Genomic DNA, 72,089 nt, shown 5'->3' on the forward strand with positions numbered 1-72,089 from the left:
CGGTTGTACAAATTCTATCACCTAAGCTACGTTTGTATTATTCATCAGTGACCACCATGATAAGATATTTAAAATGATCCATTCAGCTGCTGCTGCTGCTGCTGCCTCCAGCGTGTGTACTCTGCGTCAGGTGTCTCCGTAGTATTCGCAGTAGATCTGATTACTTTGATATCGATTTTTTTCTGCTCTCGTATTGGCACTCTGAATGACATCTTGGAACTCTTGGATGTTCTATGACCTATATAGTGCTATACAGCTGTCAGGAATAGTCCCCCAGCAACATTTATTGAAAGGAGGAGAGGGAACAATTTCATTCATGTCCTGCCATGCCGGCAGTGCCTGCCTTTGTGCGGTCCACGTGGTCTTCACGCAAGACAAAGGCAAACATTGTAAAGGATGAGATGTCTAGCGCGTATGGATACAGGAGGCCAGAAATTCCCTCTTCCTTTTAATTTTTAATAAAGCATGTCTGGCAGAGTGCTCCTTCCGACCGGGAAGCGGCCACCTTTCTTTGCGGGGAATCACCAATCTGGGCCCCTCAATCACCTATCATGGGTCCGGGGCCTGCCACCACGCGGGAGATTCAATGCGAGCACTGGGGAAGCCTCCAGGTGTCAGGAGGGTAGTCAGCCAAGGCAGCATGAGAAGCAGCCTGGCTAGACAAATCATTCTACCCTTCGACTCCAGCGCGTGCGGCTGCCCCCGTGCACCTCTAAGGCCAAGAGTGTTCCAGGGAACGCCACTTGCCAACTTTCCAGTTGCCAAGTGGCGTTCCCTGGAACACACTGGAAGTTGTATACGAAAAGATGACAAATCACCTGTACAATCATGGATCATTAACTCTTTAAGACGACGATCAGCTCGAGACTCGGGGAACATAACACCAGCACAATCTCTCAGGAAATTCCTTCAAATAGTTCCATATCCTACACTGAAGCTTTCAGCTCGAGAATTCAGTGTGTGTGTGTGTGTGGGGGGGGGGAGGGGGGGGGGGGGGGCTGTCAGCTGCTCCAGTAACTGGATCAGCAAACGCCAGTGCGTCACTCACTAGTATATTCATCTTCTAAACTCACCGTGTGGAGTACATGTTCGCCAGTCATGTGAACTGTATTATAAATCATTAACTTAGTAAATTATTAACGTATGTGTGTGTATTATTTTTTTTAAGTAGTTGGGTACAAGACCAGACACCCTGTGGCTGCTAACAGGCTTAGAGGTCTCCTATTCCACTCCTCTGCTTGAAGGGGTCCTGGGAGTTCTTCTACTCCCCAAGCCCGGCCTGCGGCCAGACTCGACTAGTAAGAGTTCGGTCCACCAGGCTGCTGCTTGGAGCGGCCCGCAGGTCCAGATACCCACAACAGCCCGGTTGGCCCGGCACTTTTTTTTTTTTTTAGAAAACAGTCTAGTTTTCTCTTGAAGATGTCCACGGTTGCTCCGGCAATATTTCTTATGCTTTCTGGGAGGACGTTGAACAACCGCGGACCTCTGATGTTTATACAGTGTTCTCTGATTGTGCCTATGGCACCCCTGCTCTTCACTGGTTCTATTCTGCATTTTCTTCCATATCGTTCACTCCAGTATGTTGTTATTTTACTGTGTAGATTTGGGACTTGGCCCTCCAGTATTGTCCATGTGTATATTATTTGATATCCCTCTCGTCTTCTTTCTAGTGAGAACATTTGGAGTGCTTTGAGACGATCCCAATAATTTAGGTGCTTTATCTCGTCTATGCGTGCCGTATATGTTCTCTGTATTCTCTCTATTTCAGCAATCTCTCCTGATCTGAAGGGGGAAGTGAGTACCGAGCAGTACTCGAGACGGGACAACACAAGTGACTTGAAGAGTACAACCATTGTGATGGGATCCCTGCATTTGAAAGTTCTCGTAATCCATCCGATCATTGTTCTGGCTGACGCAATATTTGCTTGGTTATGCTCCCTAAACGTTAGGTCGTCGGACATCATTATTCCCAAATCCTTGACATGTTGTTTTCCTACTATGGGCAGATTCGATTGTGTTTTGTACCCAGAAGGCTGTCGACTTCTGAAACAAAGTGTCGCAGCTAAAGTTAAGGAGTCAGCAGCCTTCAGGTACCTTCAAGACATCTCCCTTAAGCTGTCTTAAGCAAAGACCAAAGAAAAGTTTAAGGGGAATAACAGCGCTCACAACCCAGGAAAAACTGTTAAACTGTGTATTTTAAGACAAGAACGAAAAGTGACTTTAGTTGAATGACTAAGAAAAGCCAACACTTTTAGAGCACTCTTGGCAGTCGCCGAGATCAGCCCCCGAGTATTACCTTACTGCAATTGGCAATAACTCTGTTTTATTACCAGTATATTCGTCTAAATTGCGAGTGTCAGAACGCGAGAGTTACTCTCGTTCGAGAGAGTCGACTCTCCACCTGGGCCACGGAGGGTCGACTCTCCACCTGGGCCACGGAGGGGTCGACTCTCCACCTGGGCCACGGAGGGTCGACTCTCCACCTGGGCCACGGAGGGTCGACTCTCCACCTGGGCCACGGAGGGGTCGACTCTCCACCTGGGCCACGGAGGGTCGACTCTCCACCTGGGCCACGGAGGGTCGATTCTCCACCTGGGCCACGGAGGGTCGACTCTCCACCTGGGCCACGGAGGGTCGACTCTCCACCTGAGCCACGGAGGGTCGACTCTCCACCTGGGCCACGGAGGGTCGACTCTCCACCTGGGCCACGGAGGGTCGACTCTCCACCTGGGCCACGGAGGGTCGACTCTCCACCTGGGCCACGGAGGGTCGACTCTCCACCTGGGTGACACTAAACTATGACTCACATTGAACTACTTCTTGACACAAGGTGGAAGATGGTGACGGGGGTCACACACACACACACACAGTGTGTGTGTGGTCGACCGTTGGATGTGTGTGTGTGTGGGGTCGACCGTTGGATGTGTGTGTGTGTGGGGTCGACCGTTGGATGTGTGTGTGTGTGTGTGGGGTCGACCGTTGGATGTGTGTGTGTGTGTGGGGTCGACCGTTGGATGTGTGTGTGTGTGTGGGGTCGACCGTTGGATGTGTGTGTGTGGGGTCGACCGTTGGATGTGTGTGTGTGTGGGGTCGACCGTTGGATGTGTGTGTGTGTGTGGGGTCGACCGTTGGATGTGTGTGTGTGTGTGGGGTCGACCGTTGGATGTGTGTGTGTGGGGTCGACCGTTGGATGTGTGTGTGTGGGGTCGACCGTTGGATGTGTGTGTGTGGGGTCGACCGTTGGATGTGTGTGTGTGTGGGGTCGACCGTTGGATGTGTGTGTGTGTGGTCGACCGTTGGATGTGTGTGTGTGTGGGGTCGACCGTTGGATGTGTGTGTGTGGGGTCGACCGTTGGATGTGTGTGTGTGGGGTCGACCGTTGGATGTGTGTGTGTGGGGTCGACCGATGGATGTGTGTGTGTGGGGTCGACCGTTGGATGTGTGTGTGTGGGGTCGACCGTTGGATGTGTGTGTGTGTGGGGTTGACCGTTGGATGTGTGTGTGTGGGGTCGACCGTTGGATGTGTGTGTGTGGGGTCGACCGTTGGATGTAATTTACTCGAGTTGAGGACGGGTTGTGTAAACCGTTTTTTATTAATAAACAGGGCTTTGTCGGATGCATGGAATCACTTTTGGGTTTTTGTTTGGAGGACGGGCTGCAGACCAAGTCCATTCCATCCAGCGGTTGACCTCAAAGACTCATTCATAGATTTTATCATGCTGTTCATTCTAAAAGTAATTTACAGCAAGTATAAATTATCATTATTTTATTATTATTATTATATATTAGCATACTGTGCATATTTAGGCACTGGGTAGGATAGGTGTTTAGGTTCTGTTGGCGATTATTTGTATTTATAGTACGTGGGTGAAGCATTTACAGCGTTGTGGTTCGAATAAAAGTCGTCAGCGAAGCACTTGTTCCGGAAGTGTTCGGACGTCATCAGTTGTGAGTCGTGTATAAACAGTTTTTCATTCATAAACAGCGGGGTTTGGCGGGTGGATGGAAAGGACACCTCGGCCTTTGTTTATGAGGACGGGCTGATAATAGACAATACGCTCAGCCAGTTACCGTAAATCTAATCCAACACACGAATGCAACAATGAAACCCGAACACTAGAGTAAACAACATTGTAATAACGATGACATTATGCAAAACGGACACTGACATTAACTGATCAATGCACATGGAAAATGTGTATTGGAAAATGGTACCAATACCTTCAATGTATTGGTAGCAATGGTTCCTTGCTGTGTTCAATGGTGTGGTGGCAATGGTTCCTTCCTGTGTTCATTTTAGTGGTGGAAATGGCTTCTAGCTTCTTGCTTCTAAAGTTAAGACCAGCAATCAACAACCAGTTAACACATGATTATACTCTACCCACTTCAAGACCCCGAACCAACACAGAGACAGAAGCAGCAAGAACATAAGCTGCTATGTTCATGCATGTAACAGCCTATTAACATCCATTCATCCACGTGTTCATCTCAATAACGTCCTGTACCACCTCACCCCAAGTAAATGTAAGCTCTTGTTATAGCACTGTAAATTTGTCTTTGAAAATGTAAAGAGTGCCTTGCGAAATCCATCCCTAGGCGTCAGACCCTATTAATTGTGAAAATGAACTTTGGAGCGTTAATTTTTCAACTTCCCTCGACAATGAAGAAAAAAACGTAAGAAATATTGAGAAGACTTGTTAGAATAATTAATCTTACCTTTTCGAACTCATGTCGTCCAGGAGGGGTGATCCTGGACGGCATGGGTTCGAATCCTGGCATGGTCAAATAGAGTTGTTAGTGAGATTATAATTATATATATATATATATATATATATATATATATATATATATATATATATATATATATATATATTATATATATATATTATATATTATATTATATATTATATTATATATTATATATATATTATATATATATATATATATATATATATATATATATATATATATATATATATATATAATTTTATAGGGAGGGAGTACCACCTCTAACTGGAAGAAGGGGACCCTTAGCCTCGGAGGAAATCACACATTACTCATTATAAGGAATGTTAAGGTCCCCCCTCCAATACAGTTTGTGTGCTTTTCTCCTACCACCCCCTTCCTGAATAATGAAAATGCGAGGGGGTAAACGGCGGGAGTAACTTCGAAATTCTACAGAAAACGTATTCCCGATTTAATTTCAGGCCTCGTGAAAATCGCACCGTGGAGAAGGGGGAAGAGGGGTTAGAGGCGGATGTTTTTAAAGTGTGGCACTGGATCCGACTCCAGCTGGACTATGTCCAACCTATACCCAACACTATTAACCTAGCAAAGTTGGGTGTGACTAGCTCCTAACGTCTGGCCTCCAACCTTGGACAAACACTCACAGATATAGATAACAAAGCATATATGCACCATGAGGAACGTCAGAGCAGTGGGCGTATATGCACCTGGTGTAGGAAAAATGAACCATTACAAGTGTATTAAACTGGGCAATCTTGAAGGGGGCAGTGAAGCGTTCTAGAAGGGTCCATTACGGGGAGAATGGACTGTGATTGCTTGTGTCCAGCCAAGTGCACCACCTCCACATTTTGGTTTGATTATTTAGCCGTCCGTCTGGTTATAAAACTTCCCATTTAAGGGGATATCGCAGAGTTGGATGACGCACTGGGCTCCTACTCCCCGTACCTCAGCCAGCTGCCTGCCTGCCTGCCTGCACGTACGTACCCTACCTGTCCGCCTGCCTCGCGGCACGTATACCTGCCTGCCTGCCTGCCTGGTTACATGTCCAACTAGCTGCCCGATTGCAAATTTACCTGTCTGCCTGCCTGCCTATCTATATTTTTGCAGGCTAACCCACCTTGAAACAGGCCCACCTACCTTGTCGAAGGTTCAACTACCTTGTTGCAGGCCCACGTACCTTGTTGCAGGTTTACCTACCTTCTTACAATCATCACCAGTTGATTGACAGTTGAGAGGCGGGACCAAAGAGCTAGAACTCATCCCCCGCAAACAACTAGGTGAATACAACTAGGTGAGTACACGTCAACCAAACGGTGTTCACCCATCTCGCTGTAAGAGAGGACTCATGAGCGCTGATACAGGTAACTGCTCACTATACCTGGAGGGTCAGGCAGAACTACACACTACTAACACCAGCAAGTATTTCCTGGCGAGAGATGGACAGCCCTTCCTTTTTTTATATTGTTTTATTTGCCATTTTTAAAGGTATAAGTTACAATAAGCCCAACCACTTGGGTTGGACAGTAGAGCGACGGTCTCGCTTCATGTAGGTCGGCGTTAAATCCCCGACAGTCCAAGCAGTTGGGCACCATTCCTTTCCCCCGTCCCATCCCAAATCCTTATTCCTTCCCAGTACTATATAGTCGTAAAGGCTTGGTGCTTTCCCCTAATAGTTATCTTCTCTCCAGTTACAAGTTTAATACAATGAAAATATCATATATACCTCTAGATCTATAAAAACCAACATGGTATCAGCGGAATGAAACACATCTAGTAACCTAATTGAGTTCAGTAACAAATGAGAGTGGAATAACTGAAGTAACAAGGTGAGGGAGTACGTTTCGCACAGGAAACAGTAAGTCATGGTGAAAGGTAACTCAAGAAAGACGTCCTGTCACAAGAAGGATGATGCAAGCATCGGTACTAATTATGTTGCCAATAATTTGAACCTTGAAAGATGGAAAGACAGAACGGGAGTTAACCCAGCAGACCAAGACACTAAGGACCATTTGAGAAGAGGGAACAGTAGAGCTAGGTGTCACGGGTGTAATCATGAGGCACAAATAAGACGGGGAGACGTGAGACAACTATCGCAAGAACTCCCAAGAAATATAATAAGTTACTGAAGCAAACATAAACTGATAAAATTAAAATAAATTCTGGCAAGACTCATGAAGGAAGAGCATCAATGCATTAATAGTATATTAATTTTAGACGGGCGGAGATTAGACGCTACAACTCGACACTGGCAACGGGACCAGTTGATGAACAGTAAAACAACTAATACTTACCCCGGTGAAATTAACGTTGGTCACACACCCGCTGTTACTTACCTAAAAGGAAAGAAAAAGAAGATTAGCACCGATAGTTACAGTAAGTCCGGCGAGGCCCACACCAGTCCCACACACACACAACTGCACTCCCTCAATATGCCTCAGTAAGAGCTAGACGCGCCACCATGAACCAAAGTACCTCCTCCCTTACGCACACAACCACACCACTATGACATGTTCCTGGATGCCAATGGAAGACACTCAAAGCGCTGATATTATACACAGATTTTCGGAAATATTTCGACAAGGTGACCAATTACTGTATAAAAAAAAATGCGTACAAAAGTTATTACTAGGAAGTAGAAAGGTAGATTTTGTTCAAATAAACAGAACTTGGAACAATATTCAAAAAGGCAAAATCGGGATCATCCACCTAGAAAAGCCCAGTCCCTCAGGGTACGGTGTTTGCTCCAGCTCTTTGACTCATCCACATATCGGACATAGAGAAGTACACAATTTAGAATACCGAATCATCCTCTGTAGATGACATTACGATCTTTACAAGAGTGAACAATATTGAGGACACATCAAATCTCCAAACTTATGAGGCACAGAAAACATGGGCAAAAGAAAACAAATGATTTCATTCAGCTGAGCACTGGGAGAGACTAACCACCGACTCCACGAGTGGGAGACAGAAGCTCTAGCCACCTTGCTATGAGCAGTCTTAATAAGAACAGTTTTCAGAAGCAACTAACTGCTGCCCAGCTGAAATTTTCGACTTTCCCTGAGTGCTACTAAAGCTCAGAGGAATTAGTGAGGGAGCAGTAAAAAGCCACCTTCCTTCCACAACTTTAAGGCCAGAGGCGACAAAGAACTTGAACGTAACATTAGTTATGTTGTAATGCAACAGGTGGAAGGTAAGTAGGCGGAGCAGAGAGAGAAAGATGTCACTCCCAAGTAGACACCGTTAGGTAAGCACCACCACCCCACGCACACACCACAGCCACACCACCACACCACCACACCACCCGACCACAAGCGCCACTCTACGAGTTCATCTCCCTTAACAAATACCACAATCTAGGCACATGTTCCATACAAAAACGTCACAAACACACATCCCCGCACACAGTTCCCCCCACCTCACAGGCACACAACCCCCCCCCCCACATTCAGACACACAATGTACACAGTCCCCCTCCCCACAGGAACCCCCTCCCACTCAAAGGCACACAATTTTCCCTCACAAGCACACAATCACCTCCTCATACGCACACAATCCCCCCTCAAAGACACACGAGCTCCTCTCACAAACCCATAAAAATCCCCCCCCCCCCCACAGACAAACACTCCCCCTTCAGAGGCACGCAACCCACACTCACAGGTACAAGACCCATTTACAAGCATTACCTCACTTACACAGCCCACCCCACAAACACAACCACTGCAGGAAACATTTCCTGGTGTTTACCTGTGGCCGGTATGGAGAGTACTAATACAACTGTAGCCCGAACCGGGACCAGGCAACCCACGAAATGACCAGCAAGGCTGTTGTTGATAGCACCCCACAGCCCCACAGAGCCTTCACAAAGCGGTTGATTAGACAATTCCTGCAGAAACGTGTCTAGTTCCCCCTCTAAAAATTGAACCTTTGTCTCAGTAATAAAATTCTACCGTAATTTGATGGTAGAATGTTCAATAATCATGGACGTTTGATGTTCATACAGTGTTCAAGGTTCCTTTACTCTTCACTGGGTTCATTCAGTCTTTCCTACAATATATGTCCCCTCGACTAATGTGTTAATTAATGGTACAGGGTGAGGAACTGACATTCGAGTATATCCCATGTATACTGAAGCTCACGTACGCAATAACTCGCATGTATATTGAAGCTCACGTACGCAATAACTCGCATGTATACTGAAGCTCACGTACGCAATAACTCGCATGTATACTGAAGCTCACGTACACGATACTTCGCATGTATACCAAAGTGCACGTACGCAATACAATTGCCACCATTTTGTATCTTGGAGCAGTCGCTAAAGGCAAAGGACTCAACATAACCCTAAACTGGATACCATCCCATGTTGGAATCCCCTTTAAATGAGAAAGCCGATGAAATTGCTAAATTGGCAACTCGTCATCCAGTGATACATAAAACAATTCAACCCAGCCTAGAGAACATAAAAAACATTATCACCAAAAAAACTCTCACATCTCAACAAAGCCGACCTGCACCAGAGAATAGCTGAAGGTTCGCCCTCTGCAACATGGTATCTTCAGGCAACCAAATTAGAAAGGTTAAATATCCCAAAAGGAATCCACAGGGAAATAGCAGTTAGGTTATATAGACTACGTCTAGGTTACAGATGCAACTGGGAGATTGGTGAACCCCGACAGAGAGAGTGCATCTTCTGCCAAACTGTCACAGAAAAGCCATTACTTCACTATCTCCTGGAATGTGAAGCAACCAATGACCTTAGAAGAGCTTTAAGAGTTCCTGATTCTTGCAGTGGCCACCCTGAAGCCATCAACACAGCCACTCTTCTGGTCAACAAAGGTGTCCAGCAGCTGGACATCCCCATAAAGACTGTCGAACAGTATCCTCCCCCCGCGATAGCAGCTAGACGATTAAATGCGACCTCAGAACACTGAAAAGAATTACTGAACAAAACATTGTACCACTTACGGGCTATTCATTTCCGTGCCACCTCTTGGGTGGCTTAATCTTTATCAATCAATCATTCCCTCATCACAATCGACTTGAGAATGGTCCAGGACGGACCGAAACGTCGTCGTCCCTTCACCTTCTAGTGTGTGGTCTGGTCAACATACTTCAGCCACGTTAATGTGACTCATCGCCTGCAAGGGACTGAAGATTTGAAGGCCAACCCCAACCAAATATAATCTGCTGAGTATAAATACAATTGTAATTTTCTTCCAAATAATCTTGCAAATTTATGAGCAATCATTAAAGCGCTGCAATTACAATGTTGCATATTTAGAGGTCTATTAATATTCACGAGGTGTTCATGGCGGACTACGCCAAGTATTAAAAGATTAGCATTCAACACGAGCGACACACGCCAGGTCTGAGGACCAATCATACGCCCACTTCTCCACACAGATAATCACATGTTAAAATAAACAAGTGAGACACTAAATGGAGCTAATGTCACGAGAGCTACGTGTAGAGCGTCACCAGCCGCCATGGTCGACGCATCTCACCAACTGATGATGATATGTTAGATTCAGCTACTCGGAATACAAAGTTCCAAGAAGCAGGGGCTATAGTGAGCCCGTAGTGGACTTATCTGGCACACAAGCTGTAACTTGATGTGCCAGATATAAACACAAATTCTGATCTTAACAACTGAGTATATATAAGCACTCAGGAGAGTGCAAAAGACTTGGTGTAAATTCCTTTCATAAATTTCACACACACACAAGTGTGGGATTTTATCCTATGTTTTTATGTCTGTGAAAAGACATTACCATTACTAATGAGTGTATTTGTAGAAATATCACGTAAGGACGACAGGGCTGCAAACGTAGAAAATGTGGTATTGATAATAAAAGTTCGAGTTACACAGGTGTGTGTGTGGGTGTGTGTGTGTGTGGGAGGGGGGGGGTGTACTCACCTATTTGTGCTTGCGGGGGTTGAGCTTTCTCTTTGGTCCCACCTCTCAACTGTCAATCAACTGGTGTACAGATTCCTGAGCCTACTGGGCTCTTATCATATCTACATTTGAAACTGTGTATGGAGTCAGCCTCCACCACATCGCTGCCTAGTGCATTCCATTTATTAACTACTCTGACACTGAAAAAAGTCTTTCTAATGTCTCTGTGGCTCATCTGGGTACTAAGTTTCCACCTGTGTCCCCATGTTCGTGTCCCTCCCGTGCTGAAGAGTTTGTCTTTGTCCACCCTGTCAATTCCCCTGAGGATTTTGTAGGTAGTGATCATGTCTCCCCTCATTCTTCTGTCTTCCAGTGTGGTAAGGTGCATTTCCAGCAGCCTTTCCTTGTAACTCATGCCTCTTAGTTCTGGGACTAGTCATGTGGCATACCTCTGAACTTTTTACAGCTTCGTCTTGTGGTTGACATGGTACGGGCTCCATGCTGGGACCGCATACTCCAGGATTGGTCTTACATAGGTGGTATACAAGATTCTGAATGATTCCTTACACAGGTTCCTGAAGGCTGTTCTGATGTTAGCCAGCCTCGCATATGCCGCAAACGTTATTCTATTCATGTGGGCTTCAGGAGACAGGTTTGGTGTGATATCAACTCCTAGATCTTTCTCTCTGTCCGTTTCATTAAGTACTTCATCTCCTATTCTGTATCCTGTGTCTGGCCTCCTGTTTCCACTGCCTAGTTTCATTACTTTGCATTTACTCGGGTTGAGTACTTACTTCAGCAGCCATTTGTTGGACCATTCATTCAGTCTGTCTAACTCATCTTGTAGCCTCCTACTATCATCCTCTGTTTCAATCCTCCTCATAATTTTTGCATCATCAGCAAACATTGAGAGAAACGAGTCTATACCCTCTGGGAGATCATTTACATATATCAGAAACAGTATAGGTCCAAGGACTGACCCCTGCGGTACTCCACTCGTAACGTCTCGCCAATCTGAGACCTCACCCCTCACACTGACTCGTTGTCTCCTGTTGCTAAGGTACTCCTTTATCCAATGGAGTGTATGTATGAGTGTGAGAGTATGCGCGCGCTCGCAAATTATCTTTTGGAGAGTTCATTCTCCACAACCTGAATGATGAGGTCGTCACCCACCAGCCCGTTCTCCTAAGGTCTCCTAACGCCAAGAAACTGTCGTACTAAAGTGCTCTTATCCTAACTTACAAGAGGATCCAAAACAGAAAACGGGACACTATGTCAATTTCGCGAGCCGCTACATCATCTAGAACGATAAGTTTTGGCCTCGGGTAAAGTATACATTAAAATGCGACGCTTTATTAGGAAGACGGGTTTGCCTCACAGCCTGGCGAGACGAGAGGGTGAAGGGACTGACCCCCGAGACACTCAACAGTCACCTCACACACACACAAACATTACCACAAGAAAAACAACAATTACAACATACCCACCAACAATACGCTCTGGGAGCCAGGCGAGGGCAACCACCATGACGTATCCGTGCACCAAAAATCCTGTCCTGCTCTTAAAACTTTTTAGTTTATTTCTATTATTTAACGTTACCTTAAAACCCCTCGACAATTTCCCAGATTAACAAAATAAAACAAGTCGACAAAATTAATATGCATGAGTATTTTTTCCTCTCGCTAACAACTGCAGAAATGTTTGCCAACTGCAGGCAAGATACACAGCGCCAGCTGACAGGTGATTAAGTTACTGGGCTGTGTGTGGGAGCCGAGTATATGGGTGTAGGGGGGGTGTATATGGGTGTAGGGGAGTGTATATGGGTGTAGAGGGGTGTATATGGGTGTAGAGGGGTGTATATGGGTGTAAGGGGGTGTATATGGGTATAGGGGGGGGGGGTGTATATGGGTGTAGGGGGATGTATATAAGTGTAGGGGGGTGTATATGGGTGTGGGGGGAGTGTATATGGGTGTGGGGGAAGACAAGAGCGGTACCACTAATATGGATGCTACTGGTAAGCCAGAAAGGTCGCAAAAGTGCACAGCAGTAATATAACAGCACACTGAAGCACACGTGTGGAGGAGGAACAAGCACAACAGCCAGTGAAAGAGAGAGGTGCCATAAGGGGACACTATGAAAATCAGCGCTCCACGGCTCTTCAATATTCTCCCGGCAAGCATAAGAAAAAATGGCCGGAACAAAGGTGGACTTATTCAAGAAATAATTAGATACGTTTCTACAAGACGTTGTGGGGAATATGTGGGCCTATGGGCAGGTTCAAGCAACAGCCTGTTGGATAAAGTTATTACAGGTCAAGCGTGGCCCCACACCATATATGCAGTAACACCTCACATGGAAGTCTCGACGTGAACTATACCAATATTTACGTGAACACTTATTGAAAAACTGATCACACAAAATTTGTACTGCCAATATCAAACGATGATAAATGAGCGGATAGACGAGGAACAGGCAGGCAGGCAGGCAGGCAGGCAGGCAGGCAGGCAGGCAGGCAGGCAGGCAGGCAGGCAGGCAGGCAGGCAGGCAGGCAGGCAGGCAGGCAGGCAGGCAGGCACACACAACTCCCCCTCCCCCCACACACAACTCAGCCGCGAGGCTGAGTTGGGGGGGGGGGGTTGTACTTAGTGGTGCTTGCGGGGAGTTGAGCTCTGGCTCTTTGGTCCCACCTCTCAACTGTCAATCAACTGGTGTACAGATTCCTGAGCCTATTGGACTCTATCATATCTACATTTGAAACTGTGTATGGAGTCAGCCTCCACCACATCACTGCCTAATGCATTCCACCTGTTAACGACTGACACTGAAAAAGTTCTTTCTAACGTCCCTGAGGCTCATTTGGGTACCTAAATTATTGGGATCGTCTCAAACTCTCCAAATGTACTCACTAGAAAGGAGATGAGAGAGATATAAAATAATATACACATGGAAAATACTGGAGGGCCAGGTCCCTAATCTACACAGTAAAATAACAACGTACTGGAGTGAACGATATGGAAGAAAATGCAGAATAGAACCAGTGAAGAGCAGAGGTGCCATAGACACAATCAGAGAACACTGTATAAACATCAGAGGTCCGCGGTTGTCCAACGTCCTCTCAGTGAGCATAAGTAATATTGCCGGAACAACCGTGGACATCTTCAAGGGGAAACTAGATAGTTTCCTCCAAGGAGTGCCGGACCAACCGGGCTGTGGTGGGTATGTGGGCCTGCGGGCCGCTCCAAGCAACAGCCTGGTGGACCAAACTCTCACAAGTCAAGTCTGGCCTCGGGCCGGGCTTGGGGAGTAGAACTCCCAGAACCCCATCAAGCAGGTATCAACCAGCCAGGTGTACCCAGCCAGGTGTACCCAGGCAGGTGTACCCAGGCAGGCAGGCTTGGCCAGTGACTGATCTTTGACCTATTGCCGGGGTGGAATGATTAAAGTAGCAGAACTCACTGGTAGCGGCCACCTACCCCTCCCCCCCCTTCCTCATTTCCCTCGGAATCAGCTACCATTAACCAGTGTGTGTGTGGGGGTCACCCAGTGTGTGTGTGTGGGGGGGGGTCACCCAGTGTGTGTGTGGGGGGGGGTCACCCAGTGCGTGTGGGGGGGGGTCACCCAGTGTGTGTGTGTGGGGGGGGGTCACCCAGTGCGTGTGGGGGGGGGGGGGGTCACCCAGTGTGTGTGGGGGGGGGTCACACAGTGTGTGTGTGGGGGGGTCACGCAGTGTGTGTGGGGGGTCACACAGTGTGTGTGTGTGTGTGTGTGTGGGGGGGTCACCCAGTGTGTGTGGGGGGGTCACCCAGTGTGTGTGGGGGGGTCACCCAGTGTGTGTGGGGGGGTCACCCAGTGTGTGTGGGGGGTCACCCAGTGTGTGTGTGGGGGGGGAGGATCACCCAGTGTGTGTGGGGGGGGTCACCCAGTGTGTGTGGGGGGGGTCACCCAGTGTGTGTGTGGGGAGGGGTCACCCAGTGTGTGTGTGTGGGGGGGGGTCACCCAGTGTGTGTGGGGGGGGGTCACCCAGTGTGAGTGGGGGGGGGGTCACCCAGTGTGTGGGCTCAGGGAGTATTATTAACATCTTTATTGACAAAATTAATTACAATTTTGCCTAATCTGAGGATTTCGATTAAGTCTTATTAAAGTGAGGATAATGCTGGTATTCACTGTCACGCAGGACAGAGGGTCATACACAAGACAATAGGTCTAAACTGTAGGCGGAAGTACATATATATCATGGTTACAATCAATGTTTGAATGTATGGATATGTGAAAACAACTTTCTATTGTGCACTGCCACACAAGGGCAGGGACGGGTTCATAAGTGATGCAGCTTAGAAGTAATATAAATAAAAATTGTTCTTCATTCTTTACAATGGACAAGCAAATTTTGGATAAATTGTTAGGATGTCGTCCAGAACACCTGAGTCGATAAAATAGTTACACAGTTGGTGATACAAGAGGCCAGGAGGTCTAAAGTCCTTTACCGTTTCACATTCAACAATATAGTGTTCTAGTGAATGCATTAAAGATTTATCACAGAGTTTACAATCTGAATATTCTGGTAGTGGCTCAGCCTCACTAACCTGCCAGATGTGTCTATAGCCAAGGCCAATTCGCGCAATGACTACATCACATTGCCTGGTCCGGTTACTGTGCTGACCATACAAATACCTATTATTACAAAACTTGTCATAACTTTTAATACTGCAGCTTTCAGGTCTCTGGGCATTTCTTAGTTCTTCTAAATCTGAATTAATCTCTTTAATTTGTATGTTTCTAATAATTGCATTAGATATTTCAAAGTCATAATCAATGTTTTCTTTCCTGCAAGTCTAATTGGCCACTCGATCTACAAAGTCATGTTTTCCAACTCCAACATGGGATGGGATCCACACAAATTTTATACAAGAGTTATTATCATTGGCAAAAATTACATTCCATTTAATATTACAAGCTACTTCAGACATACATTGTGATGGGTTATTTAAGGACTGTAGAGCACTTTTAGAGTCACAGAAAATAACTCCACCACCATTGAGCTTAAGGTATTCAGTGGCTAGATAAATACCCAGTAGCTCGGTCTGTGTCGTACTTGCCCAGTTGTTCAATCTCTGTGTACTAGTCATGATCATTTCATTCCCTTTATATACTGCACATGCACAACCTGTTCTACCAGTGCCTAACTGTACAGAGCCATCAGTAAAGGCATAAGATTCAGTCGGTTTGAGAATTTGAAGATGACTGTCAATAGCTTCTAATGTTATACATCTCAAAATTTCAGTGTTATACATTTGTTTTACACTGATGGGGGTATAATGCAGAGAGACCTGCACATCTTTCCAAGGGGGAATATAGTGAACAGTTTTATCAGGGTTAAGAGACACATTCAGTTTCAGAAGATTATAGGCACAACAACTGAGCCACAGACTGTAAGGAGCATTTTGCGGCGGATTGAGGGAACAGTCAGAATTGTTTAGAATGGATCTCAATTGAATTTGAATAGAGCTGGAGGGACCATCATTTTTCAAAGTTTTGGCGCAAAACATAGTACTAAGTAGAACTATTCTTTCGTAAATTGAAGGTAATTTTAGTTCCTTTCTCATGTTAACAATTCTGACAGTTCTAGGACAACCCAGGATGATGCGCATGGCATCATTCTGTACTACATCTAGGCCTTGTAATTGTTTAGGAGAAAAATTAAGAAGATGCAAGGCATAATAATCAACAACAGATCGTATAAATGCAATATAAAAACTACGAGCATATTTTATGTTAATGCAGGGAAGGCAAGTTTTATTGGGTAGCACTTAGTTGCCTTGGGATCCTTCTCTTTTAAAGCTAGCCCAGTAGCACAGTTGATAGAGCGACTGTCTCTCATGCCAGAGGTCGGATGATCGACTCTCCTAGTGCTCAAGATGAATGGATTGTGCATGTATGTATATTTCATGTCGAAGAAAAGAATGAGTAAAGAGACATTACCATTATGGGCGAAACAATCAAGAAGAGCATTGGCATATTATAGAAATCTAAAGCTCTAGATATAAATGAAATTCAATCCAAAATCGTGAAGAAACAAGTCGATAAACTGTGTCTTCTACAGACACTGTCTCTAAACCAAGGCTTGAGGTTGAAGAATATACATGTATGAAGAACTGCGTCGACCTGCGGCTCCAAGCGCCGCCACCACGTGTCAGCCTCGACGAGGCAGTTCAGGTTCCAATTTGTTTTTATAGTCTCCGGATTATAAAAATGACCCCTTCAGTTTGGGCCTACATAAACCCAACTGGTCCACAAATATCCAGCCAAAGGTGAATACATTTTCCGGTCTGCGATAGTGAATGGAAACCCATGAACGGGTCGACCCGTGCACACAGAAGGGTCCTAGACTCCGTCGACCCGTGCACACAGAAGGGTACATAGACTCCGTCGACCCGTGCACACAGAAGGGTACATAGACTCCGTCGACCCGTGCACACAGAAGGGTACATAGACTCCGTCGACCCGTGCACACAGAAGGGTCCCCCAGACCCGTCGACCCGTGCACACAGAAGGGTACATAGACTCCGTCGACCCGTGCACACAGAAGGGTACATAGACTCCGTCGACCCGTGCACACAGAAGGGTACATAGACTCCGTCGACCCGTGCACACAGAAGGGTACATAGACTCCGTCGACCCGTGCACACAGAAGGGTCCCCCAGACCCGTCGACCCGTGCACACAGAAGGGTCCCCCAAACCCGTCGACCCGTGCACACAGAAGGGTCCACAGACTCCGTCGACCCGTGCACACAGAAGGGTCCCACAGACCCGTCGACCCGTGCACACAGAAGGGTCCCCCAGACCCGTCGACCCGTGCACACAGAAGGGTCCCACAGACCCGTCGACCCGTGCACACAGAAGGGTCCCCCAGACCCGTCGACCCGTGCACACAGAAGGGTCCCCCAGACCCGTCGACCCGTGCACACAGAAGGGTCCCACAGACCCGTCGACCCGTGCACACAGAAGGGTCCCACAGACCCGTCGACCCGTGCACACAGAAGGGTCCCCAGACCCGTCGACCCGTGCACACAGAAGGGTCCACAGACTCCGTCGACCCGTGCACACAGAAGGGTCCACAGACCCGTCGACCCGTGCACACAGAAGGGTCCACAGACTCCGTCGACCCGTGCACACAGAAGGGTCCCACAGACCCGTCGACCCGTGCACACAGAAGGGTCCACAGACCCGTCGACCCGTGCACACAGAAGGGTCCACAGACTCCGTCGACCCGTGCACACAGAAGGGTCCCACAGACCCGTCGACCCGTGCACACAGAAGGGTCCACAGACTCCGTCGACCCGTGCACACAGAAGGGTCCCACAGACCCGTCGACCCGTCCACACAGAAGGGTCCCCAGACCCGTCGACCCGTGCACACAGAAGGGTCCACAGACTCCGTCGACCCGTGCACACAGAAGGGTCCACAGACTCCGTCGACCCGTGCACACAGAAGGGTCCACAGACTCCGTCGACCCGTGCACACAGAAGGGTCCCACAGACCCGTCGACCCGTGCACACAGAAGGGTCCACAGACTCCGTCGACCCGTGCACACAGAAGGGTCCCACAGACCCGTCGACCCGTCCACACAGAAGGGTCCCCAGACCCGTCGACCCGTGCACACAGAAGGGTCCCCCAGACCCGTCGACCCGTGCACACAGAAGGGTCCCCAGACCCGTCGACCCGTGCACACAGAAGGGTCCATAGACCCGTCGACTCGTGCACACAGAAGGGTCCACAGACTCCGTCGACCCGTGCACACAGAAGGGTCCCCCAGACCCGTCGACCCGTGCACACAGAAGGGTCCATAGACTATTAAGTAGTCAACTTTTCTTTGCAGCTTCCCACAAGCAGAACAAGGGAAACAAACAAGCTCTCCACCCCCAAACATTGCGCCACAACATCCACATCAATTGCCAGCACCAACTACACGTTTAATGACCACAATGGAGAACAGTTTCACGTTAATTAGTAAACTGTGTCAGTAACAGGGCAAACCCGTTTCATTCCTGGTCAACCACGTCACGACCTGATGAGGGTTAATGTGACTCGTTCCCCGTCAAGCGCCCATAACTCACCACCATCCAGTCTACCACAACTTGTAAACCAGTCTAGTGGTTTATTGACTTTCCTCAGTCGGCTTTTTTTTCGATTTTCTCTCAGTCGATTGGTTTGTGAGCACGCCAGATGATCAGTGAGTCAGCATGCTGGACAACAGGTCAGTGAGTCAACACAACATTGGTCAGTGAGTCAGCAAGCAAGCAACCTGGTCAGTGAGTCAGCAAGCAGAACAACTGGTTAGTTACCTGGGCAGAGTCAGCAAGCAGAACTGGTCAGCGAGTTAGCTGGGCAGAGTTAGCAAGACTCTGGTCAGTGAGTCGACAAGCTGGACAACGGGTCAGCGAGTAAGTCAACTCACAAACCCCCCAATGATTGATGTCCACGTGGTAATTTGGTGACTACTGCAGTTCAAAATATAAATTGTATTTTGCACAATTTTCCCGGACAAACTGGTTTAGGAGAGAACGATGACTAGGTATATCAAGAACAAGATATATTCACAGACAGTAAACAACGCAGAGGAAAATGCAACATTTTTTGATTATCACGTGACGACTTGATAAGCGTCAAGGACACACTGAACGTCGACACATTAGACTCCAGGACACAGCCATACATTGTCACCATGTATTCACCTAGTTGTACTTGCGAGGGTTGAGCTCTGCTCTTTCGGCCCGCCTCTAACCTGTCCATCAATCAACTGTTACTATTTTTTCCACACACACACACACACACACACACACACACACACACACACACACACACACACACACACACACACACACACACACAGTTGAGAGGCGGGACCAAAGAGCCAAAGCTCAACCCCTGCAAGCACAATTAGGCTAGTACAATTAGGTGAGTACAGCTAGTTAGCAAAGCAGCCAACAACGAACTAGCCATCAAGCCAAACAGTAGCCAGGCAACTAATAAACCAATTACCCCCCCCCTCCCCAGCTAACTATTCTGCCAATAAGCAAGGCAATTAACAGCTAGCCAAGTGACAAGCAGCTAGCCAGTCAATAAACCAATTAACCAGCCGGCATGCAGCGGATAACCCAGTCACTTCACTATTGAGCCAAGACGCAAGACAACTGAGAGCCAGCATTAGACAGCCAGCGCCTACAAGTAGTGTGTGTAGCAGGTAAGACATAACTGAACCCCTCGCAGCTTCCCTGCCAGGTCAATAGGGCAAGAACCCGTAAATGATTCACATCAATGGAACTCCCAGAACCTTATGGGTCGAATATTTAAGATCATACCTTAACTATTCTGCTCATCTAGACCGGCTCGCATACCTCTCTTCTAACACCTGATTCACAACTGGTTTACCTGGTGTAGAGGGAGGTAGGGGAAGACCTGGTGTAGAGGGAGGTAGGGGTGGCCCTGGTGTAGAGGGAGGTAGGGAGATGGACCAGGTGTTGAGGGAGGTAGGGGTGGACCTGGTGTAGAGGGAGGTAGGGGTGGACCTGGTGTAGAGGGAGGTAGGGGTGGACCTGATGTAGAGGCAAGAATCTGAACCTATGTTGTCCAGGTTCATGAAGAATTTGTGATTCTAAATATATCTGGAACACATCTGGAAATGGTTCCAGGTATTCTTCTTCCCGAGGGAAAGCAAACTGGATTTGTTATAACTCGGTCCAACACACTCTTGCTAGGAGCGGCCCGCATATCCACTACAACCCAGCATGTGTTTTGTGATCTGACTTCATTGCACTCTTTCAAAGATGTGTGATACTAGTATTGTCGGTCTGTATTTGCGTCTGCTTTACTGCCTCCTTAGTGGAGTGGGTGCGATATCTGCTGTTTCATGTTGGGGGGTAATACCTATATCTAGGCTCCGTCTCCGAATGATGCTAAGGCATTTCATACTTTAACAAAATTTTGGTGAATATATAATTCCAGAAATGTGGACTTATTGCGGATTGTATGGGCATGCTGCAAGGTCCAGTCGGGGGGTTAGGGTGACATCTGATGTATTATTCCATGCTGGTATCACATTTATGAATAATTCGCTTGGATTACAGATTTTCAGTGTGTTCAGAGGTTCACTGAAAACAGCCGTACTGCTCCCTCAGTATTTCACTCATTTCTTTCTTGTCGTCTGGAAATGCCGTCACCCTCGCGCAAGAGTCCAACTCTGGATGTTGTTTTTGTTTTAGATTATAGATAGGAAGAAACTATTTTGGATTCCTCTTTATTTCACTAATGGCCTTCTGCTCCCTTTGCCTCTCGCGAATTTGATACGATTTTTGTAGATTTTGTAAATGATTCTTGTTCGATCGTTTCTATTTCCCTAAATAGCCTTCCTTGTTCCTTTCGGGTAAGCCAAAGAGAGAGACTCTGCAACCCGTCCTCAGAGCAAGCTTCCTTCCAAAGGTCGACCCCAAAGACGCATTCATCAATTTTAACATTCTATTCACTCAAAACAGAGCTTTTCTCAAATATTAATTAATATTGTTATATATTAGCATATTGTATGTATTTACTGTTGCCGATTATTTGTATTTGTAGTACGTGGGTGAAGCACTAACAGCGTTGTGGTTCGAACAAAATTAGTCAGTGAAGCACTTGTTCCGGAAGTGTTCGAACGTCATCAATTGAGAGTCGTCAGCCCGTCCTCCAAACAAAGACCCAAAAGTGATTCCATGCACCGGCCAAACCCCCTGTTTATGAATGAAAAACTGTTTACACACGACTCAACTCTTGACGTTCGAACACTTCCGGAACAAATGCTTCACTAACAAATTTTGTTCGAACCACAACGCTGTTAGTGCTTCACCCACGTGCTACGAAATACAAATAATCGCCAACAAACCTAAACACCTAACCTAACCCTATATATGCACAATATGTTGTTATAAAATTAATTTATACTTGAGAAAATTTCCGTTTTGAATGATCAGCATGTAAAAATTTATGAATGCGTCTGTGGGGTCGACCTCTGGATGTAATGGACTTAAGTCGAAGACGGGTACGTGAGTCGTGAGTAAACTGGTTTTCATTCATAAACAGGGGGTTTGGAAGGTGCATGGAATGGACTTTGGGTCTTTGGAGGACGGGCTGCATTCTCTAGTGTAGTTCAAGTGTATCTCAAATTTTGTTTAGGTGGAGACCAAAGAGAGCGGGTGTGAAGTTTGGTTGAGAAGGTGTGAGGGCTGGGGTGTCCCTGGCGCAGAGCGGGGCGCAGCAGTTGAGGTATGCCAGTGGCTGAAGTTACGCGGGTGGACGTCCGTGTGATGGTAGGTGGGAGCCAGTAGGAGGCGGCAGGCAAGGCCATATTCCTGGTGGACGTGGGAACGGTGTGCCAGCAAGGTTCGGACGTGCGACGACTGGTTAGTTCCTTGTGAATAAAACACACAAGTACGGCAGGTGAAGCTTGCTGATGTATATTAGACGAGCAGGGTAAAGGCGTGCTGCTCCTGGTGCACGTGACTGGTGAGGCAGCTGGCACTGCTCTTCCTCACGCTGCAGTGCCACGCAACGTCCGGCTGCTCCGGCCCTCCTCTACACTCCATTACTCAACACACCTCTGCGTTGGGGCTCCGTTACACTCTACAGCTCTTATAAAACACCTAGTTTTTAAATGTCGTTGTCGCTAAGACAATGCCAGTGGCATGACGTTACTGGCATACTGTCCCAGTAACACAATGTGGCATGACGTTACTGGCATACTGTCCCAGTAACACAATGTGGCATGACGTTACTGGCATACTGTCCCAGTAACACAATGTAGCATGACGTTACTGGCATACTGTCCCAGTAACACAATGTGGCATGACGTTACTGGCATACTGTCCCAGTAACACAATGTAGCATGACGTTACTGGCATACTGTCCCAGTAACACAATGTGGCATGACGTTACTGGCATACTGTCCCAGTAACACAATGTGGCATGACGTTACTGGCATACTGTCCCAGTAACACAATGTGGCATGACGTTACTGGCATACTGTTCCAGTAACACAATGTGGCATGACGTTACTGGCATACTGTCCCAGTAACAGTGTAGCATGACGTTACTGGCATACTGTCCCAGTAACACAGTGTAGCATGACGTTACTGGCATACTGTCCCAGTAACACAGTGTAGCATGACGTTACTGGCATACTGTCCCAGTAACACAGTGTAGCATGACGTTACTGGCATACTGTCCCAGTAACACAGTGTAGCATGACGTTACTGGCATACTGTCCCAGTAACACAGTGTAGCACGACGTTACTGGCATACTGTCCCAGTAACACAATGTACAAGGAGTGGGCTCAGGCAGAGTATTATTAGTGTAATGCTAGAGGTTTCCTAGAAAACCACAGAGCCAGTGTAATGCTTTCAAACGTCTTATGTGAGCGGTGTAGACAAAGGCATAGTGGCAGAGCGATGGCGCCAGTAGGAGACTGTGAGAAGTACAGTCATGGCACAGTGTGTTAAAGAAGAGAGCTGTGAAAACACTTCAATAATGAAGAGCGGTCAACTTGCTGTATATCCCGAGTGATGTTGGAGTGTGCGGGAGAGGGGCGGCCGTGTTGGTTACTGCGGGTGAAGAAGCTCACCATAAGGTCACAACTCACCCCCTCAACCCTACAACACAACCACAGGTATCACAACACTGCTGGGGTAAGGTAGGTGAGGACAAAATAACCCAGGAAAAGACAGTGAGGTTAATACAGCTGCAGCCGACAATCTCGACAAGTTACAGCCCCGCTCCTGCGCCAGGAAAGTCCACTACGGGCTCACCATAGCCCATGATACTTGCAACTTTTTGTTCCCAGTAGTTGAATCTAAAAAACAGCAACAGACAACGTCAACCATCACTGGCTAAGGTGGTCAAAGGAGAGGACTCGTATGAGTAAGGTATCGTCTTGGACCAGTTGGGACGGAAGCCACACCTCAGTAAAGAGGGTGGAGAAGGGCATCGCCCGCAACACTACGAAGCCCACCTCGCCAACATCAGTTAAGAGCACCGTATTAAACAATTCCACACAATGACCATACCTTTTGAATGCCATATATACTATCCATAATACCATAACCATAACGCCAAGATAACTTAAGATTGAAAGTTTGTCATGTTAATAATTTTGTGTTGCAATGTGTTAAGGTGATATAATGGGCAACCCCGGTGCGTGTGAGCGGGTTGTCTTGGTATAGGGCGGGTTGTACATGCTGCTATGGCGGGGTGTCTACGCTCACGGTAAGTGACCCTCCACCAATAATCTCACCCTTCCAAACCCCCCCCCCCCCTGCACACACACACACACACACACACACACACACACACACACACACACACACACACACACACAAATTAAAAGTGCCATTTAAATGTAGTGTATATTAAAGGGTAAAGCAGCAGTGTACACCACTAGTACAAAATCACTCCCACTATACTAGCGGTATAGCGGTAGTGATGGTGCACTTACCTACTGACTTAATAAAGAAGGCCGTCTTGTCCGCCTTTGTCTACTTCTCTCAATATGGTATATGTTGTGGTCATATCTCCTCTTGTTTCTTCTCTGCTCCAGGGATGTGGCACGGTGGCAGGGAGAGGATGAACAGCTCGGCGTGTTCCTCCCTTCCTAGAGCGGAGTGTTGCCCCTCGGGCTGCTGCTCACTCACACCACCAGTCACGCTCCCCAATAAACTCCACCCTCGGGCCAATATATATAAGCCCATATAATCCCGTCACAGTGCCAGTAGTATTGCCCGCTGCGTCCATACACACACACACACACACTGAAGCCCGCACGCACGAAAGCACGTACGCACACACATGGGGGCCTGACGACTGAGTGGATAGCGCTCGGGATTCCTGCTTGATGGGGTACTGGCAGTTCTTCTACTCCCCAAGCCCGGCCCGAGGCCAGGCTTGACTTGTGAGAGTTTGGTCCACCAGGCTGTTGCTTGGAGCGGCCCGCAGGCCCACATACCCACCACAGCCCGGTTGCTCCGGCAATATTTCTTATGCTTGCTGGGAGGGTGTTGAACAACCGCGGACCTCTGATGTTTATACAGTGTTCTCTGATTGTACCTATGGCACCCCTGCTCTTCACTGGTTCTATTCTGCATTTTCTTCCATATCGTTCACTCCAGTACGTTGTTATTTTACTGTGTAGATTTGGGACCTGGCCCTCCAGTATTTTCCACGTGTATATTATTTGGCATCTCTCTCGTCTCCTTTCTAGTGAGAGCATTTGGAGAGCTTTGAGACTAATCCCAATAATTTAGGTGCTTTATCGCGTCTATGCATGCCATATATGTTCTCTGTATTCACACTATTTCAGCAATCTCTTCTGCTCTGAAGGGGGAAGTGAGTACTGAGCAGTACTCAAGATGGGACAATACAAGTGACTTGAAGAGTACAACCATTGTGATGGGATCCCTGGATTTGAAAGTTCTCGTAATCCATCCTACCATTTTCCTGGCTGACGCAATATTTGCTTGGTTATGCTCCCTAAACGTTAGGTCGTCCGACATCATTATATCCAAATCCTTGACATGCTGTTTTCCTACTATGAGCAGATTCGATTGTGTTTTGTACTCTGTATTATGTTTCAGATCCTCATTTTTGCCGTACCTGAGTACCTGGAATTTATCACTGTTAAAAATGTTATTTTCTGCTGCCCAATCGAAAACTTTTTTGATATCTGCTTGCAGTTTTTCAATGTCTTCCGCAGAGGTAATTTTCATGCGGATTTTTGTGTCATCTGACACAAAGCTGTGACTTGTATTTTTGTCTATATCTGATATGAGAATAAGGAAAAGCTGTGGTACAAGGGCTGTACCTTGGAGTACAGAGCTTTTAACTACGCTTGGATTCGATTTTATTTGATTGACTGTTACCCTTTGTGCTCTGTTCGACAGGAAATGGAGTATCCAGCGTCCCATTTTATCAGTTATTCCCAGTGACCTCATTTTGTGTGCTATCACTCCTTGGTCACATTTGTCGAATGCCTTTGCAAAGTCTGTGTATACAACATCTGCATTTTGCTTTTCTTCTAGAGCTTCTGTGATTTTGTCATAGTGGTTGAGTAACTGTGACAGACAGGATCTGCCCGCTCTAAATGCATATTGTCCTGGGTTGTGTAGCTCATTATTTTCCATAAAACTAGAAATTTGATTCCTAATCACTCTATCAAAAACTTTTACTATGTGTGATGTTAGTGCAACTGGTCTATAATTTTTTGCTAACAACCTCCCCTTGTGCAGAGGAGCTATATCTGATGATTTAAGTGCAGCTGGAATCTCCCTTGTATCCAGGCTTTTTCTTCATATCATGCTGAGCGCTCGCGCTACTGGTGCTTTACATTTCTTTATGAATATTGAATTCCACGAGTCCGGCCCAGGAGCTGAGTGCATGGGCATATTGTCAATTTCTCTTTCAAAGTCTTCCGAGTTCGTGTTAATATCCGTTATATTATCTGCAGCTTGAATGTCAAAGACGCTGTCTGGGTCATCAACTTTCATGTTGTTTATTGGTGTGCTAAACATAGCCTCATACTGGCTTCTTAGAATGTCACTAATTTCTTTGTTGTCCTCTGTGTACGTACCTTCACTTGTAATTAAAAGGTCCAATACTGGTCGAGGGTTTTTATTTTGATTTTGCGTATGTGAAAAAATATTTTGGATTTTTCTTTATCTCTTGTATAGCTTTCTGTTCCAATTCCATTTTCTCAGACTCGTATGATCGCTTCAACGTTTGTTCTATTTCTTCGATCTCCCTGTTTAGGTTTATTTTCCTTTCTTGTGATAGTCGTGTGTGCCAAAGCATTTCCGTTATTTTTTTCCTTCTCCTGTACAGTTGTCTGCGTTCTCTTTCTAGAGTGGTCCTCTTTCTGCCCCTCCTCACAGGCACGTGCTTCAAGCAGACCTTGTGAGCTTCAGCTGTCAGTTGAGCTATTCCCTGTGTGAGAGTTCAACCCGTTCTCGCACTTGCTTATAGTCAATATTGGCTTATTTAATAAGTGCATATGTGACATACTAATTGTGAATATTTTAGTTTACCTGAAAAGCTTTATAGAACACACAGACCTCACCTGACCTTCTTAGTATGTTAAGATAAGCTTCTTATTGCTTCTTACTTACAATTATTACTTAACCAATCAACGGTATAGGTTAAGTAATAATTGTAATTAAGAAGCAATAAGAAGCTTATCTTAACATACTAAGAAGGTCAGGTGAGGTCGGTGTTTTCTATGAAGCTTTTCAGGTAAACTAAAATATTCAATCAATTAGTATGTCACATATGCACTTATTAAATAAGCCAATATTGACTATAAGCAAGTGCGAGAACGGGTTGGGGAGTTTTGTAGCTTAAAACCGGTTTCCCATTGAATGGTTGCAAGGTCTACATATACTTTCTCCCAGTCGATCCTCTTGTTGTTGAAACTGAAATGAATGAATACCCCTTCTCGCTTGTTGGGTCTCTTAGACCTACTACCGTTATTTATGCTAGTTCGCACTTCAATGAGCTTATGGTCTGAGTATGTAGTATCTGATAGATTGTAATGTCTCTGATTAGTTCATCATTGTGAATAACAAGTCTAGTGTGTTTTCGTTCCTAGTTGGTTCTGTAATCTGTTGATTGAGTGAGAATTTGTCACAGCATCTCAAAAGTTCTCTGACCTGTGGTTGGTTATTTCCCGGGTCATTCCCTGCTATGATATTTGTGTTTGCCATTCTCCATCTTAGACTTGGTAAATTGAAATCTCCAAGGAAGACAATATCTGGAGCTGGGTTCGCTAGATTATCCAGGATATTATCTATTTTGTGCATCTGCTCCGTGAATTCCTCAGCCGTTGTATCTGGCGGTTTATATATTAGAATAATAATTAGGTTTATTTTTTCTACCATAATTCCAAGTACCTCTACCACCTCATTAGTTGAGTTTAGTAGTTCTGTGCATACCAGGTCCTCCTTAATATACAGACCTACTCCTCCATTTGACTTAGTTTCTCTGTCACATCTATATAAATTATAATTTGGAATCCAGATTTCACCATCCATGTAATCTTTTGTATGAGTCTCCGTGAATGCCCCAAATACTGAGTTTGACTCTAATAGGCCATTTATGAACTTAACTTTATTTCTTGACTTTGGCTTTAAACCTTGAATGTTTGCAAATATGAATGATTGTCCATATTGTGTGTCACTTCTGGAAGGTTTTGGTAGTTCTCCCTCCTCTCTACCCTGACCCAGGGTGTGTTGTTGTGGCAATGGTTTGTCCAGTTTTGGAAGTGATACTGGGGAGTGTGGTGGTCTCTGTGTAGTTGGGGGTGTAATATGTGTGGGCTTGATGACGAACTGTAGTCCAGTCTTGGGCATTTCCCTCCTCCATCCGTACTCCTGCCACGTTTCTGCCTGTCTGTTTCTCCCTCTGTTTCTGCCTGCCTCTAAGAAATTTCCTGGGGTATTGGACTTCCTCTCTTCGTAGTCCTAAGTCCTAATTCGTAGTCCTAAGGGTCCGAGTTCGATCCCCGGCGAAGGCGGAAACAAATGGGCTGAGTTTCTTTCACTCTGATGCATTTGTTCACCTAGCAGTAGAAATATACCTGGGTTAGATAGCTGCTACAGACAGGTTCCTGGGGATCTGCACGAGCGTATGTGTTAAAAAAATATATGTAGTAGACATAGAGGAAAAATAGATTGGTTAAAAGGGGGGGTCCAAGAGCTAATAGCTTGATTCTGCAGGCACAAATAGTAAACACACACACACACACACACACACACACACACACACACACACACAAAGTGTATGTAAGACCTCCTTTTTATGTGTAACAAATGTAACAAAAAGGAGGCCTGGTTGTGGCCGCGGGGACGCTAATCCCCGAAATCATCTCAAGATATCAAGATAATCCTGATGCCCTGTTCACTTAGTAGTAAATAGGTAACTGGGAGTTAGACAGCTGTTACGAAGCTGCTTCCTCTGTGTGAGTGTGTGTGTGTGTGTGTGTGTGTGTGTGTGTGTGTGTGTGTGTGTGTGTGTGTGTGTGTGTGTGTGTGTGTGTGTGTGGAAAAAATAGTTACAGTTGATTGATTGAGAGTTGAGAGGCGGGCCGAAAGAGCAGAGCTCAACCCCGAAAGCACAACTAGGTGAGTACACACAGATTCCGTCCCTTTCCAGGCACTTCCAGCCCACACATTTGTTAAATTAATATATTTTCAGTATATATATAAAATATATAAATCAAGTTATAGAGGGAAATTACCAGAGCTGTGGCATGGAGCGCTCCAGCTAAGCCTGGCCATATGACCGGCGTTAACTCGTTACGTTAATCTGTATCATGATCTAATTGCCTACCGGACCTATATTTCCAACTGCAGCAACAACACACACACACATAATAAACACGTGCAGGCCTCGACCAAAATACTATTTAGCGCTAACTTCCTCAACATTCCCGACACGGTGACGGAGAAGACCTTCAGGAAGAGGCAAGTGGAACATCTGGATAGAAGAGACTTAATACTGCATCAAAAGCAAGGGTTCACGGAGGGCCAATCATCCTTCACAACCTCGTACAATTTATAACCAAGCTACAAAAATGAAGCAAGACACAGAAGAGTGGACAGTTGCATATTCTTGAATTACAATAAAGCTATCGACACCGTACCCCACACTGGACCCGCGCACAACAGGCAGGAGTGATAGAGAACACTTTCCAGTGGATAAGAGAAGACCTAAACAAAAAGAGTGTCACAATGAAGGTAGAGACTTGCGTGTGGCGAGACGTTTCCAGTGGTCTCAGAGGGTCGGTACTAAAGTTATGATCTCAGGTATGGTACTTGGTCTACATCGTGGTACGAGTAAATGATCTTCCGTAATGGATGGACTTCTTACATTCAATGGCAGTTGACTAAGCAAACATTGTAAGGATTAAAACGATCCAAGACGAAGAGACAACAGGATGACCAGGACAACATGACAATAAGGCTCAACACGTGGCTACTAGAGTTAACCTTCAGTGCAGAAACTGAAGGTGCATGCTGGGAACTGGAGGCCGGCTACAAGTGAGAGAGGAAACCTCCTCCTAACATCATGCAGATAACCAGGACGTTAATATAGCACCGAACCTGTCACCTCAATTCCACGCCCACCCGGTAACGAAAGCTGCCAAAGCTATTTTGGTCAACAATATATCTGCATTTAAGAACTTGTATACCACATTGTTCAGGTCAATTCTGAAACAGACGTGTCAGCGAGGAGTCGTCGTTGTCTTGTGAAGCAAGGATGAAGCTGGAGAAGGTCCAGAGGCATGCAAACAGAATACTGCCTGAGGAACGAGGAGGAAGAAATGAAAGAGGGGGCAGGGATACCTGGAAGGTTAATAAATAAGAACGTGGAGAAGAATGAGGAGGCGGGAGGAAATGTGGAGTAAAGAAAAAGAAAAAGAAGAGAGAGAGAAGAGGGAGAGAGTAGAGAGAGAGTTGAGAGAGAGTTGAGAGAGAGTAGAGAGAGAGTAGAGAGAGAGTAGAGAGAGAGTAGAGAGAGAGTAGAGAGAGAGTAGAGAGAGAGTAGAGAGAGAGTAGAGAGAGAGTAGAGAGAGAGTTGAGAGAGAGAGAGAGAGAGTTGAGAGAGAGTTGAGAGAGAGTTGAGAGAGAGTTGAGAGAGAGTTGAGAGAGAGAGAGAGAGAGAGAGAGAGAGAGAGAGAGAGAGAGAGAGAGAGAGAGAGGGAGAGAGAGAGGGAGAGAGAGAGGGAGAGAGAGAGGGAGAGAGAGTAGAGAGAGAGAGAAGGTGGGAAGGAGGGTAAGGCCGGAGGATCACTCACCCTGGTATAAAACATGGGGGTAACTGCACTTCACACTAACTACATGGGTTACAACCTAAGGCAGTGAGGCCAGCTTGCCTGCACCAGCACTCGCCTTTACACCTTATGCTCGCTTAAGTTCCCTCACACTTGTGTGACCCCCCCCCCCCCGAACTATGGCACCAAACCCGTGCCATCCTCGGGAATCTGTACATAAGTTGACTGACAGTTGAGAGGTGGGACCAAAGAGCTGAAGCTCAACCTCCGCCAGCACACCTAGGTGAGAGTAGCCAGGGTATAGGGGTGTAGGGGAGCACCAAGCCCAGTAAGATGGTACAAAAAGCCGTGTGTGGCAGAGCTAGGGACTACAGTCACAGGATTAACTTTTCAAAGATGGTACTAGTGTAGTCGCCCGTCGCTGTAATCTCGTAACTAGATCAAGAGTGTAGACGCACTGCAGCTGAGGTCCCACCACATCACATATGTAGGGTTTTATCATCATATAAACTGGATAAGTTTAGATTCAGGAAGACCTGGGTAAATACTGGTTCGGAAACAGGGTGTTGATTAATGGAACTACTTACCAGTAACAATCGACATGGGATCGATGGAGTGTTTCAAGCGTAGGTTAGACACACACATGAATGAGTTTGGGTGAATAGAAATAGGAGGTGCCTTGTATGTGCCACCAGGACTTCTACCATTGTTTATACTCTGAAGTTCTTATTCCTAGTTATGAAAACCAACATTCTGTTAGTGTTGTTCTTCGCATCTAGACATTGCTGTCTGTATTTTGGGTCCTAACTTGTACACATTCCATTTTCTCCTCTTCGCAAGTGCTGGTTTTCCAGGCAATTATTTTCAGGATTATTATTATATATACATTCGGAAATATTATTATTATATATACATTCGGAAATATTATTATTATATATACATTCGGAAATATTATTATTATATATACATTCGGAAATATGTAAAATCTCCCATGATTAAGAGACATCTTCCATGTCTCTTAACCACTGAAGAAGCCTGTCTAGCTCCCTCTGGACACTTGCCCTTCTGCCTCGGATACAACACTTTTCCCAAGTGTTGCTTTAGCAGCGAAGATTGCTAGTTTGTAAGTTAATCCTGTTTCCGGGTCATTTATATCGACTATGAAGAGGATGGGGTCTAGTACCTCTCCCTGTGAGGCGCCCCCACTCGTTACCATCATCTAGTCGGATGACTCTCTCCGTTCAGTGCCACTCCTTGTTTCCTTGCAGTGAGCCAGCCTTCGATCCTGGCTTGTAATATGTCTCCATTGTCATGGGCCTCTCTCGCCTTACTTAACAATCTTGTGTGTGAAACTTTGTCAAAGGCTGTCTGCCAATCTAGATATATTACATTGGTGGAAATTTTGGAAACCCGGTTTGTACGTAACTGAAGGGGAAAGAAATGGACAGGAAGGGTGGGAAAGGGGAGGAAAAGAATGGTGGGAGAGGGGGGGAACGGTGGGAGAGGGGGCAAAGGAAGGGTGGAGAGGAGTAAAGAGGAAAATGGGGAAAGAGGTATGGGTGAAAGAGGGAAGAGCGAGAGGAGACTGTGTGCGTGTGCGTGTGCGTGTGTGTGTGTGTTTACTAGTTGTGTTTACTAGTTGTGTTTTTGCGGGGGTTGAGCTTTGCTCTTTCGGCCCGCCTCTCAACTGTCAATCAACTGTTTACTAACTACTTTTTTTTTCCACACCACACACACACACACACCCCAGGAAGCAGCCCGTGACAGCTGACTAACTCCCAGGTACCTATTTACTGCTTGGTAACAGGGGCACTTAGGGTGAAAGAAACTTTGCCCATTTGTTTCTGCCTCGTGCGGGAATCGAACCCGCGCCACAGAATTACGAGTCCTGCGCGCTATCCACCAGGCCACGAGGCCCCCGTGTGTGTGTGTGTGTGTGTGTGTGTGTGTGTGTGTGTGTGTGTGTGTGTGTGTGTGTGTGTGTGTGTACTCACCTAGTTGTACTCACCTAGTTGTGTTTGCGGGGGTTGAGCTCTGGCTCTTTGGTCCCGCCTCTCAACCGTCAATCAACAGGTGTACAGATTCCTGAGCCTATCGGGCTCTGTCATATCTACACTTGAAACTGTGTATGGAGTGAGCCTCCACCACATCACCCCCTAATGCATTCCATTTGTCAACCACTCTGACACTAAAAAAGTTCTTTCTAATATCTCTGTGGCTCATTTGGGCACTCAGTTTCCACCTGTGTCCCCTTGTGCGTGTTCCCCTTGTGTTAAATAGACTGTCTTTGTCTACCCTATCAATCCCCTTCAGAATCTTGAATGTGGTGATCATGTCCCCCCTAACACTTCTGTCTTCCAGCGAAGTGAGGTTTAATTCCCGTAGTCTCTCCTCGTAGCTCATACCTCTCAGCTCGGGTACTAGTCTGGTGGCAAACCTTTGAACCTTTTCCAGTTTAGTCTTATCCTTGACTAGATATGGACTCCATGCTGGGGCTGCATACTCCAGGATTGGCCTGACATATGTGGTATACAAAGTTCTGAATGATTCTTTACACAAGTTTCTGAATGCCGTTCGTATGTTGGCCAGCCTGGCATATGCCGCTGATGTTATCCGCTTGATATGTGCTGCAGGAGACAGGTCTGGCGTGATATCAACCCCCAAGTCTTTTTCCTTCTCTGACTCCTGAAGAATTTCCTCTCCCAGATGATACCTTGTATCTGGCCTCCTGCTCCCTACACCTATCTTCATTACATTACATTTGGTTGGGTTAAACTCTAACAACCATTTGTTCGACCATTCCTTCAGCTTGTCTAGGTCTTCTTGAAGCCTCAAACAGTCCTCTTCTGTTTTAATCCTTTAATGTGTGTGTGTGTGTGTGTGTGTGTGTGTGTGTGTGTGTGTGTGTGTGTGTGTGTGTACTCACCTAGTTGTGCTTGTGGGGGTTGAGCTCTGGCTCTTTGGTCCCGCATCTCAACTGTCAATCAACTGGTGTACTCCCAGTACACCAGTTAGTGTACATCCACCTCATTCCCTGGATGATCCCAGTAGGCTCACCCAGTAGAGCCTACTCGGCTCTAATCATATCTACATTTGAAACTGTGTATGGAGTCAGCCTCCACCACATCACTGCCTAATCATTCACCAAATAATTCCACCTGTTAACTACTCTGACACTGAAAAAGTTTTTCCTAACGTCCCTGTGGCTCATTAGGGTACTCAATGCCCACCTGTGTCCCCTTGTGCGAGTACCCCCCGTGTTTAACAGTTTATCTACCCTATAAATTAAAGAGAGAGAGAGAGAGAGAGAGAGAGAGAGAGAGAGAGAGAGAGAGAGAGAGAGAGAGAGAGAGAGAGAGAGAGAGACAGAGAGAGGCGGGGAACTATCAGGGAAAAGCAGCGCCAATCTATTACGAATATATAGCACTGGGAAGAGGTCAGGATAATGATCTGGGATGGGACGGGGTAAAGGAATGGTTCCCAATCACTTGGACGGTCGGGGACTGTACGTCGACCTGCAGGAAGCGAGACCGTCGCTCTACCACCCAGCCAAAATAGTTGGGTGGGGGGGGGGGGGGCAGACAACGCAGAGAGAGAGAGAGGAGCGCGTTATATGAAGCAACTTTGGTGTTCAAGTATTGACAAACTAAAACAAACCGATACGCGTCCGCGCATCCTGACTGACACGCACGGGCGCCTATCGGGCGCGCACTTTCACCAGCGCGTATCGGGGGGCCCACACGCGCGCGTGCGTACACACACACACATACACACACACACACACACACACACACACACACACACACACACACACACACACACACACATACACACACACACACACACATAGGGGGCCTCGTAGCCTGGTGGATAGCGCGCAGGACTCGTAATTCTGTGGCGCGGGTTCGATTCCCGCACGAGGCAGAAACAAATGGGCAAAGTTTCTTTCACCCTAAGTGCCCCTGTTACCTAGCAATAAATAGGTACCTGGGAGTTAGTCAGCTGTCACGGGCTGCTTCCTGGGGTGTGTGTGTGTGGTGTGGAAAAAAAAAAAAAAAAAAAGTAGTAGTTAGTGAACAGTTGATTGACAGTTGAGAGGCGGGCCGAAAGAGCAAAGCTCAAGCCCCGTAAAAACACAACTAGTAAACACACACACACACACACACACACGCCTACCTGTAACGACGCGTGAAAGAGACCTGGGGGTGGACGTAACACCTAATCTATCTCCTGAGGCACATATTAATAGGATAACGACAGCAGCGTACTCTACACTGGCAAAAGTTAGAACATCATTCAGAAACCTAAGTAAGGAGGCATTTAGGGCGCTTTACACTGCCTACGTAAGGCCAGTCTTAGAGTATGCCGCCTCATCATGGAGTCCCCATCTGAAGAAGCATATAATGAAACTGGAAAAGGTTCAGAGGTTTGCAACGAGACTCGTCCCAGAGCTACGAGGGATGGGGTATGAAGAGCGCCTGAGGGAACTGTGCCTTACGACACTAGAAAGAAGAAGGGAGAGGGGGGACATGATAGGAACGTATAAGATACTCAGAGGAATTGACAGAGTGGACATAGACGAAATGTTCACACGGAATAGTAACAGAACGAGAGGACATGGATGGAAGCTTGAAACTCAGATGAGTCACAGAGATGTTAGGAAGTTTTCTTTTAGCGTGAGAGTAGTGGGGAAATGGAATGCACTTCAGGAACAGGTTGTGGAAGCAAATACTATTCATAATTTTAAAACCAGGTATGATAGGGAAATGGGACAGGAGTCATTGCTGTAAACAACCGATGCTCGAAAGGCGGGATCCAAGAGTCAATGCTCGATCCTGCAAGCACATATAGGTGAGTATAGGTGAGTACACACACACACACACACACACACACACACACACACAGGAAGCAGCCCGTAGCAGCTGTCTAGCTCGTGCGTACCTATTTACCGGTAACAGGGAAATCAAGGTGAAGGAAACTCTGCCCATCGGTCTCCGCCAGGTACGGGGATTGAACCCCGGTCCCAAGGTCCACGAATCTAGTGCGCTATCCACTCAGCCACTCAGCCCCCTTCCTGCTGCTTCCTTGTGTGTGTATTCACCTAGTTGTGTTTGCGGGGGTTGAGCTTTGCTCTTTCGGCCCGCCTCTCAACTGTCAATCAACTGTTTACTAACTACTTTTTTTTTTACCACACCCCACACACCCCAGGAAGCAGCCCGTGACAGCTGACTAACTCCCAGGTACCTATTTACTGCTAGGTAACAGGGGCATTCAGGATGAAAGAAACTTTGCCCATTTGTTTCTGCCTGGTGCGGGAATCGAACCCGCGCCACAGAATTACGAGTCCTGCGCGCTATCCACCAGGCTACCAGGCCCTGGTGTGTGTGTGTGTGTGTGTGTGTGTGTGTGTGTGTGTGCGTGTGTGTGTGTGTGTGTGTGTAAAGAGGACGAGAGAAAAAAAATATTTGTTAATAATTATTAACAGTTGATTGACAGTTGAGAGGCGGACCGAAAGAGCAGAGCTCAACCTCTGCAAGCACAAATAGGTGAATACACACACACATCCACCCACCAAATCATGAAAGGCACTTATGATGTATACAACATGAGAGAGTACAGAGTTCTTACCCTCCCCCCGCCCCTGAACTGTGAAAATCCTGCCATCATCAGCCCTGAAGCCCTCCTCCCTTCCTGCACCCCCTCCCTCCTGCTGTCAGGTACATCACAGGCGCCTAACGTTAGCCCCGCACTAGTCTTTGTTGCCCCCCCCCCCACCCACCCTGAAGGCACGGGGGCAACTCAGAGCCACCTGGAATGTATACCCTTTCAACCCTCTCTATGCCCTTCAGTGGCATATACCTTGATACTGAATTTTTAAAGGAATAAAGTTGTGAACTTATATTCGGTGACTCGCAGAGTGCACTCCTGGCATTGAACGCACATAGTAGTGACACCCAGAAAATAGTCAGTGATATTCGAACGAATGTTCGAATATCATCACATGATATTAATGTGATGGTATCAATGATACCATCACATGTTGGCATCTCAAGGCATGACACTGTTGATATGCTTGCTAAGACAACCTGTAGAAAACCAGTGGTAGAAATTGATATGGGTGTTTCATTAGCAGTGACAAAGAGAATACTTAAACAATATCTATTGAAAATCTTATTGACCTAACAAATTCTCAAAGACCTGAAAGTTTTAGCATTAAATATTATGATAGATATCGTGAGGAGACATTCACATATGGGACTAATAGAACAAGAACCCGGCAATGTGATGTTATAGTGGCCAGAATACGCCTGGGATATAGACGTATCTGGCAGCTTTCTCAAAACCAAAATGTCGAGTACACAATGTGTCAACTTTGTGAAAGAGAAAACATGCACTCTCTTGAACATTATATTGTAGAATGTCCCATATTGACTGTCTTTCGCCCTCCTGGGCTAAGGTATGCTGAACTGTGTAATTACTATATGAGTACCGGAACACTTGATATATTGGACTTGTACCCAAGATGGACTATGTAATGGATCAATTATACAATGTTATGTATGTGATTATAACCTGAGCATGTAAAAGTATCACCTTCAGTGGTTAAGTGCTTAATAACACACTAGTTTCTATAGCAGCTGTTTAACCCTGTCAGAGTAGGAGAGACATAAATGTACATACCTTGTTGTGCTTGCGGAGGTTGAGCTCTGGCTCTTTGGTCCCGCCTCTCAATGGTCAAATCAACTAATGTACAGGTTCCTGCGCCAGTAGGGCTCTATCGTATATACACTTAAAGCTGTGTATGGAGTCAGCCTCCACCACATCACTTCCTAATGCATTCCATTTGTCTACTACTCTGACACTGAAAAAATCTTTCTAACGTCTCTATTATTCATTTGGGCAATGTGTGTGTATATGTGTGTGTGTGTGTGTGTGTGTGTGTGTGTGTGTGTGTGTGTGTGTGTGCGTGTGTGTGTGTGTGTGTGTGTGTGTGTGTGTGTGTGTGTGTGTGTGTGTGTGTGTGTGTAAGGTGTGGAAGCATACGTGAAAGCTGGTTAGAATTGCATTTCAACTTTTGTAAACTCACATTAATGACCCTATGTAAAAAGACACATTGAACACAGTTTAAACGTAAATCTGCAAAAAAAAAGCAAACGTAAATCTGTATTTATGTATGCAAATTAGATTAGCATTTTAAAAGCACTACAAACACCTTCTGTGGTTGGCTGTTCAATAAATCACTGAAATATATGTTTAACAGATCTCTCACCCTGTCCAGGGAGGACAGAAGAAAACGTATACATTCTGGTTAGCATTGTAAATGTGTGGCCACGTCTGTGGTTAAAAAAAAAAAACAAAAAAAAAAAACAGCCTTAGCCCCTTCCCCCCAAAATTCACTGTATTCGTAAACTATTCTAATTTATTTAGTTTATATGCAGATGAACCTAAATATGAAATAAAATCACAAAAGCAAACCAAGTTATTATAATTGAAGAGGAAAAATAAATAATTTTAATAATAAATAATAATAATAATAATAAAAATAAATAAAATAATAAAAATAATAATAAATAATAATAAAAATAAGTAAATTGAAAATAGCAAGGCCAGTTAGATCATGATGTTCAATACATGAAAAACATTGCATACGCCACGGATGTTATTATTTTGATGTGTGTGTGTGTGTGTTTAAGAAATATCTGAAGTAGATATTTAAAATAGGTCGGGAATCAGTACATAAGAAACCGACGGTTAGAAAGGGAAGTCCAAGAGTTTACAGCTCGGTCCTTCAGTAACAAATATGAAATAAAAATGTTAAGTCGTAAACATTACACATCCTTCTCATTTAGGTGACAAAACAATCTCATTAAACCTCTAGTAGATTTGGCTCAGGTAACTGTGCAACACTGACGAGCAAGACAATATTCACAATGTTCACCCCAATTTGCTGCTGCTGTCCTTCGAGTGCTGCTCTAGATTTTCTAATACTGTTAGCTGCTGCTGTAGATTTTCTAATGCTGTTAGCTGCTGCTGTAGATTTTCTAATGCTGTTAGCTGCTGCTGTAGATTTTCTAATGCTGTTAGCTGCTGCTGTAGATTTTCTAATGCTGTTAGCTGCTGCTGTAGATTTTCTAATGCCGTTAGCTGCTGCTGCTGCTGTTACTGTTAAAGCTGCTAGTGTTTTCCAGCTGTTGCTGCTATTATTTATGATGCAGAGGAAGCCTTGGCAAAAGTTTAGTGTCGTCGCCTAAGAGATTACCATCATTTTCACACGACACGCACATGATCGGGAAAATGTCTCAAGACGTCAGAGCTAGGTGAAAAGTTGTCTGATAAATCTGTGATCATTTAATACGACCACCACGCCAGCTGTGGTGGTGTGGCCGACCACCACGCCAGCTGTGGTGGTGTGGCCGACCACCACGCCAGCTGTGGTGGTGTGGCCGACCACCACGCCAGCTGTGGTGGTGTGGCCGACCACCACGCCAGCTGTGGTGGTGTGGCCGACCACCACGCCAGCTGTGGTGGTGTGGCCGACCACCACGCCAGCTGTGGTGGTGTGGCCGACCACCACGCCAGCTGTGGTGGTGTGGCCGACCACCACGCCAGCTGTGGTGGTGTGGCCGACCACCACGCCAGCTGTGGTGGTGTAGCCGACCACCACGCCAGCTGTGGTGGTGTGGCCGACCACCACGCCAGCTGTGGTGGTGTAGCCGACCACCACGCCAGCTGTGGTGGTGTGGCCGACCACCACGCCAGCTGTGGTGGTGTAGCCGACCACCACACCAGCTGTGGTGGTGTAGCCGACCACCACACCAGCTGGTAACCCCTTGCCCTGCCCAGCTGGTAAACCACTTAAGACATGGCCCGCAAGAGGCCCTTCACCACGTTAAGTGGACATCAATGGTGTGGCGGGTGTGACAACGGTGAGCACACAGTACCCGCCGTGTTTGATGACCTCTCTGGTACAGTGAACACGGCATTAATATTTCCCGCCCCTCCGTTGCCTTTGAAACGACTCCTGCTTCACGTAACCTACCCCCCCCCCCCAAACACAAGCCCCCCCCACGCCCACACACACACACACACACACACGCCCACACACACACACACACATACACACACATGCCCACACACACACACACACACACACACGCCCACACACACATACGCCCCCCCACACACACGCCCCTCCACACACACGCCCCCCCCCACACACACACACGCCCACAGGATAGGGGTACACGAAATCACAATAAACGACGAGGTAAGTTCTATTCAGTTGTGTATGTTTAAACTAAAGTCTTTGAAAATGTAATAAGTTTTACGAAACGCGCTCAAGTGTCGCGTCAGACTAGAAATAAAATTGAATTTTGGAGAATTGATTTTTGAATTACCACCAACAGTGAAAAGAAATGTACGAAAGATTGAGAAAATTCGTGTTAGAATTATTAATCTTACTTTTTCGGTCATATTTAATAATATATATATATATATATATATATATATATATATATATATATATATATATATATATATATATATATATATATATATATATATGCAATTGACGATCACAAAACACTGATAATTTTATGCGGAAAATCCACAGAGATACTCTGTGGATTTATATATATATATATATATATATATATATATATATTTATATATATTATGACAATGTCAGACCACGGAGGAAAATTGAAACAAATTTCCTTAAGTACTTTCGTATATTAATACATCTTCAGGAGTGATTTTACAGGTCAAGTATTAGACATATATAGGCAGGAGAGAATGGTGGAGTGAGGTGAGGTACAATAACAAATGAATGGAATTCGATGGTCCTCCATTGATCCAGAAGGAAGATGGAAGACCTGGCAGACGACTAGAAGCCGGAGTCAGGCAAGGCTGCATCCTGTCCTCTTATAAATTACGTCTGAATTTGGCCGTTTGCCCGATGACCAAAAATAGACGTAACTTGAAAATTAAAAATAATTAAATAAATTTTTGAATTTTTTTTTCCCAATACCACAAGTTAAGGGTCCTCTGGTAGGTTAGGTGGGCAGGAAGTTCTCCTAAGGTTCCAAAAGTCATGAAAACCGTTAATTGTAAATTTCCTCTCCTAACCTTAACGAGTAAGCCGGAGGACTCAAAACAGAAAACGGGACAGTACATCACTTTTGTGAGCCGATTTCCTTTCAAATTACGTCCATATTTGGCCATAGCGCACACCAGCGAAAAGCGACGTAATTTTAAGAGGACGGGTTGAACAATCACCTCAGCCTATCCTTCGGCGCTCCCTACGTAAAGGGGGTTAGATGAATCGTTGAGAGAGGAAGGTGGTGGAGGGAAGGAGGGAGAGGAAGGTACCTGGTTGATGGGGTTCTTCTACTCCCCAAGCCCGGCCCGAAGCCAGGCTTGACTTGTGAGAGTTTGGTCCACCAGACTGTTGCTTGGAGCGGCCCGCAGGCCCACATACCCACCACAGCCCGGTTGGTCCGGAACTTTTAAGGTTGTTCCGGCAATATTTCTTATGCTCGCTGGGAGGGTGTTGAACAACTGCGGACCTCTGATGTTTATACAGTGTTCTCTGATTGTGCCTATGGCACCTCTGCTCTTCACTGGTTCTATGCTGTATTTTCTTCCATATCGTTCACTCCAGTACGTTGTTATTTTACTGTGTAGATTTGAGACCTCCAGTATTTTCCATGTGTATATTACTCGATCTCGTCTCCTTTCTAGAGAGTACATTTGGAGAGCTTTGAGACGATCCCAATAATTTAGGTGCTTTATCGCGTCTATGCGTGCCGTATATATTCTCTGTACTCCCAAGTCAGCAATCTCTCCTGCAATGGTGGAGGGAGAGGAAGGTGGTGGAGGGAAGGAGGGAGGGGAAGGGTGGTGGAGGGAGGGGAAGGTGGTGGAGGGAGGGAGGGAGGGAGGTGGTGGAGAGAGAGGGATCAATCGTAGCGCTGGCTCCTGCCTGCTGGCACCAATATGCCGCCAGCCGCACCATCCGCTTCAACCGGTGAAAAATTCAATACGGTCAGGCCTGTACGGTGCTCATTAAAAGACACAAGGTGAGACGGCCGCCGCCCCACATACCTGGGCCTTACTGATCGCAAGGTAGAGGAGGAGGGAGGCAAAAGAATTGGAGAGGAGGAGGAGGAGGAAGAAGAGAAGGAAGCATTATCGCCAAATAAAGTAGATGGTGCCTTCATTACAGCTACACACCACCACCAAGAACAGTGAGGACTGTTGAGACGCAGAAGGCAGCTGCTGCAGCTGGACGCCTCCCACGCTGGCTAGTACACAACCTCTGGAGAGAGAGGCGCCTTTATATACACAACCCCAAGTATGGGTTTACCTGCACTCCCTATACAATGGTCTGCTTCCTCAGCCAGGCCAAGGCTGTTTTTTTGTTAGTTTTTATTTTTCTGCAAAAAGGTTGAAAAGACGTTTGTGTGATATTAATGTAGTTCTATTTATTGACATTTCTATTGTACACTTGTTTTGTTTCGTTAATTTATTATAGTGTTCAAGAGTGAGGAACTGACCTTTGTCTTCCTTGTATATGTGATAGGACAGTTCAGGCTCTCTCCCTCTCCCAGGGAATACACTCCAAGTTCTCAGTAATCTTTGTTTCAGTGCGTCTGTGCCCGCAGAATAGGCGCTCTCTATACGTTCTATTTCTGACATCTCCTCTACCTTAAATGACAGCCGAGTACAGGTCAGTATTCAAGCGGGATAACATATATGATTTTAATTAGTGTTAGTGGTTTTGCAAGAATGTAAGAATACCAATATTATGTAATCTCACAAACTTATTGTACCGTCTTGTAAATAATCATTATTAATTAGTCACAAGAATGGCATCCCTTATATTAAATGTTTCCATAGTCTACCTCATCATTTTCCTGGCTGATGCCAAGTTTGCTAAGTTACAGTCACTAAGCGTCAGGTCATGTATCATTATTCCTGAATCCTTGGTTAGCTTCTAGCATTCTAGTACTTCTCCCGTTTCCATTGACTTGTTATATAGAAACACTAAGTAGCCAGCACAAGGCTTCCACTCCTTCTCATTCTAATGTTGAGATTCTATCTGGCTCCACCGCCCTAACTGTACCCAACTTTTACTGTTGATCGAGAGACTTCAATTGTCCTTGTTGCTTCACACCTCACTGAGGTTCCTGGCCCTCTGGTATCCGTCTCAGATCTCTTTTTGTTTGGTTCCTTCAGCTTTTCAAGTCTGGATATGAATTTGAGGTTTCCAGGATGAGTTGGTTTTCAATAGCGACCAATTTCAATTGCTGAGCATTTTCATCCCATCACTTGCATGCAATGGGGAACTGGCAGCATTTTTAGTTTTAAGCTACTTATGGTAGCTGTTACAGCGCCAACTTATCACGATGTTGTAACTACTACTTATGGTAAGATGATTACAAGGTCGCTCTACCGTAAGTAACCGACCTTGTAATTTTGTTCACATCTAAATAGACTATACGCTCGAAATTAACATGTATATCAAAGGCTGGCAAGGAAGCAGTTGTGATGGTTGTTGAAGCAGTTCTGATGGTTGTTGAAGCAGTTGTGATGGTTGTTGAAGCAGCTGTGATGGTAGTGATGGTTGTTGAAGCAGTTGTGATGGTTGTTGAAGCAGTTGTGATGGTAGTGATGGTTGTTGAAGCAGTTGTGATGGTAGTGATGGTTGTTGAAGCAGTTGTGATGGTTGTTAAAGCAGTTGTGATGGTAGTGATGGTTGTTGAAGCGTAAAAGAGGTAATTTGTGACGTCATCCGCAGCACATCCTGGGATTATTTTCGATACAACTGTTTCCACGTTCTTACATTTTAGGTGCGGTAAAACGTCCCCAAGCAACGTGATGTGTTTGTGAGGTTTACCAAACAGTATTATATTTTCATCATTTGGTCTTAAAACGGCTGAGGATTTACTTCTGATGAGTTATATACAAGAATAAAACCCATAATTAGCATATTAAAGGGGTGGATGGAGAGGAGATGGGTGATGCGGGGATAAGAAGCAAGAGATGGAGAGAGGGAAATACTGGGCAGGAAAGCAGAAGCAAATATTTACATTATTTACACAAGCGAATGTTAATACAATTTGCTTCTTTCTTAAAATTTTTAACGTGAATAAGAAGGGAGGGACGGCGAGAAGGAAAAGAGGAGGGTGAAAGGGAGAGCAAGACAGGGAGGAGGAGGAAGAGAGAGAGAGGTGGATGAGAGGGAAAGGCGGATGAGAGGGAAAGGCGAAAGAGATGAAGCCTACCTGGAGCATAACTGTTGAGGGTTTCAGGAGTTCTACTCCCCAAACTGGGCCTGGGGGTCAGGCTTGATTTATGATAATTTGGTCCAACAGGCTGCTGCTTGGAGCGGCTGCAGGCACACATATTCACTATATCCCGGTTGGTCCGGCTCTTCTTGCAAGAACTTATTTAAAGCCTTCTTGATGACATCCACCTTTGTTCCAGCAATATTTCTAAAGCTTGCTGGATGAGTGTTGAACAGTCGTGGACCCCTTATGTTCAGACAGTGCTCACTTATTGTGCCTATGGCAACTCTACTTCTCACTGGTTCTGTTCTGCATTTCCTTCCAAATATTTCGCTCTAGTATTTTGTTATTCTACTGTGCAAACTTGGGACCTGGCCCGTCAGAATATTCTATGTATATATTATTCATACCTTTCTCATCTCCTTTCCAAAGAATACATTTGGAGAGCTTTGAGCCGGTCCCAATAATTTTGGTATTTTATCGTGTTTATGAGTGCCATATATGTTCTCTGTATTTCCTCTAGTTCAGAAATCTCTCCTGCTCTGAAAGGGAAGGTGAGTATTGAGCAGTACTTAAGACGTGAGAACGCCAGTAATTTAAAATGGTATTAATATATAATGCAATATTAGCATTAGTGCAATAGGTACTCAGAGAGAACTACCACATCAGAGGCCCGAGACGGTTAAATACGCTTTCACTACACACAAGGGGCATAACTGGCCGACCCCTCAGCGTTCAGTAGGTAACTATATAAACACCTCCAAAAGATACCTGATCAACCAGGCTGTGAGTCATACATCTGGCTGCGAGCAACCGTGTCCAACAGCCTGGCTGACCAGACCATCAACCAGGAGGCCTGGTCAGAGGCCGGGCCGCAGGGACGGTGATCCCTGGAATCAACACAAAGTAACCTCAAGGTAGTAATGCTGTGGGGTTCCTGGATTTGAACGTTCTCATAATCCATCTTATCATTTTCTTGGCAGCCGCTATATTTGCTCGGTTATGTTCACTAAATGTCAGGTCGTCGAACATAATAATTCCCAGATTTTCACTTTTTCCTTCTATGGGTAAGTAAGTCTGTTTCTTGTACACTGTATTGCGTTTAAGTTCCTCGTTTCCACCATACACTTGAAACTCATCACTGTTAAACATCATGTTATTTTCCGTTACCATATTGATAACTTCATTAATATCGGCTTGACGTTTTTAATGTATTCTACAAAGGAAATTTTCATGTTGATTTTCGTATCCTAAGAAAGAGCAGTGGTGCAAGGACTGTGCCCTGAGGCACTGAGCTTTTCACCGCACTTGGATTTGGTTATATTTGACTGATTGTTAATATTTGCATTCTGTTTGACAAAATTTAAATTCAAACGCCACACTTTACCCGTTATTTCCACTGATCTCATTTTATGGGTTATCACTCCATGGTCACATTTGTTGAATGCCTTTATGAGGCCAGTGTGTTTACAGCATTTGCATTTTGGTTTTCTTCTAATGCTTCCGTGATTTTGTCATAGTGGTTAAGTAATTGTGAAAGACAGGGTCTTTCCGCTCTAGTCCGTGCTGACCTGAGTTGTGAAGTTTATTGGTTTCCATAGAACTGGAGATTTAATTCCTAATCACTCTTTCAAAATCTTTTAGTGTGATGTTAGTGCAACTGGTCTATAGTCTGTTGCCAACGCTCTGCTTCTTCTCTTGTGTGGTGGAGCTATATCTGCTGGTTTACTGATACTGTAACATACAGCGGTGGCCGCTGTAATCCATTTTGCGCTACCGTTCACAGGATGAGTATAGGGTGCACAATAAACTAACCACCTGAGGCCACAACAATCAAAGAGAGAGGGAGAGAGGGAGAGAGGGAGAGAGGGGGGAGGAGGGAGAGAGGGGCAGACGACAGAGTAATAAGAGGCAGGGGGAGAGAGAGAGGGACACACACATCACCACTACCAATGTGTGCTGTCGTCGATACCGTCATTCCTAACACACACAACTCACTCATTTAACACAAAAATGCAGGAAACAAAAATTAACAATAGTTTAATGCCATTCCATTAAATGCAAAATTCACCTACCTACTTATTAATTAACAAATTGTAAATTATGTATATTTCCAGTAAAGTGGAGCAACTGACTGTTGTGATCAGCTCCGAATACTATCACCAGTATATATGTATCATATATGTATATATGATACTGTTATATGTATCATATATGTATATATGATACTGTTATGTGTTAGTAATTGTTCACTGATGGCACACACACGGCTCATAATGGCCAAGTGTAAACAAAAATGGTTCGTCGTGTATGTGTATAAACGAACTAATTCAAACAGTTGATGTGTAAACAAATCTAATTACACCAGCTGAAGAGTAAACAAACTAGTTCGACCAAATAAGAGGTAAACAAAATTAGGTCGTCACGGCTGAGTGTAACTAAAGGTGGGTCACGCTGGATAAGAACAACATGACTAAGTGTAAACAAAGACAAATAATGCTGTTGGCGGCGTAAACAGAGCTACTTCAGTTGAACGAAAAGAAAGTTAGTGTGTCGATTCCGTGCCGGCCGTCATCTAAATGTTCCTCACAACTAATTGTAAATAAAAAATGGCGCCTGCAGCCAAAATGTAAACAAATAACTCGGATCACAGCCTTTGGATGTAAACAAGATATATATCAGAGTCGGTAAGTGTAAATAAAACCAGGAACATACCCGGTAAGCGTAAACAAAACCAGGAACATACCCGGTAAGCGTAAACAAAACCAGGAACATACCCGGTAAGCGTAAACAAAACCAGGAACATACCCGGTAAGCGTAAACAAAACCAGGAACATACCCGGTAAGCGTAAACAAAACCAGGAACATACCCGGTAAGCGTAAACAAAACCAGGAACATACCCGGTAAGTGTAAACTCAACACCTGTGGTGTCGTCTCACCTGTATACCGAGCAACACCAGGACCCAAAAGCTGGGTGCACCTACAAATATTCCTTCATAACTACGATGAGACTAACGCACTCCCGGGGTGACACCTGACCTGATACTGAGCATGGGTTGTGGTTGCTGGGTGTGTCACTTGACCTGATACTGAGCATGGGTTGTGGTTGCTGGGTGTGTCACCTGACCTGATACTGAGCATGGGTTGTGGTTGCTGGGTGTGTCACCTGACCTGATACTGAGCATGGGTTGTGGTTGCTGGGTGTGTCACCTGACCTGATACTGAGCATGGGTTGTGGTTGCTGGGTGTGTCACCTGACCACCCACCTTCCCGAGATACTGAGCATGGGGTTATTCACGAAAGAATGACAAACGCGTCTCATGCTGACAAATGCCGGACTCTGAGATCTGGGTAAAAATGTCACCAGATATCAGCTGAACAATTAAGAAATTGATTAATCTGTTTGGTAAAAGCTTCTAGGAATCATAATCAGTAAAGATTTAAAGCCAAAAGTGTATAAATATTAGATATAAATTAAACAGCATACCGTCATTCACATCTAGAAGCATTAGGAATAAAACATTTAATGTTGGTCTTCAGTTTATCCCAATATGATTATGCACTTCAAGGTTTGTCACAGTACTATGGAGTGGACACATTCACTAACGTGAGTTGCCAAGGATAACGAATTACGGAAATTATAAACATTCTTACGGAGATAAATTACAGTGAGAACATCTATGGACGCTTTGTTATGACGACTACAAACATCATGGACACCTCTACTCTCGTGGACACCTCTACTCTCGTGTTCTCGTGGACACGTCTACTCTCGTGTTCTCGTGGACATGTCTACTCTCGTGTTCTCGGGAGAACAATCCACAATGCACAAGGCTCTTGACCAACTACCCACTCAAGTAATGCTTCACAGTTACCCTATCAGCCAAACATTAAACCTAAAACGATCATCATTCGTGAATATATTATGACTATGAACCAAATCTCTCATGCACTAGGCCTAAAATTAACCACACCCGTCAATCTTAAACTTCAAGTTGTATGCAGGAAACTTAAACCCCTGCACATTAATCACGTGCCAAGCTTGTACTACTCGCTGCAGCGCAAGCATTAATCTTGAATTCCTGCACAAAGATCATGCCGCTTCACATCAGTCACGCACCAAACTTAAAATGCTAGCCATCAATCATGTAGAGTGCGCAGGCAGGCGCGTGCACGCGCGCACACCCATCAATCCAGTGCCTTAATATCGGCGAGGGTGGGAGTATGGGGGGGAGGGGGGGGGGGAGGATTGATGCAGCTGTTCCTGCCGCGAGCATCAGTTGCCGTCCAGATGAGTACGTCTCTCCAGCGTAAACTCCGCCTCGCTCTTCCACAACATTAAACAACCCTCATTTCTGTCTTGATTTATCAAACAATTTTCTTGCACCAGAGCCAACAGGAAAATTTACACAGAAAATGAGCCTGGCAAATAATTACGAGCAAGCACTGCAACATTATCGTCACGGGTCAACATCTCTTCTAAAATAAATACCCAGATGAAACAACAACCACCTCACCACAAAAATACCATGAGAAACAACCATTGCATACACACACACACACACACATTGTGTGTGTGTATATATATATATATATATATATATATATATATATATATATATATATATATATATATATATATATATATATATAATTTTTCTTTTTTAAATTTGTGAGGGTACCACCTCTGGTGCCAATGTGGGGACCCATAGCCTCGGAGAAGAAAATAAAAAGTATTCAGAGGAGACCTTGTGGTTTCTCACTGAACACTAATATTATCTTCTACCACCCCCATTCTTTTGTATGTACTCATATATATTTGCTTTATTTGAACTTTGTTACAAAAAAGGAGTTACATATAGGTTACAAAGATCGTTATCATAGGTTGTCGAGTTCCTCCAGCTCCTCAGATGGCGGGCAGGAACCCTGGATGCAGTGCGGGTGAGAACCATGCCCAGGGAACACGTCCAAACACCAGAGGGTGAGAACCATGCCCAGGGAACACGTCCAACCACCAGCGGGTGAGAGCCATGCCCAGGGAACACGTCCAACCACCAGAGGGCGAGAACCATGCCCAGGGAACACGTCCAAACACCAGCGGGTGAGAACCATGCCCAGGGAACACGTCCAAACACCAGAGGGTGAGAACCATGCCCAGGGAACACGTCCAACCACCAACGTGTGAGAGCCATGCCCAGGGAACACGTCCAAACACCAACGGGTGAGAGCCATGCCCAGGGAACACGTCCAAACACCAACGGGTGAGAGCCATGCCCAGGGAACACGTCCAAACACCAACGGGTGAGAGCTATGCCCAGGGAACACGCTTCAACAAACTCTCGTCTAACGAATACGAATATTAATCATGTGGAGCGTCATTAATCACACCAATGCCGTCATCAATCACGGGCGTGGCAACGGTCGTATGTATTGACGTTATCAGCACTGTGGACTTGTACGACAACTGCGCCATCACACTTCATTACCACCATTACACAACTTACCACCATAATTACATTTGTCCGTATAACTCTTGCAGATCGTATGAGCAATACGAACATTAATCCGGAGTCATATATCGCAATAAAATTAGTGTTAACAATGGTTGTTTCATACAACACTTGAGCTTGCTTAATATTATTACGTGTCACGCCAGCTGGTTCCATTAGCAGCATAATTCAATTTAATTATAATCCATAATTTTGATTCAATGTTATTCACAATGCTCTCGCTATACAGTGTTATGTTACGAACAACGAAACTGCAATTCAGAATAATTCAGAATTATCAACACCAACTAATCCTTAGAGCAACGCATTTCACATTAAAAAAAAAAATAAAAAAAATGATCATTTAAGATGAGATCTCCAGGTGGGTCTGGTGAGCGTCATTCATACTGCTGACGCTTCCTGACTTGGTGTAAGTGTCTGGCACCAGCCCGCCTCCAGCATCACACCAAGACAGCAGTCATACCTGGAGAGGGTCTCAGCAGTCATACCTGGAGAGGGTCTCAGTAGTCATACCTGGAGAGGGTCTCAGCAGTCATACCTGGAGAGGGTCTCAGTAGTCATACCTGGAGAGGGTCTCAGCAGTTCTACTCTCCGAGCCCGGCCTCGGCCCAGACTCGACTTGGGATAACTTGGTCTAGCAGGATGTTGCTTAGAGCGGCCCACAGGCCCACATATCCACTACAGCCTGGTTAGTCACGCACTTTTGGCAAGAACTTATCTAAGTGCCTCTTGAAGACATCTACCTTTGTTCCGGCAATATTTATAATGCTTGCTGGGAGGGTGTTAAACAGCCGTGGACCTCTCATCTTCCAACCCATCCTCCTGTTTACATACTTTTTGTAACTATGTGCACCATAGTACAAAGGTTCTTGTGCTAAACAATTAGATAGTAGAATTTGGTACTATTCACTTTCTAGAGTACGAAAAATGAAGCTAAAATAAAAATTTAAATATTCCTAGGCTTATTATAGCACATATCTACTATACTAGGTCTTGGATAACGTGTATTAGGCCTAGGAAGGTTAGGTTAGTTAAGGTTGTCTTTGCAACATAAATGCATAAATACAAAAATATAAATAAACGCATTTTAAATAAATAAATAAACGCATTTTATGCACAAACGTTGGTGCATAAAAACAAAACCTTCTCCGGATTGTTCAAATTCAATAGTACAGATTTCTACTTTACAAGTGTGTTGTACGTCGGTATATGTACTTTGGTCCCCATCCTTGCAGTAAGTAGTACCTAAACAGTAGGATGGGCTGGATGTTCCGACAGTGTTCTCTGATTATGCCTACGGCACCTCTACTCCTCAATGCACCTCCTATACTGTGTTTTCTTCTTTATCTTTAGCTCATGTATGTTATCTTACTCTGCAAATTTTGGACCAGGCCAGGTCCCAAATTTATCTTATCTAGTATCTTCCATGTATATATTATTTATTTGATACCCCCCCTCCTCTCGTCTCCTTTCCAGAGAGTACATTTTGAGAGTTTTGAAACGGTCTTAATAATTTAGATGCTTTATCGTGTCTCTGCGTACAGTATGTGTTCTCTTTCCCCCAAGACATCGTCCCAGCCACGAGAGCATCTCCCCCCCCCCAAGACATCGTCCCAGCCACGAGAGCATCCCCCCCACCCCCAAGACATCGTCCCAGCCACGAGAGCATCTCCCCCCCCCCCCCCCCCGAGACATCGTCCCAGTGAGGGCAGCGGCACACAACTCAGAGGCCCGCACTAATGCCCGGGCCATTTACTGGTAGAACCTAAGCCTCCAGAGACTATGATCCCACAAGAAACAAAGGTAAGCCTTCAGACCGCATAATCTCTAAATATCTTGATTAACGGGTCCACGACCCACCCAAAATACTCGGTAAATGCTTTCTCTTTCTTCCTCCCTCCGGCGCTGACTCCTCTAGCAGCAGAGCGCGCCACAGGCACTCACAGTATCTCACTTGGGTGTGCATTCATTACTGTGGTGTCTTGTCTTCTGACCCTCACCTTGACCGCCCACAAGTTAGTCAATACTTGTGAACGGTCCGTCTAATTACCCAAAGCTACCCAGGATTACGCAGGTAATGATTAAATATGATATATTTACTCATTATAATGTTCGTACTGAAAGTAGAACATGAAAAAACTTAATTTTACTCTGAAAAAATATAATTTTATAATGAAATTAGAAGAACCTAGGTAGCAGGTAACGCCAAAGAAAGACGACGATCAAAGCGACAATCTTGTAGGGCGGCTTATCCAAGACATATTGAAATTGGAATAAGTTTATTGAGGTAAAATACACACAAAGGGATGAGGTAGCTCAAGCTATTCTCACCCCGTTCAGTACATCGTGTTAATACAAACATAGACACACATCACAAGCAATAAACGTATTACCGAACATTGAGAGATAAACATATACATTTCCTGCTTTACACAAGTCCCCAAGACACAGTGTTACCTGGCGTGTTTGCTGGCATGTCAGCCTCCTGTACACACGTCGCACTTCTCTCATCAAACTGTCATAAATTTAATTAATGATATTAAATAGAAGAATGCATATTCACAATAATATATAGCATAAAAAAGAAAGAAAATCTTTAAGATTTATTATAAAATGTGTCTGGAAGTGGAATCAACTCCATAGGACAATGGTTATGTTATATAGATGCTGATCGGTTTTCGCTGATATGAGTTCGCTACTTAAACTATTGTGCGCTTATGTACGTATCCAGAGATTATTTCAGAGTAAAACTGATTTTCCACGTTCTACACTCAATACCATCATTATCGTGGGTAAATGTGTCCTATTTCTTCATAACTTATGTAATGATATATGGTTTTGGATAGCATTGTGTAGCTATGGGTGGCTTTAGGTAATTAGACGGACCCGCTCTGGGTGTCACACCCGCCAATCTATTGATACCTGGTTGATGGGGTTCTGGGAGTTCTTCTACTCCCCAAGCCCGGCCCGAGGCCAGGCTTGACTTGTGAGAGTTTGGTCCACCAGGCTGTTGCTTGGAGCGGCCCGCAGGCCCACATACCCACCACAGCCCGGTTGGTCCGGCACTCCTTGGAGGAATATATCTAGTTTCCTCTTGAAGATGTCCTCTTGATATTGTGTAATTAACATGCATATATGCTTATAATTAACCTTCAAGAGCTACATATCGGAAGAAAGGCAGAGATGTAGACATTAATGGGACTACATTTCAAGGAATATATGCTTTATGTGAGAGCCAAGATATGGTCAAATAAAAAATACCACACATAATTGTTATCTTATTGACACATTACAATTATATTCAGTACCATCATTATAGTGGATAAATGGCATATTTATTACTTGTATAATACTAGGTTTTGGGGAGCTTGGGTAACTATGGGTGGCTTATTTATGTAAATTATGTCATTTACAGAGATGTGTTAATAAATATTAACGTTTTACATTATATTGGAAATTCTATCAACAAGACATGAAAGATGTACAGGTTTCGTAAATAGTTGCAGAAATGCTTGATGAATTCTGGGTCAGTTTTGGTTCCGTCTGTATAATCACAAGCCAGATGCGAGGCATTGAAGACCCCCCCCCCCATAGAAAATCGTAAGATATGTCGACAAATAATTGAAGACGCAGAAAGCGACATATAAATCTGAAACAATGAATGCCAGTTTTTCGGCCACATGGATAATGTATTTTGCTCAGAACAGACGAGTGAAAGCTGAAGCTCGGCGAGAAGAGGAGAGAAAAACTTGTCTAGAATATCCTGCCAAGTTCTAGGTGGTCCTTGGATATCTTAACTGCTGCCAGTGAAGGAAAGAGCTGCTGGCACTGACAAAGCCGCCCCACTCAAGAGTCCAAGTGCCAGGACCAACATGTCTGGGGTGAGGACTTGCCCTGCACTAACTGGCGGTGTAATGAAAAGGATTTTCGCAGTTCTTGAGTTCCCTACTCCTTCCCCTTCTCCCCATTCACCCTTCTCCCCATTCACCCTTCTCCTCCTCTTTCCTCCTTTCCGTTCCCTCCTACAGGAGGACTGAACACACACAGTCTGCTAACCTTTGACCAGAGATAGGTCTCACAAGCCACAGGGCAGAGCACTCAACACCTCCATCTTGGAAGACTGGTGTTCCAAGCACGACCACCAGCCATAAAGCCTCGCCTCTGTACAATTCAACAAACTCAAGTCACATTAAGTGTAAAAGCCTCGCACCTGGCCTAGAATTATGAGCTGTACAAACCTGAATTACACACACCGGCGAACATTCATTTAAAATCATAATATGCACTCAAAATATGCAAGTGTGCGCCAGACTAGGACTGCAAGGGTAGCCTAGGGCCACCACGATAGAGTAGGATCACCACGATAGATTAGAATTACCATGATTGAATAGTATCACCATGATTGATTAGGATTACTAGAGAAACCAAGGACTACCGGAGTAATAAAGGCCAAAACAGAATATCCGCGAAGCAGACTAGCACACTGCGGGTGGATGCAGCAAGACTGATCTGAGCAGCATACGATCACCCAGGGGTATTCCAGGCACTCTCCAACAGCAACAGTATATGTAGTATCAGGACCTCAGTAAGGCCTAAGTAAGGGGCCTCGTAGCCTGGTGGATAGCGCGCAGGACTCGTAATTCTGTGGCGCGGGTTCGATTCCCGCACGAGGCAGAAACAAATGGGCAAAGTTTCTTTCACCCGGAATGCCCCTGTTACCTAGCAGTAAATAGGTACCTGGGAGTTAGTCAGCTGTCACGGGCTGCTTCCTGGGGGTGGAGGCCTGGTCGAGGACCGGGCCGCGGGGACACTAAAGCCCCGAAATCATCTCAAGATAACCTGAAGATAACCTCAAGAAGGCCTTGCCACACGGTCCCGTATGAGAGGTTACTTAGGAAGGTAGAAGGCGCGCGTCATCGGGGAAACCACACTAAACTAGACCAGGGCACGCCTGAAAGACGACACAGAGGGTCAGCATAATTGGATCGATATCGCTAATGATGTGTCGCAGACCTCAGCTTGCCACAATTTGCCTCGACAACCTGGATATTGCAACTAATAATGTCAACAAGTTTGCGGACGACACAAACAGTGAGCAATGGATACAACAGAGGAGTGATGACCTGCAATGCCTGACGGAAAATTGGGTAAAGAAAGTAATGCTTTATACCGCATCAATAACACCATCAAGGCCAGATAAGAGTGCGAGTGCTCCCTAGTTGGTGTGAGGTTATCACCATGACAAGGAGCACTGGAGTAGCCAGATGCACCACAATACTGTTGTTGTTCAACACCCTCCCAGCGAGGATAAGAAATATTGACGGAACAACCGTGGACATCTTCAAGAGGAAACTAGACTTATTCCTCCAAAGAGTGGGTCCCTTGACTTGTAGAGCATTTCTAGTTTAAGTCGTACTCTTGTGTTAACTGTAGATGAATGTGTATAAACATAGAAACACTCCTCCAAGGAGTGCCGGACCAACCGGGCCGGTTGGGCCGGTTGGTCCGGTGGGTATGTGGGGCTGCGGGCCGCTCCAAGCAACAGCCTGGTGGACCAAACTCTCAAAAGTCAAGCCTGGCCTCGGGCCGGGCTTGGGGAGTAGAAGAGCTCCCAGAACCCCATCAACCAGGTATCAACCAGGTACTCATAAACTTGCACAGAAAGAAGAGACTCCAAGATAACGGAGCGCTGCACACATGACTAACAATGACCTAGCGAGCAAGGTGCGGGTGTACACCATCAATAAACCCTACAGACCTGACTGGAAACCTGCCAATACCGGTAGCTATAAACCGTCCCCCGTTATGAAAACATTTAACACAAACCGTCCTGACTAACCCGCAATATCAGCAACTTTAAAACAACCCTTTTCAATCTCCGACTTTCAACAATACAACACTTTTACTGTTTCATACATTTTCATCACAAAGGCAATATATATACCTTTTTAAGTATGCAAGGTGTTTATCTGGAAAATAGCGAGCCGATACTTGGCCGAGCCAGTAAGCCGAACACAAATGAGTTTCCAATACCATCACTCACTCACTAGTCACCTGCATACTGACCCAACACCTTGGCATCCTCTCAATTTCCAGGTTCCAAGCCTACTTATCTCACACACCAACCTGCTTACCTTTACCCTTTGTCTCCTGTCTACTAAACTCACAATTTTATCTTCACCTCCCCTGCCACCCTCATTTCTTCCTCACCTCCCCTACTCTGCCTCATTCCCTTCTTACCTACCTACTTTGCCAACCTCATTGTCTTCTCATTTACCTTTAGACAAAGATTCACACGCCAGACACCGCATACTATATTATATATATTATATATATATAATATTATATATATATATATATATATATATATATATATATATATATATATATATATATATATATATATATATATATATATACACCCTCATGTCAGTCCGTCCATCTGTCTGTCAACACCTTCCTGCCTCCTTCACTCTTCTCCTTATCACACACACATCCTGTGTGTGTGGGGGGGGGGGGGCCTCGCAGATGAGTGGACAGCGCACGGGGGGTCGTAGTCCTAAGGTCCCGGGTTCGATCCCCGGTAAAGGCAGAAACAAATGTGCAGTTTCTTTCACACTGACCGCCTGTTCACCTATCAGTACATATGTACCTGGGAGTTAGAGAGCTGCTACGTGCTGCTTCCTGGGGATGTGTGCGCGAGTGTTAGAGAAAAATATATGTAGTAGACATAACAGAGGAAAAATAAATTGGTTAGAAAGGCGGGGTCCAAGAGCTAATAGCTCCATTCTGCAGATAAAATAGTAAATACACACACACCACGAGAATAATCCAATACCGGGGAGAATACACTGGCAGAAGATCTCTGGGATCAGAGCGTAATGATGACACAGGCTACCAGGAGATACAGGTCCTGCCATCACTGGAGGGGTAGAGATCACACCAAGCCACTGTTTAACGGGCAATTCCAACAGGCAAACACTAAATAATACAGACAAAACAGGCCAAAAGGGAAACAGATGCAACTTGACTCGGAGAACGTGCAGAAAATATTCACTGCCCAAATCCATTCAATAAAGCAGTTTTCCTACATTATTGGAAACGTTTAAAATTCCTCAAAACTGTATTCCCTGGAATGCAGGCGAGAGATGCTTCATCATCTTCACCTGGACAATATTAGAGAGACTGGTTCCATTCCTGCGCTTTGAAATAATTCCAGGACGAAATCAGGAGGCAAGTTATTCACACGATATGTGAAGGGTGCAACACTTATACAAAAATTTATATTATATATATAACAAAATTATATATATATATATATATATATATATATATATATATATATATATATATATAATATATATAGATGTATATAAAACACAAAAAGGGTTGCAACACTGGTCACGTGAAGGGTAGAAGGCTACTTGTCACAGGTTGTAGAGTTCCTGCAGCTCCTCAGACAGCGGGCAGGAACCATGGATGCAGTGAGCATTTGCTCTGGTTTGTCACACTAAGGCGCTGAAAGAGGAAACTGGTGGCGCTAGGGTCTCTAGTTGTTTTAATTAGCTTAGAACCAAGCTCCTTCAAAAACTAACAGCACTTTTTTTATATATACACGCAGGCTGCCTGTTCCCCGACAAAACTAATTAAAACATTAATACCTATCAAAGCTTGTAGACTGAGCAAAATTACTAGGTCAGTGATCAGACCATTGCGGTTCACTGACCAGCTAGGTCAGTGATCAGACCAGGGCGGTACACTGACCACCTAGGTCAGTGATCAGACCATTGCGGTTCACTGACCAGCTAGGTCAGTGATCAGACCAGGGCGGTACACTGACCACCTAGGTCAGTGATCAGACCAGGGCGGTACACTGACCAGCTAGGTCAGTGATCAGACCAGGGCGGTACACTGACCAGCTAGGTCAGTGATCAGACCAGAGCGGTACACTGAGGTAAACCACCTCCCTGGAACAACACACTAGACTATATACAATATAAACACCAGAAGTATACCTGGGTTGGGAGTCCCTACCCCACAAGTGTGGAAAAGTGCACACAGACAAAGACGTTAACTCAGACAAACACAATAGCACATACATGACAGAGATATAGAATACTGTAAGGGGGATTCATTAAGCAGACAAAGAAGCAACGTTTAAAGCGCTAAACGGTATAACGAATACAAGATGGAAATTGGAGACGCAAATATGTTCCGCAGAAGTCAATAAGATTCCATGTAAAATTTTCAAATATATGAACAGCATTAGATAATGAAGTTGTCGATTCTCTCGATACACATTTTTAAATGCATTTTTGATAGGAAAAAAACAAGCTATACGAGTGTGCATTAAAATCTGATGGGGCGAGCTTGAATTTACATATAGGCAAGCACACACCAACTCCCGCAATTTGCAATTCTTTTATATATTTATCAACTTGCAGAAAGAAATCTCATAATCGCATCCCAGTCAGATGAAGCCAATATTGTAGCGAGACACAACAAAATATCAATACCAACAGGAAACCCCGTCTTTCACTTCCCGACTACACTCTCCCAACACAAGAGTAAAAAGCACCATCATACAAGAAGGAAAATACATGAAACTGCAGAAAGCCTACTGGCCCATACGAGGCAGCCCCCTATTTATATCCACCTAAACTCTTTCACATGTCTAACCTATGCATGAAAGACTTTAGCAATTCTACCAATTATGTTACCCGGTAATTGGTTCCATACATTAACAACGCTGATTCCATACCAATATTTACCCAGGTCTTCCGGAATCTCAATTTATATCTATTGTTTGGAACTTAGTTTTGTGTTCATATATTTTGTAAATATTTATATTCTATATAAATATATATATATAATCTAAGATATATATAATTATATATAAATATAAATATATATATATATAATTATATATATAATCTATATAAGCATTTATATTCTCCTTTTGTTATGCCTTTTTATCCATCATACTACCCTTTACTCTTCGTCTTTCTCGAGAAGACAAATTAAGTTTTTCTTATTGTCTTCATAAGGGATTGTGATTCCCGGGAGTAGCTCTGATATCCATCTCTGTACTCATTGAAGTAAATATAGTATTCCATTCTATATAGTATAGAGTCCATTCTATATAGTATAGAGTCCATTCTATATAGTATAGAGTCCATTCTATATAGTATAGAGTCCATTCTATATAGTATAGAGTCCATTCTATATAGTATAGAGTCCATTCTATATAGTATAGAGTCCATTCTATATAGTATAGAGTCCATTCTATATAGTATAGAGTCCATTCTATATAGTATAGAGTCCATTCTATATAGTATAGAGTCCATTCTATATAGTATAGAGTCCATTCTATATAGTATAGAGTCCATTCTATATAGTATAGAGTCCATTCTATAGTATGCACGCCACAACTAAACTGTCAATAAAAATGAGGCCTAACACGTTCACACACCTTACCTTACTTTACCTTACCTTACCTTGCGGCTACCTTGAGGTGACCCCGAGGATCAACGTTCCTTCTTCGTTCCTGCTAATCGTGATTCCTATATTATATTCAGTCAGACTTTACAATTTCAGTATTGTTCTGCTTCTATATTATTAACGAGCTCAGAACCCAACATGTTTTAGCATTGAAAATTTCTGCAAGTCTTTTCCCTATTATGAAGGCGTATCCTGTTCGTCTTGTAGCCATGTTGTCACCTCAGTTTATCCCCCGCCATAGTGGAATATGCATCCTTCAACAAATATACCAATGATACCACTCACAAACTAATATTTGTGACAGTTTTCAGTGAATCAAAAGTTATCCAATGTGTATTCAATGTTGTGTGTTCTATTTTGGGTTTACATATTTATTACTTTATTAACATCCCCTTTGGTATACCCTTTTATCTGTTTGTATACTTCAACCATGTTGACCATTACTCTTCTCTGTCTAGAGAATGTAAATTACCTCAAGTTTCTTAACATCTTCATAAGGGAAGTTTCTAATTTCTGAGAATAACTTTGTCATTCTTCTCTGTCCGTGATCAAGTGAATTTGTGCCAATTCTATAACATAGGGACCAAAACCGGACTGTGTTCAATTTCACCTAAATTACGAAGTGATAACGAGGCAAAGCGGCACACAATGACAAAAACTAAATACTTGCGTTTCCTGAAACTTGAAACATATTTCTATTATAATGGAAATATGGTAAAATATACTTAGTCCTTATTAAAACTACTCCACACTACTGCTCCTTACCCCCCTCTCTTTCTACTGCTGCTGCTTCATCAGGTTCGTCTTCATCTTCTTCGTCTTCGTCTTCGTCTTCTCTTCCTCCTCCTCCTCCTCCTCCTACTGCTGCTGCTGTTGCTGTTCCTCTTCTCGTGTGCCACATTCATATCATGGTTTAGTTACCAGATGAAAAATGGCCTATATTTTGCCAGGTTTAAATTTTGAGTGTGGATATAATGCATTCAGCAGCCAGTCGCATAGATCACAACTGTGATTTTTTCCTCTATGATATATGACTGTGTGTGAGAGATGAGCATGCGCGCGCGCCTGTACTCGCCTAGATGTGCTCGCCGAGACTAGCTACGCTACTAGCCACATCTTCACAACGTTCTTAGAATACAATGGTTCAGTTCCAACGTTATTATATTGACGTTTAAAATTCAGCATCGAGTTACCTACAACGACGCCGCCTTCCAACTTTTCCTACTTATTGATGGCTCTAAGACTTAAAAGTTCTTACACGACATGTTTGTCGCATTGGTGTAAAAACATTCCATCCATGTTCCTTCATTTTCGTGTTTCTACCTTTGAACAATGTTCATTTATCTACTTAGTCAGTGTTCCGTAGAATATTGTATGTCCTTGTCATGTCCCTTCTATCCTTTTCTCCACTGTGGAGAGAGACGGGTCTACCCACCGTCTGCCCTTCAAGGATTTTCTAGTATCTCGACACAAATTTGCACAAGACCGAGCCTTGATGCATTTCTTTAGACCCTTTCTAGTCATGGCTTTAACCTTTTTCAATTAAGAATTACATGTTGGGGTGCATGTTATTGACTGGTTTTCACAATGGCTGGGCACATGGTCCGGAAGGTTCTGTGTTCAAGTTTCTGCAGGATACACCATGTTGTTTACGATGAACGCAGGATGTGTCTGTCAGTAATTTGGTGATGTGTTCTTCTGGCATTAATTTGGTTTCCCTCTCAGGTCTTTATGCTTTTCTGGTGAAAGAATCTGTCTCCCCTTCATCCTATGCTGGAGTACGGGTATTTTTACTACAATTTCTAACCTCATAACTTTGCATTTGGCCTAAGGGAAGGAATTATCAGGGGAAAGCGCCAAGCCATTACGACTATATAGCGCTTCGAAGGGATCAGGATAAGGATTTGGGATGGGACGAGGGAAAGGAACGGTGCCCAACCACTTGGACAGTCGGGGATTGAACGCCGACCAGCATGAAGCGAGACCGTCGCTCTACCATCCAGCCCAAGTGGTTGGGCAAAGTTAACTTCTAGCATATATTTTTCAGAGCACTTGTGGAGTGTGTCCTGATAGACTTTGCAAGGTACCTCACGTTCTCTTGTCTCTTCTCATTAGTGTTGCACATAGTCTGCAAACACTGATATGAAGGAGCCAAGTTCCTCTGTCAAGTTGTTGTGTGTTTGTGTTAAGTTTTGGGTCAAACTATATTACCCATTAAGAGTTAAATGACACTATTTGACTATCGTGTAGTACATTCCGTATCTTGCAGTGTTCCATTACCCTCAATGTAACTAGCTATCCCTACTTCAGTTAAGAGCTGTGTGCAGGCATGTATTTTTGTGTTATATAATTTATATTGTATATTATATACAGAATTCGAAAATATACACTTCATAAATTGGAAAATTCGGAAACTGGTATCCATTTCGTTTCAATAAAATTATCCCCAGATTAATTTCCTATTTATTTTTGTGAATTCTAATACTCCCGATAAAAGTTTTAATTTTAAAGATGGCCTTCCTACTGCGTAATGTACTAATGTTTTTTGTCAGTTCACATGACCTGACTAGTGTCATTTTTACCTTGCACTGCTTCCCAGGATCAATGCCCCCGCGGCCCGGTCTCTGACAAGGCCTCCTGGTCTGGTCAACCGTCGCTGGTGTTCGCAAAATGTCGTACGATTCTCAGCCTGGTTGATCAGGTATCCTTTGGGGGTATTTATTGAATTCTCTTTTGAAACACTGTGAGAGGTAAGGTAATTATCAGGGCAAAAGCACTAAGGCATTACGACTATAGAGCACTTGGAGGGAGTCAGGATAACGATTTAGGATGGAACGGGGGAAGTAACTGTGCCCAGCCACTTGGACGGTCGGGGAGTGAACGCCGACCTGCATGAAGCGAGACCATCGCTCTACCGTCTAGCTATGCCCCGTATATCTAGGCGAGTGCTGAAAAGTCTTGGGCTTTTAATGTTGGTGACACAAGGGAACACTGCCCCCATGCCTCGTACTCTCACAGGTCTAATGACGTGTAAACAAGTATAACAATTTACCTGGAGACCAAAAACTGTCACTGACATTGAACTAACCCAATATTACACTCACCTTTGTGGTAGATTCACAGTGTCTGCTTGAATCCCCTGCCGGAAGAATTAAATTGAAGGGGAGAGTGGTGTGTGTGTGAGGGACGAGGGCCACACAGCTTATCCCGGGACGACGGGACACAATACTCACACCTGGCAAGGGTTTTAAGGGGCGCGAGCTATCAACACGACCAAGAGGGAGATGAAACAACTCTTAGCATGAAGGCAGGGAAATAGAGATAGTGATCGAGTAGTTAGTAAGAAAGAGCCAGTTTAGAAAATATTAAAGACAAGAAAGTCGAAAACCATTGCATATAGCAATGAACAACTGCAAAGGAGAGAACCCAAGAGCCGGAGCTGGAGTTTAAAAACCCAAATAGTGGTGTATAAATACAATAGTACTCCCACACACTAATACAGGAGGCAGCCATATAGTGAGAGTTGCAAAGAAATAGTGGAGGAGACGAGAGGAAGGAACAAGTGAAGGAGAAATGGAGGAGACGAGAGGAAGGAACAAGTGAAGGAGAGATGGGGGAGAAGGTAGGAGAGGTGAGGGAGCACGGCCGCCCCGGGCCTCACAAAGAATAATGGTACATTACTGCGGGATTGAATACGCCACCACGGAAAATCCCTAATAGTGAGACATTACGTCACACCATGTATTGCTTCAGTATACCAGTATACTGTCGAGTATACCAGTATACTGTCGAGGGAGAGGAGGGAGAGGGGGAAGAGGGAGAGGGGGAAGAGGGGGAGAGGGAGAAGAGGGAGAGAGAGAGAGGGAAAAGAGGGAGGGGGGAGAGGGAGGGGGGAGAGGGTGGGGAGAGGGAAGAGAGACGGGGGGGGAGGTGGGTTGCACGACCCTAGATTGATTTTTATTTTTTTTTTTGAGATATATACAAGAGTTGTTACATTCTTGTACAGCCACTAGTACGCGTAGCGTTTCGGGCAGGTCCCTGGAATACGATCCCCGCCGCGAAGAATCCTTGTTACAACCAAGTACACATTTTACTGTTGCGTTAAACAGAGGCTACAGTTAAGGATTTGCGCCCAGTAAATCCTCCCCGGCCAGGATATGAACCCATGACATAGCGCTCGCGGAACGCCAGGAGAGTGTCTTACCACTACACCACGGAGACTAGTTCAGTGCTGAAGAAAAAAATAGTTAATAATACACACACAGGCTTACTAAACCAGAGCACCATAAGCTGTAAAGTCAGTGGCCAGGAGCCGCAGCTCAACCCAACAAACTATAAACAAACACAACCCATCAACTTGTCAATGACACACACAAGTATAAACTACTCACCACAAGTCGGGAGACTCCAAGACCACTCAGGATACTCACCTGCAATAAAATACCAACATTATTAAGCATATGGCTTAATAATATACAAAAAAAAATAGATGAAGCTTTGTCGCTTATTGTCAATGGGTTAAAAATATCACTGGTGTCTAGGGTTGGCTTCTCTCATAATACAAACAGCAGTGTGAAACACTAAGGAAAACTGAGTAATATATAATACACAACGCAGGAAGTGCATATGCGGGCCGCTCCAAGCAACAGCCTGGTGAACCAAACTCTCACAAGTCAAGTCTGGCCTCGGGCCGGGCTTGGCGAGTAGAAGATCTCCCAGAACCCCATCAACCAGGTATCAACCACCAAGAGCTGCCAGTGTTGGTGGTGGAGGGCCAGGTCAGTGTTGGTGGTGGAGGGCCAGGTCAGTGTTGGTGGTGGAGGGCCAGGTCAGTGTTGGTGGTGGAGGGCCAGGTCAGTGTTGGTGGTGGAGGGCCAGGTCAGTGTTGGTGGTGGAGGGCCAGGTCAGTGTTGGTGGTGGAGGGCCAGGTCAGTGTTGGTGGTGGAGGGCCAGGTCAGTGTTGGTGGTGGAGGGCCAGGTCAGTGTTGGTGGTGGAGGCCCTGGTCAGTGTTCGACACAATACTGAGGTGTGACCTTCCAGGTTATATGGTCAAGAAATAAAATAACAGTTTCTCGTATGGGTCCACTTGGTCTTTGTTTTGCCAATTACCTGATATCTAATAAAATAGTTTATCGAGTGTGTAATCTATTACTTATTAATGAATGACTTAACAACCAACGGTAGAGGCTTCAGATAATTCCCAATGTCAATTCATGTTTTATTCGTGATGTTTGTATATTTATGGTTGGGTTACTTTACAGTAAATTACGTTAAATTATTTGCCTCAGAGTAAGGTACAATAATAATAGAATAGCATATAATAATAATAATATTAATAATTATGCAATGTATATACTCAATATTTGGTGTTGAAAGCTACTTATCTCGGCGATTTAAAAATCGTTACAGTTGTCAAGTTCAGAAACTGTGCTCGTAACTACTTGTACACATCATTACAATAGTGGCAGAACTAAACGAGTTTACATCAGTCTAAATCAAACTTGACATTTTTCACAGCGAAACATTTAGCTTACCATCTGAAAGGTTACATGATCATCAGTATATTGTTCGACCATTATCTTTCCAGCAATGTTAATAGAAGAATCAGATTAATATAACACTGGGCTAGTGTTTAGGACATTACCTTTCTATTTTATTGTGACTGATTATGTTGAAGTCGATAAAGGATTGACGTGACTTGTCCTTACACTCCAAGTCAATTAGTCTCAATAATCTCATGTATGTACATATAGGAGAATGTATATTTATCAGCTCTAATTATATACTTGCGTTGTTTATTTTCCTAAGCAAATGTGCAGTAATTTTTCCAACATATAATGGCTCGGTTAGGTTCGGGCAATTTGGTACATTAGTTTAGTGACGTTGGGAACGCTCGAGAAAAGGGGCTACTCCACCAATACCCATTGTGGCTTACACATTAAGAGTCGGGACTGGCAGTTATGTAATGTGGTGAAGGGAGCTCCAAGGAGTGCCGGACCAACCGGGCTGTGGTGGGTATGTGGGCCTGCGGGCTGCTCCAAGCAACAGCCTGGTGGACCAAACTCTCACAAGTCGAGCTTGGTCTCGGGCCGGGCTTGGGGAGTAGAAGAACTCCCAGAACCCCATCAAGCAGGTATCAACCAGGAGCTACTCAAGCATTGGTGATCGTGTCCAGTGATGCCAGACCTTCCTGGCGTAGGGTTACTATTTCTGAGGTGACCATCCTGGTGATATGACTATGATGATACAATGTCCGAGGTTACTATCATAAAACATTGTCAATGAATGAATTTTGGTGACATTGAATTTAATATTGTTAATACGTTAATATCCTAACGTTAGAAACAACACATCAACGCTTACAAGAATAACATGTTTACCATTAATAGCATTTATTGTATTACCATACAATATATACAGTATGTACTGTGGTACGATACAATATACACAGGACATATTGAAGTACAATACAATATACACAGGGCATATTGTAGTACGATACAATATACACAGGGCATATTGTAGTACGATACAATATACACAGGGCATATTGTAGTACGATACAATATACACAGGGCATATCGTAGTAGATATAATGGTAATGTCTTATCACAGACATAATAACATAGGAAAAAATCACATATGAATTTGTATATTTTATGTAAATATTTGTAAACTACACCAAGTGTTTCACACTCATGAAGACGACGACCCAATCCTCTTATCCTTCCTGACGTGACCATGTCATCGCTATTCCCAGACTGTCGATATTCCCGCGGGGATCTCTTCCAGGAAATTAAGAAAGCCCTTCCTTTCGTCCTGGGATTCTAAGATGTTGAGTTATTAATAAAAGTATTCGTCCGTACGCTATCCCTCGTAACTCCCCTGTGAATATTAGTGGAGGAGATGCAAGTCCCGTCCTAACCATGCACTCAGGTCTTGACGAGGCACTCAGCAGAGTGCGAGAGACTTGATGTAGTTAAATATCTCGACATAAAACATACACATACAAAAGTGTGGGTGTTTTATCGTGTATGGTTGGCACAGCTTCTGACACCGGGCCTCGCCAACCCTTCTTGAGCAGGATGAAGCCCTGGACACTTTACCCGCAGTTAACACCTCACAAACTTGTACTAGCCGTACACACTCTCTCTACCTTATATTTAATAATAAGGTTTACTGAATGTCACGTTCACAATTCCTTTATACAAAAAAGTGACCATCATAATTATAACGTGCATCCTGTACGAGGCCTATTGTGCAATCATGAATGAATTATTATAATTTGTTCTTCTTAACTTTAAGGCAATACGTCACGGTAAATTATTAGAGATACGAAGACAAAATTTTTAATACAGAAAATCACAAAGATAATTTGAAAGATACATAATACACATCATAAAGTAAAAACATTATAGACATCGGCAAAAACTTTAAAAAATTTACAGCAAAAAATCAAGAGCAGGTCCGGACCCCCCCCCCCCCCCCCCCAAACACACATACACGCAGTCATTGCTGTAAACAACTGATGCTCGAAAGGCGGGATCCAAGAGCAATGCTCGATCCTGCAGACACATATAGGCGAGTACAAATTGGTGACACACACACACACACACACACCCTCGTAATTCTGTGGCGCGGGTTTCTGCCGGGTGCGATTCCCGCACCCGGCAGAAACAAATGGGCAAAGTTTCTTTCACCCTGAATGCCCCTGTTACCTAGCAGTAAATAGGTACCTGGGAGTTAATCAGATGTCACGGGCTGTTTGTGTGTCTGGTCTGGAAAAAAATTAGTAAACAGTTGATTGACAGTTGAGAGGCGGGCCGAAAGAGCAAAGCTCAACCCCCGGAAACACAACCAGGTGAATACACACAAACACACACACACACACACAGCTCGCAGAACCGGGAGCTGATTTCAACAGGATTTAAATTACTTGTCAACACGGCATCTCTTTGTGACAGCAATTTCCAATTACTTTAATATTAGCATCTCATAATACAGATGAGTAGATAAATTTATTTAATAGGATATAACAACCATTACTGAGCGTCGCGCAGCCATGACGAAGCCATACTAGGCACAAAAATATCACCTTTATTAACAATATCTTTTTATGCCACGTTAACAAACTTGGATTTAGCAACAAAAAACGCAACAATTACCAGTTGTGTTATAATGCAGTATTAAACATGTGTTGGGGTTAAATATAATGTGGTGGCTGATGGTATCCTCGGGTTTGGTCAAAGCCTAAAGTCAACTCCACAAGGTCAGTTTTGTGTTAATTAAACCCGTATATATTGCAGCCTATCCTCAGGTGGCATGTGATCCTGGTAATCACTTCAAAACTACTACAATAATGCTCTTGTGTACTCCCTATCCATGGTTAGATTGACTTAGGCTTGGTCAAGTTAAAACAGTGTATTATTGAACAAATCCACTAGCGCCGTTATGAGGATTCGAACCTACGCCCGAGAGCATCCCAGACGGACAGACGCATCCCAGACAAATCCCTTGTGGATTTGTTCATTTGATGCTTCACGCTATTGGGATTTGTGTGTGCAGTGTATTATTTATTCTCCAGGCCCGATATCACCAACAAAGGCCAACAAATATGCTGGCTAATCCAGTCACCAAACCCACTGTTTATGAACGAACAATGGTTAACACACGACTACTCAACTGATGGCGTATGGACTTATCTCGAGCAGTGCTTAGCTGACGTCCTCTGCTCGGTCCGCAAGTGTGTAAATGTTTTACCCCCCGTACTGCAAGCACAAATAATCCTCAACAGAACCTAAACACCTAAGCCTACCTACGCCTAAATATATTGCATTTTATTGTATAATCTTAATTTATATAAGAATAAACTTATTTTTATTATACAATGTTAAAATTGATGACTGTATCTCGGGAGACTGTTGCTCCTCTAACGAACATGGCTTCAGGACGGGTTCTATTCTCAAATATTTGAAATATGAAATTCTAAAACTATTTCAGTAGCCCCCAACAATATGACATTAAAGAAAACCAACGATTTAGGCTTATCAAAGAAAACGAGTTTACCTTAGAATTTTTATAATTTAAACGCTAGATTTATAATACAATTTAGATATAACTTTAAAATATTCTCTGTTTAGAACAAAGGTTTTCTTGCCTCTTTACAAGTAGACTATTATTAGAACCATAATATACTTTCAGACCATCACAACTATCTAGGCAACTATTGAGGCGGTCTGAGAGGGAGATCGATGTCTTAATATAATCACTTTGCTCTGAGACTGGGCTAATATGTATTGTTAGGTTACGGTGTATTAGCTTAGGTTATGCTGTACAGTATTTAGCTCCGCTGAGTGTGGGTGAGGTTGTCATAGTTGGTAATTATGCTACCACAAGGTAACGTACACCAGATGATGATGTAGTCACCATTTATCATAACGGAAATCCACTCTGAGAAACTTACAAGACTGTAGTGCTTGAAGGTCATACAAAACCCCCAATACACGTGCAAGTATTATTTGAACCAATGTTCTAAACACTCCCTTAACAGCTCCTTAATAAAGGATGTAAGTTTCATTCGAAAAAATTGTTTAAACAATACAACTACACATGTATCGGAAATTTATTAATTGTAGTATAATGCATTTGGTGATAATGTCATTTTTATCACTAATACTCAGACTACTTCAACAAACTCCCCACCTCCACCTGGGAGCCGGTCGGCAGGGCGGAGAGCACACTGGACTTGTCATCCTGTGGTCCCGGGTTCGATCCCGGGCGCCGGCGAGAAACAATGGGCAGAGTTTCTTTCACCCTATGCCCCTGTTACCTAGCAGTAAAATAGGTACCTGGGTGTTAGTCAGCTGTCACGGGCTACTTCCTGGGGGTGGAGGTCTGGTCGAGGACCGGGCCGCGGGGACATAATCTCAAGATAACCTCTCTCTCTGAGACGCACCGTTCCGCTCGTGACATTTACACGAAGTACAAAAAAAAAAGTTACTGAAGCTCAACTACAATATAGTATTTACTACATATAAATTGTCTATGAATAACTATTTGGAAATGCTTTCCCACTCCAATCCATACCATAGTTTCTAACCCTGAGAACCAAGTTACTCTTAATACATTACCGGACCATACCCCTAGAATGCCTGGTCCATACCTCTGAGTGAACCTATCCCACATAATGGACCATAAATTGTCCACATAACTTAGCCTAATATCCAAACCCTAACTTAGAACCTTCTCTGATCTTCCCCCTTGTTAGTCTCATTATTCACCCATACTTACACAGCCGAGTTCAGCTCTACACCGTCGACACAACTGACCCGTCCCAGCCAGGAATACCCGTCTACCAGACATTCTCCTCGAGGACTACTGCCACCTTCTCACACTTGTCGTGTTATAGTGGCCAGAATACGTCTGGGATATACACGTATCCGACAGTTTTCTCAAAACCCAAATGTCGAATACACCATGTATCAACTTTGTGAAAGAGTAAACATGCACTCACTTGAACATTCTATTATAGAATGTCCCATACTGACTGACATTCGCCCTCCTGGGCTGAGGTATGCTGAACTCTGTAAATACTATATAAATACTGGAACACTTGATAATCTTGGGTACAAGTCCATTATAACTATGTAATGCATCAGTTATACAATTATGTGGTGTAACTATAACCTGAGCTTGTAAAAGCATCTTAATCACCTTCAGTGGTTAAGTGCTTAATAACACACTATCTTACTATTTTAGATAGTAAGCAGCTATCTTACCCTGTCATAGTAGGACATAAATGTGTGTGTGTAATTTTAAATATATAGATATTTATCATATATATAATTATATATATATATATATATATATATATATATATATATATATATATATATATACTATCGCGTGGTATTATACCACTCGATATGAGTGATATATATCGAGTGGATTAAGGTGTCCTGTACACACCAGTTGCATTGTGCTCCTGGCAGTATGGGTTCGAGTCACTTCTAGGGTGTGAGTTTTCAGTTGCATATAGTCCTGGGGACCATTCAGGCTTGTTCGCATATTATATGTTCGCATATATATATATATATATATATATATATATATATATATATATATATATATATATATATATATATATATATATATATATATAATGTATTCACACACACATGTATAGGATATGTGGAAGCTGATCAGAATTACATTTCACCTTTGTAAACGCACATTAATGACACTAAGTCACATCGAACACTTTATATAGGACAGACGTAAATCTGTGTATTTATGTATTTATGTTAGTAGGTTAGATTAGCATTTTAAAAGCGTACAATGCCCTTCTGTGGTTGATTGTTCAATATATCACTGAATTATGTTTAACAGATCTCTAACCATGTCCATGGAGGACAGAAGAAAATGTATATATGCTGGTAAGCACTGTAAATGTGTGGCCACGTCTGTGGTAGAAAAATAAAGCCCTTCTCAGGCTGAACTCTTCCATCTCGTCGGTCTTGCCTAGACGGCCAGTGATGTCTCCGTCGTGACACAAGACAACTGCCGATTGCCTCAGACCGTGAATCACGTGATCAACCCATTCCTGGGGGACGCACTGAATTGCTGTGGACAGTGTATCCAGATACAACTGGAGCTTCCTTGTTTCAACTACATGTCGCGGGCCTGCTAATTACCCAGGGTTGGCCTAACACCCGGCCAACCCAGCATGGAGTATCGTGCTCCACAGTACACGCTTGTTAACTTCCTGGACCCTGGCTTTTCCAGGAGGCACTCTGGCACCACCAACTACTAGTCACTCCCTCTTCCCCGTAGGCTGGAAAAACAAAAGAAATTCTTGCAGCTAAATGTATACAATGTCTGGGTCACAAGGGAAGGTTAGGGGAGGTTAGTTTAGGTTAGGTTGGGTTAGGTTTTAGGATCCATGGGCGAGCCGTCTCGTGAACCATGTGGCTTGTATCCACGTGCGGCAGGCGCGCAGGTGTGAGGATGTTAAATCTAAAAATAATAACTGGTAATAATTATATTCTCACATCTGATTAACAATTCTGAAATCGGCCAACAATAGATAATTACAAAGTAATTAATCTTGCAAATGACATTTAAGACTATAAATTACATTAATTATAAGGAAAGGAGCTCTCTCATACTCCGAACTGATGAGTGAAGAGCTGAAGGGTTGTTAACTCATGGGGTCAATGGCCGAGCTTTTAATATTGGATGCATCACAAAATATAGATGGATGTTGTAGGTAATTAAACAATAATTAATGCAATTATGCGTTAACTCACACGTTTGACATTAATTAATTGGCTTGTCGGTTTACGTTTTTCAACATATGGCTTGACTTTACTTATATTGGTTTTGGCCAGCTCGCCTCGCCAGGTGAGCCTCGTCACGAAACTACTTCATCAAGTTCCTATTTCTCTTTGCGATTGTTCTGCACTTACAAGTCACACACACACACACTAATATATATATATATATATATATATATATATATATATATATATATATATATATATATATATATATATATATATATATATATATATATATATTATATTTTGGTAGCAGTCTTTCTTGTAAACACATGTTGAATATGACCGAAAGGATAAGATTAATGATTCTAACACGAATCTTCTCAAAAAATTGTACGTTTTTCTTCACTGTCGGGGGTAATTGAAAAATAAACTCTCCAAAGTTCCTTTTCACATTTTTATTTATGGTCTGACGCCTAAAAGCGTTTCGCAAGGACTTCTCACATTTTCAAAGAAAGCTTTTTACACACATCATTTCATGCTTATATTCGTTTTTGGGTGAGGTGACAAAAGACAGAACTATCAATGGGTATATTGCATATTTGCTGCTTCTATATTGTTATATTGCTCTTGCTGCTTCTATGTTGGTTCGGGGTCATGAAGTGGGTAGAATATAGTTGTGTTAATTGGCTGTAAACTGTAAGGTGACAAATTTAGTGTTTCCAACTTAAGGTGTTGTGTGATTTCCAGGAGCAGTCAGACGTAGTGTTCTCAAATTCCTGTGTGGTGACTCACCTTGTATATTAATCTTGACATGGTGAACATTAAGTTTTAATTGCTGGAATTATGATATGTTAAATATATAATTGTTTAATTTATTGTTTTTAAGTGACTTTAATTTTGTTCCCTAAAACTTCTTACTTTGGAAGCTTGAGTAGAGAACCCTCTGAGCTTACTGATTTAAAGATTCCTGCCTGCTTGGATACATGCTTACAGCATAAACAGTTGATACATGC

The 72,089-nt window shown here is 44.2% G+C and overlaps 1 protein-coding gene across 1 annotated transcript; it reads right to left on the bottom strand.

Moving 5' to 3' along the window:
* Positions 1–2,370: 2,370 nt before the first annotated feature.
* On the bottom strand, positions 2,371–41,712 carry LOC138367809 (EF-hand calcium-binding domain-containing protein 5-like). Its single transcript, XM_069329782.1, has 3 exons — positions 41,608–41,712; positions 38,403–38,738; positions 2,371–2,781 (listed from the first exon to the last, which is right to left on the bottom strand). The coding sequence occupies exons 1-3, from the start codon at positions 41,710–41,712 to the stop codon at positions 2,371–2,373; spliced, it is 852 nt and encodes a 283-aa protein (XP_069185883.1).
* Positions 41,713–72,089: the final 30,377 nt, after the last annotated feature.

Source organism: Procambarus clarkii, chromosome 23, assembly GCF_040958095.1.
Source record: "Procambarus clarkii isolate CNS0578487 chromosome 23, FALCON_Pclarkii_2.0, whole genome shotgun sequence".
Classification (NCBI taxonomy): domain Eukaryota; kingdom Metazoa; phylum Arthropoda; class Malacostraca; order Decapoda; family Cambaridae; genus Procambarus; species Procambarus clarkii.

Coding starts and splice junctions, on each gene's coding strand:
- LOC138367809 (XM_069329782.1), bottom strand. CDS start 41,712: ATGAAGGCACCATCTACTTTATTTGGCGATAATGCTTCCTTCTCTTCT. Junction 38,739..41,607: donor CCTCCTCTACCTTGCGATCA/GTAAGGCCCAGG, acceptor GTAATCTCTTAG/GCGACGACACTAAACTTTTG. Junction 2,782..38,402: donor TTGTGAATATTGTCTTGCTC/GTCAGTGTTGCA, acceptor AGTGTCACCCAG/GTGGAGAGTCGACCCTCCGT.